Source organism: Wolffia australiana, chromosome 16, assembly GCF_029677425.1.
Source record: "Wolffia australiana isolate 7733 chromosome 16, ASM2967742v1".
NCBI classification, from domain to species: domain Eukaryota; kingdom Viridiplantae; phylum Streptophyta; class Magnoliopsida; order Alismatales; family Araceae; genus Wolffia; species Wolffia australiana.
This window is the reverse complement of record NC_135850.1, coordinates 1,032,424-1,104,512: the sequence shown is the minus strand read 5'-3', so window position 1 is coordinate 1,104,512 and position 72,089 is coordinate 1,032,424. Positions and strand designations below refer to the sequence as shown.

The 72,089-nt window shown below is 39.0% G+C and overlaps 5 protein-coding genes across 7 annotated transcripts in view; 3 read left to right on the top strand and 2 right to left on the bottom strand.

Annotated features, from left to right (window-relative positions):
• The first annotated feature begins 20,358 nt into the window (after positions 1-20,358).
• Positions 20,359-23,318, top strand: LOC144713558 (proteasome subunit alpha type-6). The gene is made up of 9 exons (XM_078588158.1): positions 20,359-20,520; positions 20,677-20,771; positions 20,856-20,937; positions 21,104-21,200; positions 21,486-21,544; positions 21,702-21,784; positions 22,749-22,844; positions 22,943-23,002; positions 23,074-23,318. The coding sequence occupies exons 1-9, from the start codon at positions 20,445-20,447 to the stop codon at positions 23,164-23,166; spliced, it is 741 nt and encodes a 246-aa protein (XP_078444284.1). The 5' UTR covers positions 20,359-20,444; the 3' UTR covers positions 23,167-23,318.
• On the bottom strand, positions 23,209-28,485 carry EMB1417 (Pentatricopeptide repeat (PPR) superfamily protein). 3 transcript variants are annotated; one of them, XM_078588155.1, is made up of 6 exons: positions 28,370-28,485; positions 27,015-27,161; positions 25,121-25,219; positions 24,865-25,008; positions 24,575-24,787; positions 23,209-23,499 (listed from the first exon to the last, which is right to left on the bottom strand). In XM_078588155.1, exons 2-6 carry the CDS (start codon positions 27,096-27,098, stop codon positions 23,275-23,277), a joined length of 765 nt encoding a protein of 254 aa, XP_078444281.1. In that variant the 5' UTR covers positions 27,099-27,161; positions 28,370-28,485; the 3' UTR covers positions 23,209-23,274. The 3 variants fall into 3 exon arrangements, with proteins under 3 accessions (XP_078444281.1, XP_078444282.1, XP_078444283.1); XM_078588156.1 differs by having other exon boundaries at positions 27,015-27,196; positions 28,370-28,471; XM_078588157.1 differs by lacking the exon at positions 28,370-28,485 and adding an exon at positions 28,233-28,355.
• A 2,060-nt stretch (positions 28,486-30,545) lies between these two features.
• On the bottom strand, positions 30,546-45,708 carry ALDH7B4 (aldehyde dehydrogenase 7B4). Its single transcript, XM_078588132.1, has 14 exons — positions 45,367-45,708; positions 45,073-45,159; positions 44,425-44,556; positions 38,395-38,467; positions 34,069-34,091; positions 33,902-33,965; positions 33,567-33,612; positions 32,966-33,146; positions 32,408-32,584; positions 32,149-32,313; positions 31,255-31,395; positions 31,067-31,164; positions 30,822-30,971; positions 30,546-30,737 (listed from the first exon to the last, which is right to left on the bottom strand). The coding sequence occupies exons 1-14, from the start codon at positions 45,496-45,498 to the stop codon at positions 30,683-30,685; spliced, it is 1,524 nt and encodes a 507-aa protein (XP_078444258.1). The 5' UTR covers positions 45,499-45,708; the 3' UTR covers positions 30,546-30,682.
• Positions 45,709-45,849: 141 nt separating this feature from the next.
• Positions 45,850-46,515, top strand: COPT5 (copper transporter 5). The gene has a single exon (XM_078588133.1). It carries the CDS (start codon positions 45,938-45,940, stop codon positions 46,361-46,363), a length of 426 nt encoding a protein of 141 aa, XP_078444259.1. The 5' UTR covers positions 45,850-45,937; the 3' UTR covers positions 46,364-46,515.
• Positions 46,516-71,085: 24,570 nt separating this feature from the next.
• Positions 71,086-72,089, top strand: part of LOC144713995 (RmlC-like jelly roll fold protein) — a 1,148-nt gene continuing 144 nt past the window's right edge. The window contains exons 1-3 of the mRNA XM_078588728.1: positions 71,086-71,294; positions 71,584-71,705; positions 71,818-72,089. The exon at positions 71,818-72,089 is cut by the window's right edge and continues 144 nt beyond it. Coding sequence (XP_078444854.1) covers positions 71,165-71,294; positions 71,584-71,705; positions 71,818-72,089 — 524 coding nt within the window. The 5' untranslated portion in view covers positions 71,086-71,164. The remainder of the gene's footprint in view (positions 71,295-71,583; positions 71,706-71,817) is intronic.

Sequence of the window (72,089 nt, the reverse complement as noted above, 5' to 3'; positions counted from 1 at the left end):
TCAACCTCTCTCTTTTATTTGTCATTTATCTATGAAATATTTATAAAATCTGATAATGTAATAAAATGAACTATAGTAAGAATCATTTCCTCAACTGGTCAGTTTTTGAAAAGTGGCTGATAATTTAAACATAACAATAAATATTAATTTCAATGTTGAGTGAGATTAATAACTTGGGAACTATTTCTGTTGACCATTTATAATTTTCATTTGTGCAATGTGCATTATCATTCTCCAAAAATGTTGAGCCATATACCAGAGATGGCTTGTGGTTCTCTTAATGTCAAAATTGGAATATTGATCATTATTTCAACCACATCAGCTAAAGTGTTTTAATCCACGATACTCATTTCCTTGTTCTGTCCCTTGGTTTTCCTCTAAATGATTTTAATTTTCATTAATTATGTATGGAGTTTATTGTTCACCTTACGAGTGTCATGTTGATGGGTGAGGCCATATTGAAAAACTGAGATGGTGGATGAATTAGCTGAAAAATAATTAACTGTATACACAATTAGTGACATGTTTATTAGGCAAATTAATGTGACCTTGCACGGAATTTTTCTAGTGAGAATTTTTTTTGCGCTAAGAATGTGACACAAGTCATCTAAGTTAAGTGACCCACATACAATAATATAAGTGTCTAATATTACCACTTCAGATTTTTCAATCCTAAACACAATAATGATATCCTAAAAGCAGCTGTAGCTGGCAATGTTGTATAAATGAGCTCAAAGATGACTGCAAGTGAGGAGACAAAGGACATAATTACACATCTCATTTGTCACAAAAACTTGATTTGACATCGGAGCAACACTGATGTGTAGAAGGGAACTTGGCAATATGTCACACAAGCTAAGGTGGATCTTCCTAATGCACGTGTCATTATGTTTTTGATGATGAAGTTTCTTGATGGGATGAAGGAGGAGAACAAGAACACTCAACAATGTTGAATGGGTATCAGTCACGAGATATGCATAAATCCCTATGTATTGTACATTGGATCAGTGTTCCTTGCAAGTATTACAAGCATGTTCTTACCTGTCGTGATCCCTATGGGAAGCTTAATGGAGAGTCAATGAATGCAATTATTGTGAACAAGTTGCAAGAATTTGGGATGGAGTTGAAGGTCAATATTGTGCTTCGCCACAATGGGGTTGTCACGTGATGAGAAATATTGCATGAAGAAACAAAAGGATCATAGTCATAGTTGAAAGTAAATTATGTGAAAAAAATGCACATGTTGTGCGAAAAGACATGTTTGTGAGTTTCCCACATTGTGAGCATCATTTTCAGGTGGAAATCAAGAATTTTGCTATCCCTCTGTCATCCATGATGGAGAAAGAGAAATATTACAACTTTCGACGTTTATGATAGTGACCCTGATATGGAGGACCATCTAGATCGAGGTGACTCATCATGATGGTCCACCAGTTCTTTGGTGAGATAATGAACAAAGTTAAAATGTTTTTTCGAGCCACTCCATTAGGTGAATCAAGAGGAGACGACACAATTAGGTGGATCTTTCGACGACACAAAAATTGTGAGTTTCAGCTTGACTACTCATGAAATTCTAGTGGAAGTTATTCGCACTAAAATTGTGGTAGAGGAAGAAGGGATGTCTTCTTCACATCAAGAGGAGACGGAGGAAAATATCCTGCAACTAGTGGGAGCTGCTTAAGGATTTTACATTCCTCTTTGGTTTTTTTGCATACATAACAGACCACTTTATCCAATACACATAATCAGTTGGAAGAAATATACTTCTTCTACATATGCATTTTTTGCATGGCAGCCATCATGATGTGGGTCACTAGAGAGCAGGCTTCATCAGTTTGAGAAAGTATTCTTGACGACTGTATCCATCTTCATGGAGTAAAAATATGGCAACTACAGGAAGTTAATTTCAAAGAATCACATCATTCTAGCTGCCATGACAGTGGATCCATTCTTAAAAGATGCATTGTTCAATCAGGTGTCCTACTCAAAGGTGAGATAAATTTGAGGTCTTTGCCTTGCAGCACCTATAGACATTGCACGATAGATGTGAGATACAATGGCACTATCAACAACCACTGTGATGGGATTGGATTGATGAGGCACTAAACTTTGAACCACCATTAGAAGGGGATCACCAGCACCACTGCAAGAGTTTGATATCATCATCCAGATTATGTACCAATGAGGTGATGAGGGGTTGGGGTACTAAGTACAATTTTTCCTACCCAATGCTGGTGAAATTGCATGTAAATTGCTTGTTCTGTCCATAAAAAGTGCTCTATTTACCAGTTTTTTCCCATCAGCAGAATGGTTGTCACCGATGAGCACTCATGAGTATCAAGGTGCTCATCTGTGGAAAGTGTTGGTGTTGATGAGACAACACTAAATGGTATAACATCTATTTGGATGGTAATGTCAACACAAAACCCAAATCATTTGGTATTAGCCATCCTTAATTGTTGAGCATAAAGATAATAAAATAATTTCCCTATTAACATTAGTTTTCCCTTCATAGTGGGAAATGATAATCTAGGAGGGGAAGATATGTGTTTATCAGCCCTAGAATATCTGATAAAAGTTAATGCATCATTTAAAAAAAAATTATCACGCTTTGACACTTTAAAACATGATATTATATTCCTTGGATTTTTCAGAACATTTTTCATGCTTATTAGCTCATATTAACCGCATATTTACATCATCCCTCCATGTTCCTTATTATAAAGTTTTAGATTTTTTCACCTTTTGCTCTTTGTTAACATGGAATCTGAAATATTACAGTTGACATGGAACATGTTGAAGCTGGTCCAATGCCCTACATCTTAGTGTTGATCCCATCATATTAGTGTTGATTCCACACACATCATGCTAGAGTGTGTGACTCCTAAATTGTATGGCCAAGAACCCCAAGATGTTTTTGTTATCAGGGCAGATTCTGAATATGATGAAAACAAAGATGGCAGAGTAAAGACAATGTAAGGAGCCGCCATCCCATTAATAATCCTCACATTCTGGTTTGCGATGATATGAACTCTCACACATGTTGTGAATCATGTCAGTAGGAGATACATCAACTTATCTCAGACAATGATCACATGGGTGTAGAATCATGTCACTTGCCTCATTTAGTAGGCTGCCCCCACCAATCTGAGCATACTATGGTGACCAAAAATGGCTTGTGGAATGTACAATTTCATGAACGGTATCACCCAACTAGACCTATAATTTTTACTTTGTTTCTATTTTCTAATGATTCTAGTTTTTTTAAGCCTCTAAGAAATATCACGACAAAGTGCACTTGTACTTGTGGGTTGAAAAATAGCATCTTGTACTTGTCTTCCTATCATCCTCTCTTACATTTTGTTGCTAATATCAACTGTCCCCATCAAGAATCAACCCTACTAGTCATCGATGTCAAGAGGGTATTTATCAAACTAGCATAAGAGTAGTTACACTAAACTCTCTGAATAAATTTCTACATAATGGGAAGTGTTTAAATCGTTAAGTGGCCTGAATCTCAATCATTAGTATACTTGGGGGATATAACTATTATAAAACTATTTAATCTTCCCCAATGTACCTATCACATGTACGCCAGTTTTTAAATTTTCCTATTCCTACAAAAAATTGACCAATTCAAATGTCCGTGTAGGGTGTTACTAATGGTATCCATACTTGATATCCATTATTGGATATCGTGGTATCTTTTATCCAGGAAAATATGTAACATGCATGATAACGATAACATATATTGATAACCTTTAATGGTTTGGATGTTTGAAGTGGAGGATGATATCAGATATTGTTAAATACAACATGATATGAGATAACAAAACTCCGAAGCTGATAATTATAACAAATATGTCTCTGTTCCAGTAACCGTAGAGGGATAATGTCAAGACATTTTATTAATTTAAATTCATTAAATTTTAATAAGACTAATTTGAAATTATTATTGTGATAAAGGCTAATATTATCAGTTATGGACTTAAAAGCCTAGTGGCATTAAAAAGCAAATATGATTTATATGGGGTTCAGGATCATATATTGTTGGAATTGGATCAATATATGCAATCCAATAAACTTAAAATTTAGATGTTAATGTGTTAGTGATATATGATCTTATTCATTAATATTTTTAAAACATATGAATAGTTACTCATTTTAGAATTTAATGTATTTTATAAATTTTCATTGATGTCTAGTGTAAATAAAATACAGAATTAAGAATATCCTATTGTATAAAAATTGTGTAATTCTAGCAGATGTCAGTACAACTCGAAGCCTAGTATGGCAAGGATTTTAAGATGACAGATAAGATCAAATATGACCAAGGCTACATAGTGGTTCATTAGACGAGCCATCTGCTTCCACTTATTATCCCTTGTGTAATGAGTCGACTACTTTGTAGATGATGCACTTGACTTTATGCTGGACTGTGGTAACCATTGACAATAAGAAGTTATAATAGCTATGATATATGTGATCACCGTATTTGGTGGAGTATGCTTATATTTATGACTAACCTAGATGTTGGGCTCGATCATGAGGTTGGTCAAAGATATGGGACGGCTTATAAGGATGTGCATGGTATCATCTTTCATGGCATCATTTATTGTTTCTTTGATATCAACATTTCTTGTTTCTAGATACAGAATTTAAGCTAATCACAATAACAGTAGTCTCTTGAGGTTGCTAATCAATGTAGGAGTTACAGGCTTCTTCAAGTGGTTCCGTGATGCTATCAACACCATGGTATCATAGGGTCCTGGAATAATTCATTTTCTGTGTTTGACAAATAAATAATTGCATGAAAGTTGACCTATATCCATTGAAATTTAATTTTTTCTAAAAAAATCCCAATGTCAAGCATAATTTTTTTCCTAGAAATTCTGCATAATACACATGAGATACTCTCTCAATGCATGCACCAAAGGAACATTTCCATGCCCATCAAGACTTACACCATAATAAATTTTTTTATTTCCCCCTTAATTTTTAATTTGTCATTTTAGATGTTTTTAGTATTATTAATTTTTAATTTGTCATGTTATCACTTGAATGAACTAAATATTAATGCACGAGCTATAAATTCTAATTTTCTCACATTACGGTTATTTTTTACTAAACTCCTTGACTTATTTGAATTCAAGAAATTGTAATACTGATGATTATTCTATAGTTTCACATGTGGAGAAATTTACAGGAATTGAAGAAGGGAATTCTTACAGAATTGGAGAATTTTTTAGAGTTAAGTGATTCTCAAAAGGGGCTTGAAAGGAGAAAAAGGTGTTGTGGGCCTTCAAAAGAGAGGTCTGAGGGAGATGGACCACAACCTGGCATGCCGATTGTCTCTCAAAAGCCTTACAAATAAAGAAGGAAAATATTACAAGGGGAAGCTCTCAACCAATGGACAAAAAGAGATAAAATGGCATGAAAACATAATAGAAAATGCAAAGGGGTATTTTAATAATTCTTCCTATATATAAATACTCTTTTTCACCATCATTTACTCTCATTATGAACATGCTCTAGCAAGTGGATAGCCAGCAGATCACAGAATTTTTAGAATGCAGGTTGTTCAACCTGCCTAATGTAAAATTGGTGAAATTTTCATTCAATCTCATCTCTCGTTTGCATTGAAAAAATGCCTGATCCTGGAAAAACATAAGGATTTAGGGCTTTCCAGACTTTCATTGAGGTGTTAGGAACCTAGATTTATATTTTCCATCATTATCTATCAATTTCCACTTTAAAATCATCACTTTCTCAATCTAAACACTCATTTTCTCTACTTTATCTCTCTAGAATTAGTTATTTCTCTCTCTAGACCTTCATCCATATTCCTAGTTACTATCCTAAAATTTTCATAAAAATCTTCTTCATCTGCACATCCAAGTTCTACCTCAATTTCCTTCAACACCTTCTCTTTATTTTCTCTCTCTCTATCTCATCATTTTAACCTTTTATCTCTAGAATCAGTCCTTTCTCTCTCCAGTTCATTCCATCATAATTTCATAAACATTCATCTTCATTTACACCTTCACATTCCATCTCAAACTTCCTCTTCCTCCTTCTTCACTTTCTCTCTCTATCTCTTCATTTTCTCTCTCTATCTCCTCATTTCAACCTTGTCTCTCTAAAGCTGTTTATTTCTCTCTCTAAAATATCTTCCTATCTCTCTCTATATTCCCCCATCAGTTCCCATTTCAATTCTACAAAAAATTGCATTAAAAAAAATCTGTTTTGCCTTAAAAATCTTGATTTTCTCCAATTGCCACCCCTTATGTGCAATGGTATGTGCTGCACGGCAGCCCTCGTGTGCCGGTGCTGTCCTTTTCCCCGTGGTCACGCACGCAGATGCGTGCTCGGCGGACGTAGGGGTGTGCCGTCTCTGGGGACTTAGCCGATTTTGGCCAAATCCAAGAGGGATTTGACCGGGTCGAACTTGCCCATTAATTATAATACCTTTTAGTTTAAATTGGGCAACCGGTGTTGGTCAAAGCCCGATAGGCTGACCCTAGGGTTCGACGGTACCAGTTCGATCTGGTTTTTGGCATGACATAAACCTTACCTGAAGTTCGGTTTGGTTCTGGTCTGGTCTTTTTCGGTCCCAGTCCAGTCATGTTGACTAGCCAAAGCAAAAATGAAAGTCAAGAATAAAAATTTGCAAGAACGTTTCCCAACAGAATATAGCATTAAAGGGAATTTAGAAGTTACATCTTGGAAAATAAAAAATTAATGAATACAAGACAGTGCAAGACTATTGAACAATATAATAAGAAATAAAAGTACCAAAACAAAACCAACTAGAACATGAAAAACAGATTTTCGTATAAAATAAGTAGAAAAAAAGAAAGAACAGGAAAAAGGGAAAACGAAAAAAGAAGAAGAATAAAAGGAAAAGGAGAAAACAATAAAAATAAAGGAAAATGAAAATAAGATGAAGAATAGAAGAAGATAACAATGAAATGAAGGAAGATGAAAATAAAATGAATAAAAGAAGAAGAGACAAGAAGAAAAGAAAGGAAGATGAAAATAAGAAGAATAAAAGGACAAGAAAATAAAAAATAAGAAAATAAAAAATAAGAAAATAAAAAATAAAAAATGAAGAAGAACAAAATAGGAAAAGAAGGAGAAGAAGATAATATAAGAGTAAAAGACGATGAAGATAAGAAGAGAAGAATAGAGAAGACCAGAAGTGAAGATACGAAGAAAGGAAGATGAAAATAAGAAGAATAAAAGGACGAGAAAATAAAAAATAAAAAATGAAGAAGAACAAAATAGGAAAAGAAGAAGAAGAAGATAATTTAAGAGTAAAAAACGATGAAGATAAGAAGAGAAGAATAGAGAAGACCAGAAGTGAAGATACGAAGAAAGGAAGATGAACATTATACGAAAAGAAGAATAAAGGAAGAAAATAAGTAATGAAGATCAGAAGAGAAGAAAACGTAATAGAGGAATACAGCAAAGAAGAAAAGAAGAACACAGAAATAGATAGTAAAAAGAAGAAGATAATAGCAAAGAAAAATGAAATGAGAGGCGAGCGCACAAGGGGGGTATCTCTCTGTGCTCTTAGTGATTAATAAATAGGAAGGGATTCACTGTCGCTCCTAAAGTCGCGCTCGCTTGTAAACTCACGCCTTGCTTGAGTCTCGAATATTTTGCTTCTCGGGTGGTGGTGAACAATGCTGCTTGCGTTGAGGGAGATGCCCGCCCATAGGGATCCCTCTCGCTCGTAAACGCTCCTAACGTCATAAATTTACACCTTCACTTATCATAATGTATGAGTTTATGGTCAGAACAATTATGAAAAAAAGAAGCGAGTTTACGAGCGGGAGCGCTTATGAGCAGAAATGATGGAGCGAGAAATTAAATAAGCGTTATGTTTACATAAAGTCAAAGTAAAGTAAATCATTACGAAGAAGATTCCACTCCAAAGGTTTGTAGAAGGTTCAGAATGAACTGCAAGAAGGAAGGTTATGAAGTAAAGTATCCGCTTCATCGCTTCTGCTCATAAACCACTCGTTGCTGCATGGATTAAAAAAAAGACTAGTTATTATTTCGATCCCTTCTGCTCTCACACCCCTACAGTTTCGCCTTTTCGGTATGTGTTGCGAACACTAATACGCTGGGTAACGTTTTATATTAAAAATAACATAACCTTCTATAGCGAAGCAAAAATAGAAGGGATAACACAGATGGTCCAACTACAGAACTTATTTTTCATTATTTCAATGGTTGTGTCTCGTGGCACGGCATCACCCGTACTGTTGAAATGGTTTGTCAGTAGAGATGTTCCCACAGGTGCCCCTTTTTCTAATGGTATGTTGCATGATGTTAGGAGCGTTTACAAGCCTTGATAATTTAGCTGGAGCGATGAGGATGAAGATGAAAATGAAAATTCATCAACAATGAATCAACTTTCTGTGAGGCATTTAGGAGCATAAGGGGCACGTTGTGAATGCAATAAATGTTCTACAAGGTTAGGTTATTTTGAACATAAGAAGTCAATTCATAATGAATGAGGATAACTTTATCTGAAGATACCTTTGTTCTGATTAAAAGAAAAATCTCATTCTTGGCTTCGGGGATGGAGGTCCTACAGTAGGCAACAACAGGCACATGCATGCAGACTGAAGGGGACCAGCGCTTCTACTACTCTGTCGAGCTTATCCTTCAGATAACGTTACCAAACCAAAGGTTAAGAAGTCATCCAAAGGATAACCCAAAAAATATAAATTTGTATGAAATTAGAACTAGTAACTAAGCTCAACATTGAAGCATTGAAAAATTCAGATAATAAAAAAACCTCAAATATCCCTGATCATGAGACATATAATTATCACTATAGATAAGAACAATAATTCCAATAGTAGTGATTAAAATTAACATAACAGAAGACAAAGTCAACAAAGTCAAAGTAGTAAGAGTCGTCATTCTTCGAAAGGCACCACCTTAAGTTATTACATTCTTCTTCTTCGCTCCTAAGGATAACTCTCAAGAAGTCATCCAAAGGATAACTCTCAAGAACAATAATTATCACTATACATTATCACTATAGATAAGAACAATAATTCCAATAGTAGTGATTAAAATTAACATAACAGAAGACAAAGTCAACAAAGTCAAAGTAGTAAGAGTCGTCATTCTTCGAAAGGCACCACCTTAAGTTATTACATTCTTCTTCTTCGCTCCTAAGGATAACTCTCAAGAAGTCATCCAAAGGATAACTCTCAAGAACAATAATTATTACTATACATTATCACTATAGATAAGAACAATAATTCCAATAGTAGTGATTAAAATTAACATAACAGAAGACAAAGTCAACAAAGTCAAAGTAGTAAGAGTCGTCATTCTTCGAAAGGCACCACCTTAAGTTATTACATTCTTCTTCTTCGCTCCTAAGGATAACTCTCAAGAAGTCATCCAAAGGATAACTCTCAAGAACAATAATTATCACTATACATTATCACTATAGATAAGAACAATAATTCCAATAGTAGTGATTAAAATTAACATAACAGAAGACAAAGTCAACAAAGTCAAAGTAGTAAGAGTCGTCATTCTTCGAAAGGCACCACCTTAAGTTATTACATTCTTCTTCTTCCCTCCTAAGGATAACTCTCAAGAAGCTATCCAAAGGATAACTCTCAAGAAGTCATCCAAAGGATAACTTATCCTTCAAAAAGAACAACAACAGGTATTCCACCATGAAAAAAGAACATCCAAAGATAACTCTCATACAAATTTAAATTTATATTTTTTGGGTTATCCTTTGGAGAAAGTTGCTTTTATGTGATCGATTTGTATAGGAATTATAGTCGATTATGTATCATAGATTGTACGCTATTTCTGCATGGAGATGAATGCACTCATCAATGATGTCCCAAAAGGAGGACTGCATCGCCAATAATTGACTTTTTTTACTAGATCTCATGTTCTAATGTTTATGCAAATAAACCCAGAATGAAGGTGAACTCCTTCATTATCGCATACTCCTCATGAGATGTATTTTTTGTTTCCCTCCTATTCTGAAGAAGTGAACACTAACACCATAAAGTCATAGCTAAAACATATTCATAAAAAGGAATATGTCAGTGTTCTTCTCAATCAGATTGAAATCTTTTTATACTTTGACTATTCATTAAAACATGAAAAAAACAATTTCAATGAACATAATAATATTTAATTTTAAAAGTACAACATTTCTTTTTTGAAATCTTAGTCTATAAACATTATGGTTTATGCTTTGAATGATGTGAATCATGATTCAGAATATATTATATATAAATACTATTAATATGTTAGCACTTTCATTATATAAAAATATTTATCAAGATGCAGTATGGTTTATGTTTTATAATAAAATTTAACACTTTATTCAATAATAAATGAAAGTTAGCACTTCATAATTTATTTTTTGAAGTAAGTAGTAAAACATGAGATGATAATATCATGTGTTAATTTTGACTAGATCAAACATTGCACTTGGATCATTTAGTATTAATGGTGTAACTCAAAATTTTATTTAAAACTAAGTTAAGATCATTTTCATATATTCATGACACAGCCTGGGTGATGAACCTATTATATGTCATGTATTTATACATATTTTAAGGGCGTTTTGGGATAAATTTATGTGCATTTAACTCTATTTCATGAAATATTGCATGTCATGCACTAAATAGAACAAATTATGAAAATGATGCATTTTAACATCATTTTATGCATGTTTTACAATTTTCATTAAAATATACATTTAAGATCCATTTAATTTCCTAATATTCTACTTAGCATCTGTTCTATGAAATCGCAGGGAGAAGGATCTATATTTAATTTGCAGGAAGGGATGGAGAAATTTTATTTTGAAAGAAAAATATATATATAAAAAAAAAATTTTTGGGCCGCCGGCTATGGGGTATCCTCGAGTACAGGACGTCAAGACAACAGCCAGGCCAGCGAGCGGGGACGCTCAAGCCGGCCCAATCGCAGGCGACGCCCGTCGCACTACGGAGCCCAAACACGGCAGCACAACTGGGCCCACAACTGAGCCCCGTCAAGGTCCCTGAGCGGATCGCATGGGAGGTATGTATTTTTGTCGTTTTAATTCACCAGCAGAAACATACTGACATTTATATATTGTCGCATATTTTGAAATAATTCGATATGGGATAGCAAACTTGCAATCAAATTCGCATCGGGCCGGGCCACCTTGAGAGAATATAATCGCGGCTCAACGGGCCGCGATTAGACAAAAATATGGAGTAAAAAAATTGAACCGGGCTTCGAGCCAACCAGGCCCGAAGCCCGGCTCTTTTCGGGCTTATTTAAAGACGGATAAGATCACAACCGTCCGATCTTTATAAAAAGATCAGACGGCAGAGATCCAATCTGTCTATTTAACAAGGTTCTTTATTTTCTTTTCTCAGGCTGACGCGGCCGCGGGGCTCGGCGGCGAACGAATCAAAGATGGCAAAGGTGATGCGGATGGCCCATGTGGACGATGACGAGGCGCTGACGTGGCGAGGATCGGGGTGCACCGTAAAAGAGGGTCCACAGCTGTGATTTAATCGCAGCCGTTGGAACGTTATAAACTCGATCGGATGGCCAGGGGCATTTCCATCCTATTTAGCCCCTGGCTGTCGACTCCGCCGGCCGGAGGTGATCCAACGGCCCGGGAGGACCCCTAGAGCTGCCCCCTTCCATCTGACGGCGTCAAGGCTTATTCCTAAGCCGTTAAGAAGGGGCCGAGAGCCCTCAATTCGTCATCTCCAGCTGTAAGAACAAAGGGACGGGGGAGAGCTCTCGCAGGTGACCCAGCAGTCGACGAGGTGCCGTGACACACCTCCGAGCTCGGAGGACTCTCGAGGAGGTCTAGGAGATCAGCTCTTCATCGAGTCGCACCCGTACGGAGGAGGAGAACAGGTGAACGACCAGACGGAAGCTCAGCGACGGTGAACGGCGCCACTATCCCTGTTCTCCGAATCAGGGCGTTCGGTGAGAGCTAATCTCTGTAGATAATTCCCTTATTCATCCGCTTTGAGCCTAGCGGAAAGAGTTATCAGACATTTCATGATATAGCTGCATTATCGATTTTTTTTTATTCGCCATTTTCTTGGGGTTATTTCATCGAACACCTAGAGTGTTCGATGAACAGTATTTGATTTACGTAAGTTTTAAAGCAGTCAACCTTATAAAAACTAAAAAAATATATCTCCGTATCTTGCGGGCATTCTGTCGAACAGCTTGCGGTTGTCCGACAGAAGTATGCGCCATACTCTCTTCTCTCTTAATTCTGATTCTCTTTCGGGCATTCTGTCGAACACCCTGTGGGCATTCGACAGAAATACATTAAAAACCAATCTCCCGCTTCTCATTTGGGTCCTTCGTCGAACACCTTAAGGGCGTTCGACGGAAGACAGTGGTATCTTCGATTTCACCTACAAAAATTAAAACAAAAAGCGTATAAAAATTACAATATCTACAAACTTCGACCCACCTTTGGGAATTTGGTCAAATACCTACCTGGTGTTCGACTAAATCCTTCTATATCTCAGTAAATCCATCATATACAAATCTATAAAAATATATTCTACCACCTTCTTAACTTAGTAATACTTCTCTTCACTTCTATCTACTTACCAAAATCGTTACTTACCATGTTATAGTTAGATACTCCTTTATAAATCCTTCTTGCTTCTAACTTCTTATTACTAAGTAATCTTATTAAATACTCTGTATTTCTTTACTAATTACATTACCCCTATTCTTAAATATAATATCTAATTATTCGCCTCCTTACTATTCTTAATATCTCTAGTACATATATATACATACATAACCAAATATTTTTCTCTTCTCTCATATCCTTATTAAACTAATATTCTCTATACTTTCTTATCACTTATCTCTTCTCATTCTTAATAGATTTAGTATTATCATTATATTTTAGTAAAGATAACTCGACTATCAAATTTAACCTAAAAACCAGTCCCTGTGGAGACGACCTTACTCTCATCTATACGTCTTGAGTAAGTTTCAACTTTTATAAATTTATTTGATTAAAGGCAATTAATTACAACGACCATAAAAATTTAATTACGCAATTTTCCTTCGTCACTGGGAAACCAAATACTTAAGAAGGGTATCAAATTTATGGGTATAATAAAACTAGATAAGCTTTCACATGTGATAGGTATGGATCATATCATCACCATTTTTGTCGAGACACTACGGGATAGTAGACAACCACAAGTAACCTGATAATTTAATATTAATTTTGTGTATTTTGTGTGCCTTTTTGTAAAATGATCATACATGTGTGTTTTAAGGCAAAAAATTATTTACTGAAGTTCTAGAATAAAATTACAATTTTTCTTGATACAATTTAAAAACTTTATATAATTAATTTCATGAATATATATTTAAATTTATATATATATAAATATGTATATCGTGTTGGGTTTTACAGTCCTATATCTGGATGAAGACAAATATTCCACGCACCGGAAGACCTCTAGCAAAATAGTAACGACATCGATCAAACATTGAAACAAATTACCTCAGCACGGAGTGCATCGGTCATTCCTTTGATCCTCAAACGAGTCACGTGGAGCTGCTCATGTGTGCAGCCTCTAGAAAGATCCATGCGGTCCCCGTCACGCGGGATCTCCTCCTCCTTGATGAGCTCATTCAATTTACGTCATCATCGTTACGTCATCTCGATCACATCGGGAATGGATAGAAGTGGGGGGAGAAGGGAGAAGAAGGGGAAGGACCCTAAAAATTCTGACTTAGATGAATTTTGTTTAGAGCCTTCCTCTATTTATACTAAGTGGATTTTTTTCATAAAACCCCCCAAAACTTAAGTATATCTTCTAACATCCGAAAGCCTGTTTGCGTGCGACCCTATAGGCCCATGTATTAGTCTAGTTAATGATTCGAGTAACTCAATAAAATTTATTGGCTTTCCAAATTAATCAATTATATGAACATATAGATTAATTAACGTCAGATCGATTTAACCCAATTGATAGGTTGAGTCTCCAACATGTGGGGTGCCAAGCTACACCTCATGCTCTAGAAGATACAAAGGAGTATGTATCGACTCACTCATTGAACATGTTCATCATTGGTTACCGTGTATGTATAATCCCTCATCCATTTGACAGTCCTAGGAGGACTTGGGGTATGGTAAACTGTCAAACTGTAATCAGTCATCTGAGTTACTTTTCTCCTGATATTTCACTACTTTGGCCAAGGACTTCATTGCATCGCCTTCCTTGAGCTATCACCTCTTATACCGAGGGTAGATGATCTCATCTTGACTACTCAATCATCTTCGTGAACTTCTTGATGCACCCAAACTAAGTGATGACGGACGTCGTCGAGGACGTCATCCGGTCTGTACCGAGGATGATGGCTTGGTATGTAGATAGTGGTGTCGGACGTTGACGGTGTCGTCATCCGACGGATAAAACCCTAAATGGGTATATGTAACTACAATGCAATCTGAGTGCGTCCTACATGTTGTACATGCAGGTTTCGACTCGGTGAGAATGCCGAACTCAGTGCTCCAAAGGGGGTCATCGGTGACGGCAACAGTGGCCTCTCGAACATCATCGGAGGGGCAATGATGTCTATGGATGAACGAAATCTATCCATAGGGCTCGCACATAACGGACAGACCCGTCCGTACCGGTAAGACGTTCACTTGCGTTCTTAGTTATCTCTCAATTTTCCTCTATCACCTACCTAGCCCGAGCACGGTGGAATCGATTGAAAGTACACATCAAAGAGTAATATAACAAGCGGCGGGTGAGACAACATACCTCATCGGAATGTGGCTTGTCGTGCAGATTCTTCGTCGATGGCATTAGTGGGGAGTGGATTGCGGTGGAGAGGATCCGGAGAGCATCGGCGTGCTCAAATGGTGATGGCGCAGGAGCTGATGGCAGAGCTTGGGGCAATGAGGTAGAGCGCGTGTAAGAGAAATAGGGGAGTATGACTGCCCGCGGAGTGGCTGAACTCGGTAGATGTGATCTTGAGACAGATCACAAGCAGCCGGGGTCGAACGATCGTCATGGCATGAAAGCAATTGCTAGGGCGCGTGCCATCGCCAGGGTAGCTAGCGCATGGTCGTCTCAAGTCACCCACCGATAGGCGGGCGTGGTCCAACGTGATGGGTGCCATTCCGTGGCCAAGCCACACAGATCACCACCTCTCTCCTGGCGGAATTCCACAACTTATGATGAACTCCTAGAGAATATCACACAATGTCTAGTCGGGAGAAGGTTGACCTGTCATAGGCCAAAATTGGTGGTCTTGCATTAGGTCATCAGGTACATTCTTGTAAAGCCGTGCAGATCTTACAGCGGTGCAGTCATCGCATCAATTCCTCCCTTGACCGGGCTCCAAGTGGACTTGGAAAGGCCACGATCCCAATGGGGGCAATGAGACGGCCTCAAAGGAAAAGGGGAGGGGAACTAGATTTCCCGTCCCTAATCTGAGTCTATGTACCCTTCGGCATCCTTCTCCATTGACCAATTCGGCAGACTCCCAAACAGGAGCGGAGGTGCAATCGCGTCCTGCGGGTCCGAGGGGCTTCTGGATTTTGTTGGTATGAAGAGGTCGTGTGAGGGCGATGGATGTCGGAATATTTTGCCAACACAAGATCATGATCGCTCACCCTTCTTCCTGCATTCTTCCTTCCCGATCTTCTCCTGCCTCCTTCTCCTTTCTTTCTGATCAGGGGGTGAGACCTATTCCCTTAACAAAATTCAAGACGACTCAAGAAAAAAAAGTATTGTCTTTCTCCTAGGGCGCCCCTCTTCCTTTATAAAGGGAGGTTATTTGGTCCATTAAGGGGGCCTTTATATAATGGGCCTCCATTACAACATAAAGGGGAAAAAACAATACATAGGAAAAGAGAAAGGGGGAACAAGGGTGTTGAGTTCAAAATGACTAAGGATCCCCTCCCACATGACGATGAAGACATGCAAGCTGATAACGAATGTGTCACGACGCGACGAAAACCAACTCGACAAGTGCAAAAAAACACGAGACATAACTAACGAAAACGAGTGGAATCAAAATACAATAAAACGAGAAAGATTTACCTGGAAATCGACAATGATGGCGGGTGGCGCAAAAGACACCTTTGATGGGTCAAGATGGCGTGCGCCATCAATCCTCCCGGGGTCGGAAGAAGTCGGCTCTAACGAGTTGGAGTAGCTAGCGGTGGCAGCTGGAGAAGACCTGGTCGTCGTTGGCGTAGCTCTCTCTCTGTGGTACGCGGGTCTTCCGCACCTGCATGTAAGAGCCTTTGTGATACCTCGACCCCTGCATTGAAATTACCCCGAGCAGCATACGATCAACTGACTCATGCCAATCAGGCACAATTTAATTGACAGTTTAGTATAGTACCATTCAGGGGTTTGCACATATCGATTCGGTAAACTCTTATCCCTAAAGAGCACCCACTAGCTATATTTAGTGTCTCCACACTAATGGGTATGGGAACGGCCACACTCATCATAGGCTAGGTAGTGCTATTCTATCGAGATATTTCGATGTCCATCTCCTGCATCCTTTGAATACAATCTTTAGAAAACATGTTTAAAGACTAGTGATCTTCGTATTATGATCTTATCATAATTCACTAAGTTCAATCATGTATTCATAGACTTCATCATAAGCATCACACATGCACTATGATGAATATGTTCTATTAATGAACATAGAAAGAGATGTGGAATGTATGATTGGCTTGCTGGCCACATATATTTCCATCATAGGGCTTTATTATATTGAGTAATTCAATTCTTATTTTTACAAGGTTTTTAGTATTTTTAGATATAAATTTCACATTTAATTCATAATATAATTTTATTTTAAAATTTTAATGTTTTATTATATTTATCTTTTTAAATTTTTCTATGGAATTGTATGATCTTAAACTTGTTAGGAATATATCAGTTTAAATATATCTATGAAAACTTTAAGTGGTTTTTTTAAAATTTCTCGTCTACTGAAAATTTTGTGCTGCAATCTGCCAAGTGGATCTAGGTGGAAAGAGAAAATCATATGGATATCAATGGTTCAACTTTAAATCATAAAATATAAGGATTTGGATAAGGTTTCAGGCTGAATTTTTATGTAAGTTCATCTTTCTTTCCTCTATATATTTTTATATCTGATCTATAAATAGAACCCCCATGTTTTTAAAAAGGGCAACCTTTTATTTTATTCCTAATTTAATTCAGCGGCGTGATTCTATCATTCAAAATATAATTTGGGTCAATTCTTGCATTCCAAGAGTGAAGGATTGACGTTCTGATGTTCAGACAAGGACTCTTGAAGAGTGAGTGCCACTTGGCATGCAGGGCACATGAAGATGAGATTTATGTGGCCTTTAGCTTTTTAAATTTACATTTTGACCTATTTGCATGTTGCATCTTCAACTTTGTCACTCCTCGGACTGGATCCACCTCCATTTCTAACACACCTATTTCTAATGCAATCCGTGATACTAAAACTCACCACTAAAGCCATTCATGCCAACACTATCAACCACCACCCCCACTACCAAATTTCCAAAGAAGACATTCAATTACAATATGAATATTTCTCATTCTAAAATTCTAAGAAATTCCCAAAATAATTATAAAAAATAAATTAGGTCACTAAAGATAAAAACTTCATATTCTTGTGGAAACATTTTTAATTATTTTCAATCGTTTGATTTTATTTGTTTATTTTTCAAATAAATATAAAAACTCAAAAAAATAAATTATAGTGAATTCATGTCTTGAATAATTCATCCTAATGAATTCAACCCTTACTCTATACTTGTACACAAAATTCTATTTTTTGTAATAATCATAACCCATAAATGATGATGTTAACCCAGTTTATAGTTCATTAATAGTGGGTGCCCTTAACTAAAAGATTTCACTAAATGATCCATAAAAAGAAAAACAAGCATGGTATCCTACCTATATTTCATAAAGTTGGACTCATATTAGAGTTTTATAAGTGGTATTTACTTTAGTGTTTAAAGACATGTTTTCAATAGAGGGCTTAGTTTTTTACATTGACCTAAGAGCCTCTAATCAAGATATTTCAAACAGCTCATTCACAATAACAAGACCATAAATGTGATTTCATGATCAAAATAGGGATCATTTCCTTTGGTATGAGAGGCTACATACTACAGAAATTATGTTAGAATGTTTTAGTGGTGACTTCAAAATGCATCATTCTTGACTGGGATGACTAATTAGGGTATGAAAGTCTAGCAGGAGTTAAATAATCTGAGTATTATCATGTAGATAATGTATTTGATGTATATAGTAACCACTAATGGACAAGTTTGCATGAACGGATTATTAATATCACCATTGAAATTTTGGGATGCAAATAATAGCTTGAAAATTATATATCAGTAATTTGACATGTTGATTAGATCAAACATAAAATAAATATTTAAATTGTTGGTTAGGTACAACTAATTTGTTAGGGCATCTAGTGAGATTTTTAATGGGTAAATGTGTCAATAAGTAGAGGGGTATTTGGGCCTAGAAATTCACACGCAAAATATTCATTAGACATTCTCCAGGGCACATCTCTTTTTATTGTATCTCTCATGGCACATTAGCTCTTGGTACGATTGAGAATGATGAGTAAATCTACAATGACATTTAATGGTGTTAAGGATAGAGGAAGACCAGAGATACATGAAATGTTGAAGAAGAAGAGTTGAAGATCTTCAAAATTTTCAAGGCCTACATGGTGAGAAAATTTTCAAGATTTTCAAGGAGAGTTGAAGAAGAAGTGGAGATCAGAGAGCAAGGTGATTGCGTGTATGGTTCTAGAGGCCGAGCATGTGAATGAATTCAGAACAATCTCAGATTGAGAAAGTAAAGGATGGAACAATTTCCCCATAAGGCACCTGTAATATATGATTTTAAAGATCGATTATAATTGATAATCACTTCCGCATTCATGGAAAACTTGTTTTCAAGATTGAACCAAGGCAAAGAAACCAACATAAGGTCCAATTCAAATCAGATTGAGTAAACATTTTGAAAACAAAAGGTGAAAAAACCCCTTCATCTCATCAAAATTGAAGAAAGAAAAATCATCATTTGAACCCATTTAACATACTACCAAGATTGAAACATTCTCCCGAGATTAAGGAGACAGTTATCATTCAAGAATATGATGTTACGAGGTTTATTTTATCATTTGGTAGATATGTTCAAATGATAAACCTTATTCTGACCGAAGTAAGATTGCATTAATCAAGGGTTTTTCATTTCATTTAGCGATTTAGGAAATAAATCACTAATATTAACATTCACCAAAAAACTAATGCCTTTCAAGTCAATACCCCTGTTTTATTATCATGCATTGGGCTACTGCATTGAGAGTTTAATAAGTCAAGAATTATGAGTGTTTGACTAAATTCTGAATTTTCAGTCTTAAAGAATCGTTGACATGTTCATTTGTTTCGAATTCTCTGTGTTTTCATGTTTCTCAATCATGAGAAAAACCTCTAACAATACTGAGGAAAGATCATTGAGTAGGATCTATTCTTTGCCTCAACCAAAGCAAGACATTTGTGATGTCTACATGCAGGAGTGATGAAACTTGTGTCATTTCAAATTTTCTTTAGATGATATTGGTATCTTTTTAATGCCCTTTTCCCACTGACTTTAAATAATTTCACCCCCCCCCATATGGGTTTAAATCTCCTTACATAAGTACATCAACGATTAGCCTTTGCCCACCTACTGTATGACCTTACATCCCAATTTTTGGGAATAGCTACATTCATAATTGAAATGAGCGACAACCACTAATCTCTCTATTGATATGTTCTCTAGTTGGGAACTTTAGAGAACCTCACCTGTGGTCTTGATTTCAACACAAGTATTCAATGAAAAACAATGTCCAACTTACCACAAGAAAGAGAACGAGGAGGGAGGGAGAGAGAGAGAGAGAGAGAGAGAGAGAGAGCACGAATGGCGAGAGGATGGCGAAGGATTGCCGATGCACAGCTGTGGAGACGACGTAGACGTCAACGTAGGTTGGACCCACTCATCCGGGTTGGGCTGCTGTCGGGCCTTCTTCCATTCATAGACCCCTTGATGAATTATATCATCTATCTCTCTCTACCTCTATCTCTATCTCATGAGTAGATAGAGATAGTAAAAGGTGATGTTATTCTTAATATTTATGTTTTGTTTACAGCTAGAAAATGAGGTTTGGTGGAAATACTTGGCTTGGTCTCACGTGCGGGTCTCACGTGCCACTGCTTCTTGTTGCTCAAGTCTGGGCCAAATTCGACCTTTGAGAAGTGACCTGCATTTTAAGGAGAGTTCGGGCAGACTCTTCAGCCGGAGACTTGCGAAAGCGAAGAAGCGGAAGAAACGATGAGTCGGGGAACGGGTGCGGGTTATGATCGCCATATCACCATTTTCTCGCCCGAAGGCCGCCTCTATCAAGTTGGTGAGCATTTCTTAGCTTTTTCCGTGCGGATCTTTCGTTTCTCGTCCAAATATGTTGTTTAATTTGCTTGGTTATCACGAAAACGGTGGAGGATTAAAGGGTTTTCTCTATCTCTAAATGGGTACTTTCTTGTTTTTTTCTGTCACGATCCTGCAGAGTATGCGTTCAAAGCGGTGAAGGCTGCTGCAATAACGTCGATTGCTGTGCGTGGAAAGGATTCCGTCTGCGTCGTTACGCAGAAGAAGGTCCCGGTGAGTGGTCACTACTGCCTTTGATTTATCTTCATTTTATTCGATCTTCAGTGTTAAAATCGGTGCTTGGGATTTTGAATGCAGGACAAGCTTTTGGATCAGACAAGCGTGACTCATCTTTTCGCCATCACGAAGTACTTGGGACTTCTAGCGACTGGAATGACAGGTATCATCAGATTTTCGAGCTTTTAGAGTTTGAAAATTTTTAAATTTCCGTCAAATCCATTCTAGCATCTAGTAAGGAGTAGTTAATTTCGCCCGATTAGAGGCGTAAACAGTCTAAAATTTTAAATTATAAGGACTGATGGGCATTGAAATTTTAAATTATCCAGCTGATGCAAGATCCCTCGTACAAAAGGCCAGGCAGGAAGCAGCAGAGTTTCGCTTCAAGTGGGGATACGAAATGCCAGTTGACGTGCTCGCTAAATGGTAAGCGATGTATTCAAGATTGGGATTGTTGGTTTCTGTTTTGTGAATGTTGAATGGATGAGAAATCAAAAAAACTTTTCTATGATGTAATGCTACTTGCTATTTCCATCCGCAATCACACGTTTTTTGTGCTAGTTAACTAGATCGGTCATGTTGCTCAATGACCGACGGGGCTAGAACAGAGAATTTATTTTGCTTTCAAATTGAAGTTGTTGATAATGCAATCAAGAGTGCCAAATATTGAAAATTTTCTAATCGTTTGTGATCGGTTTTAATGATGTGCAGGATAGCAGACCAAGCGCAGGTGTATACCCAACATGCTTATATGAGGCCTTTGGGAGTGGGTGAGTTATTCTTTTTTTAATGCGCCAATTTTACGCAAATTGGGAGCTCCTTGTACCTTTTAGTTCCGTTCTTTGCTTCTTCATTAAACAAGAGTGATTATAACTTTTCTTTGGTCTCATATCTCGCACTAATTTTATATGTTCCTTGTGAACGAAGTTACGATGATATTGGGCGTCGATGATGAAAAAGGTCCGCAACTTTTCAAGTGTGATCCAGCTGGTCATTTCTTCGGACATAAGGTACTGCAGATATCTCCTTCACATGTTGTCCAGTGTTTCTCTTTAGTTTCAAGTATTTAACAAAAAATTTAACTTTATTATTGCGCAAAAGAACATACTATTGCTCTTAGTGCTTGTAAGTCTGTCTATGATTCTTTTATATTTTCGTCTGACTTTTACCTTCCCAAATTTAAACAAGAAAGTTGGATTTATTATTTTTTAGGTTCTTTCTTTCTCTGTTTTCTAAAAAGAATTGCTTTTGTGAACCCATATTTTTTTCTTTGAAATATTTAATGAATCCAAATCTACTGAATCACTCATGTTATGATCTTCTACCTCCTAGGTTTCCCCGTTCTGTCTTATGCGCGGGAGTCAAATTCTTTCTTCGAACAAAAATGAATGAGTCGAATTCTTTCTTCAAAGAAAAATGAATGAGTCTAATTTCTTATCCCTCGGTTTATTGGACTATCTCTCCAGATTATATGAAAAAAGTTCCACTAGAAATATTCTTGGTATGGCTTCGATACATAATCCCCAAAATTGGATCCCGCACTAATAGCTCTGGATCAAATACATACATTATGATCCCGTATGTTTTCTGGTTTTCAAGGTATGCAGATTTTCAAGAAAGTGAATCCTAGGAATTTCTTATGGATTATCATTTTACTTTACTGTCTGTTTATTGTTATTTGATGATTTCGAAAGATAGGTTAAGGTAATTGAATTTTCTGATTTCATTTGATAGTACAGCAATCTCACGATGGTTATTAGAGCATGACGATGACAACGCAGAGAATCGGGCTTGTGCCCCATATTCACAATATTCATTTCAAATTGAAAACTAAATATTTATGACTATCTTGATCTATATAATTCATAGTCTCTGGTAACATGTTAGTTCCCTGACAAGCATACTGTATATAACAAAAATCTTCTGGTGTAACCCAACGGTTAACTTGGAATTTACACCATGTCGCTGTTGTAGGCAACAAGCGCTGGTCTGAAAGAGCAGGAAGCCATCAATTTCTTGGAGAAGAAGATGAAGAACGACCCTGCGTTTTCATTCGAGGAGACTGTCCAGGTGCCAATATTTATCAATTTATAATCCCATAAAAATAACCCGATCTCACTTATTTATTGATTTTATTATAAACTCAATTGTTCTTCCCTTTCTCGAAGACGGCGATTTCTGCACTGCAGTCTGTTCTTCAAGAAGACTTCAAGGCGACAGAGATCGAGGTAGGGTGTTGACTTTTGGATTTATTTTCCTCCGTTGACTTTGGATCATCTCCCATGTTATTCATTGACAGGTGGGAGTGGTCAGCGTTGAAGACCCAGTGTTCAGGGTGCTGACCACGGAGCAGATCGATGAGCATCTGACGGCCATCAGCGAGCGAGATTGATCATCTGCGTCGACTCCCTTCCCCTTCTTTTAGACCGTTGACTTTAAGTTTCATCCATTTGACTTTATATTTCTAAAAATATCACATCCGACTCTGTTATTTCCAATGTCAAGCTGAGGAATCAAGGTCAACTGGGGCACTTGATTGGTCAACGTTGACTTTGACTTTAACCCTTTTGCCCTTGATGTAGCGGTACTCCCAAGTGGGTGGAGGGTACTTGTTGACAAGCTTCTCGTACTTGTCCTGCATTCCCAGTTTTTGGAAGACATCCCCCATCATCCCCACTATTTTCCCTTCAGGCCGGATCCCCAGTTCCTCCATATCTGCAAACACCTTCAACAAAAATAACCCACAATAGTTATTGATAGATGAAAGTTAAGTAGGGAACTTTACATGTTATTCATGTATCCTTTGTAGAATCAGAATAAATGGTGAATATCACTCTAATTATGTTTACTCTAACTCAGCTTTAATTCGATATATACTGGTAGACAAATTGAATGTGCCACCTTGGCTATTATGATAAATTATTGGTTTAACTGAATCAAAGAAGATTAACAACGATCGTCCTAGAAATATAAGGGAGGATCAAAGGAACGAAAGAGTTAAAGTCCAGATATTAAAAGTCAGAAATAATAAGGGGGATAAAGAATTCTCACTATTTCATAGACGTATGGGTCGAATTTTATTCAAGGGGGTATCACATTCTGATATGCAAAGAATGTTTTCAGGGGACCCTTTGATCTCTAAAGTTTGAGGAATTCACTCAAGGAGTGCCAAATTCATCGTTGTCATCATCATCCACAATTTTCGTCATCATCATTGTCATCCATGTTTGTCTTGAATAAATGGTGACTTTGATGATGACAGATTCAACATAACAATGGCAATGATTATGACAGCTATTGGAAAACAGATGATGATAGTGATGACATGGCGAAACTGGATGAAGATGATGGTCAAGATTAGTCATCAAGAAATGGGTGGAGATGACTATGGCAATGATGATTACGTTGATGAATGATGATGATGGTTATAATGGTGATCAGTTATCGTCATTTGCATCATTGGCGCAGAACCGCACCACTGACAAATGATTAACAGGATTCAAGAGACCATTGGGTAATCGTGGTATAAGGTATTGTACTTGCTAGAAGTAGAAGTCGCTACACTGAAACCCTAAATCACTCCTAAAGTTGTTTTTTTTTTATGAATCGCTCCTAAAGCTATGCCTTTGGAACACTAAACAATACAACAATTAGTTATCTTAGATATTGTTGGACCGGTTCTCTTCACTCGTTTGCACAATTGAGTATAATCATAAATCAGACATTGGTATAGAAACTGATTTACGTAAATTGCATTCATAAAATATCTGAACCTGAGAGATAGATGGGGAGAGGAGTACCTCAAACATCTGGTGGTGCATGGAGTTAGCATGGTAGACGGATATCATCTTAATGAAAAAGATGCGGGGCAAGCACTCGAGGTTGTCGGAGAAGAGCTTGCACCAGAGTTGCTCTGCCTCATCTAGGCGGCCATCCTCGGCCAGTGCATTCAGCAACGTGTAGTAAGTGCCCATGGTCTTGCCCTGCCCCTTGCTCAGCATCCACTTGATCACCTGAAAGGGCAAGAGGAAAAATATCAGATAAAAAATAATTTTTAAAAAAACTCATTTGATTTTCCTCCCTGTTGCACCTGAATTATTCTCTTCCACTCTCTCTCGTGCTCAAGGGTCTTCAGGGCTTTCTTTACGACGATCAGAGGGAACTCCAGCTCCCAGGCGATGAACGTGTCCAACGCCCCATACACTTCCTCCTTGACGTTTGAGAGACTCTTTATCTGATATTAAATTAGGTTTCTTAACAGGGGAAAAAGTCTCTTCTGTGGCACATTTAATGCTGTGACTAAAGTAGAGCAATGAAGTGCATTAGTAATGGGTTGGAAGGCTCACGCATTCCACAAGCTTCACTGATTTAGAAATGGTGCCAATCTTCCTTTTGGTTTTCCACACCCGAGGAAACCTTGGACGTGGGCCCCTTGCACCACACACCTGAGAGAACAGATCAACAATTAAAATATGATGTGAAAGAGCAATGTGAAGTTGAAGATGTCTGACAAAAAAGCAAGTTCAAGTTTCTTTTCCCGAAAACAAAAGATAAGTGTAGACAGATAAACACCAATTTGGCATGCCAGGATTGATATGTCCCAGAACATTGATACGATCCTGATACGACCCCCACGTATCTAGGCCTTTTTCATGATTTAGCCCAATAAGGGCATTTAGGTCATTTGGACCTTTTGTAATCCCTTTAAATAGAGCAATAAGGGCATTTAGCCAAGAAGTATCACAAGAATGTGTCTGGCTCCCTACGGCGACGTCCATTCCACCAGACCCCTCTCGTAAGCGACGTCCACTCCGCCCGCCCCCACCTGCCGTAGTCCATCCCGGCACGCCGACGACCATCCCGGCATCTTCTCCCTCCCTTCTCGTATTCTCACCGATACGAACCAGCAGGTTCGTACCAGATCCTTATCATACCGTAGGTTTATTTTCGTCACTTCACCTGACAGGGGCATTCTAGTAATTTCATTATATCATAATTTCCCTTTCAGTTTTAGCTGTCTTTGTTGGAGGGAAGAATTGTAAAAGAGAACTCTCTCTCTCTCTTCCCCCTGCAATGTCCATCAGGTCGGTATCCCTCATCCAGGGATATCCCTCTGACCTACTTTGAAAAAGATTCATCTCATGCGTGCCACTTCGGACAATGCACAAGGACAAGAATGGTCGGGGACTCCCGCTTAAAGTTAAAGGGAAAGATACCATCAGAGGCATTTAAATTTTTTCCTTGGAAGGTGGTTGCTGTGGGGAATGTGGTTGGGCTGACATCCTCCTGCTCAGAGGAAGATAAGGGCAGTCCGACTTGTCTCTTCACTAGTTCCTCTCCATCGCTGTCTCTTCTTTTCCATTCATCATTGTCATTCATCCATGAATTACCCTCGTCATTGCCATTCATCCATGAATTAACCTCATAATTGTCATTCATCCATGAATTACCTTCATCATTTTCATTCATCCATGAATTACCCTCATCATGGTCATTCACCCATGAATTACCCTCATCGTTGTCATTCACCCATGAATTACCCTCATCGTTGTCATTCACCCATGAATTACCCTCATCATTGTCATTCACCAATGAATTACCCGCATCATTGTTATTCACCCATGAATTACCCTCTTCATTGTCATTCACCAATGAATTACCCGCATCATTGTTATTCACCCATGAATTACCCTCGTCATTGTCATTCACCAATGAATTACAAGCATCATTGTTATTCACCCATGAATTACCCTCATCATTTCATTCACCCAGGAATTACCCTCATCACTGCCATTCATCCTACCTAAACATGAATGATGATTATGATGATGATAGCACTTGGGGATGACGACACTCGGAGATGACGATGATGAAAGTTTTTCATCGTTCTGAAAACGCGACTTTGTCATCATACACCAACTTTAACTCAAATAGGAGGAGTGCATATTCTAAACAGTTAATCTGAAACCAAGAAAATCGGTTGTTAAATTGAAAACGAGATGTTGATGGATATTCTGTTACATTATGAAGTAAATATCAATATTGGCATTCTATCTGTCTCTATTTCGAACTTATAAACTTCCCGGACCATGGGCGAAAGACACAAAGAAATCCACCGAGCATCCAGATACGACAATCTGAGTATTGATTTCATGTTATCTGCCAAAAGCAAATGACGCAGCTAGCTGGGAAAAGATGTAAGAAGTCTAAAAAATTTACACATCTTTTAAGGGATCTTACCACTAAACTGTCAAATTTCTTCGGACAACATTTTGGTTCATGGCTGGTCGCAGTCAGAGATGAAAGAGATCTCAGACTAAGCATCTTCAGTGCCGGTCAAACAGGCTCAGCACCCAGAAATCCTGTTTTTGGCTTATCTCTCTTCAGCTGAGGAAGGAGTCATTTAGAAAAACTGTGTCCATCTAAAATAAATGGCAAAATCATCGGGAATTAAAAATGGAGAAATTAATAAATGGAAAAGGTAATTTTGTTTTTTTGAAGAAAATATGGAAAAGGTAATCATCAGTTTGAATCCATAAAATTGGAAATACACAAATAAGATTAGCATAGCCTGTTTGACGCCAATGATATGAAAAATGTCATTTAATGCTGATTCTATTTGACTGCTTTACGGTACCAAGAATACTGGAGCTTCAGGGAATCACTCGTCTTCCAAGCATGCGCTATGTGAAATATTGCAGCATGAAGTTTAATCCATTTGAAAGCCGCCGAAATCTGGTTAGGAAACTGGAAAGGGTTGCTCTACAATATAAAATGGTTTGAGTAATCTTGCCCCATCTCTTTGAGATAATTAAATGTCCCTATTTTTCAGGAATAAACTCATATACTCTCATCATTTCGCTCCGGTTTGCTCATCCAGTTAAAAACACATTGATCGATTGTTTTATGCCATAGAATATAGATGTGTCGTGCGTTTTTTTGGGTTCCTGGAAAATGCTTTTCCCCTGGTTTATAAATATACAACCAATAAACTATTCAGATCACTCCTTAATTTATAAGAGAGGAAATCAGGCAGCTGGTTATAAAACTTTAGGACCCAAAAAGGATTCAAATCTTAATGCCGAAAATTAAAGTGCATTAAGAGGACGCATCAGCAAAAGATATCCAAACACAGGTTTTGAGACGAATGCATCAGCCTTTCTCCGAATTCTAACATTCTTTCCCCGGGCAAGATTCACCAGCTCAACTCGAAAGCCAACACCTCACAGACTTACAGTTGACGAGTCTCAGAGATGAAAAAGTCCGTTAACTTCATGTAAGAGAACATTCACGACCAGAATATCGGGAACGTATCGGAAGAAACCACAACAAAAAGGTAGGATAACGTAGCGTGAGACCTAGCAAAAGATTGAAATTTCAACTATTCCGCTACGAAATTCCCTCGAAAAAACTCCGACACAACAAATTATACGAATATGAACAAGGGAAGGAACTGACCAAAAAAAGGTGAAACAACGAAGCATGAGACCTTAAAACGGATGAAAGTTTGATCTATTCCTCGACGAAGATCCCCTCAAACAAGCTCAGAAACAGCAAATTAAACGAAGATGAATAAGGGAAGGAAGAACAAAAACCTAGCGCAGGACGCCTCCATCGAGCCGAGACGCTGAGAGCTAGAGGAACTGAGCGGGAGAAGATGACGCGGAAACAGTGGCCAAAACAGCCAAGAATACTATTGGGCCGATATGGGCCAGGCCCATTACAATGGCCCTTTATAAACAAGCAAGATTTCAACAAACCCCTAAAATGTCAAATTTCACAATGTGTAATGAAAACTAGTATACTGTTCTATGTCTATGTAAAATCCCTCTAGACCCATTAGTAATATTCTGGAGGAAAAATATTCAAACTATAATAGATCCCCCGCTTCGATTCCCGTCCCATTAGCATCTCCTATGCGAGTCCATTAGATATTTTCTTTTGGTCTGGCCATTACAAAAAATATTCAAACTAGTATAGTGTTCTATATCTATCCAACCTTTACAGATTTGGTGCATACCACCATCACTCTCTGTGCCCTCAAAATAACCTAGAGATAATGCAAGGTTCTGAGGTCATGTTAAGATGGGGTATTTTCCACTAAACACTTGCATTGCAAGTTTGTTATCCTAATTGCCTGCTTATTAACACTTTGCGTAATCACCGCTCGTAAACTCGTGCTTGTTGCTCCAGCCGCTCGACGTAATAGCTCGGGTGGTGCAGCCCTCATCGTTTGTACAGACAGACTTTATGGGTGCTAAGATCCAAAGTTTAGAGGGAAACAACCATTCGAGAAACACTAATTTATTGGATCCAATTTGTTGTTTATGCGTTAATTATTTATAATTCATGTGTTTCCAATGTGCCATCTTCTTATGAGAGAAAAAGGTGTCCTCCCTGAGTCCTACTAAAGTTGCGCCTCAACTCTATTCTGATTGATTCATTTGGAAGATGAATTGACTTTTCAATACTGTGCTTCGTGATCCTTCCGTGCAGTCCACTAAGATAATTGGGATCCGCCGTTGTTTTCCAATTGAAAGCTCCAGGTTTTGGGAAGCCCATATGGTTAGTTCAGCCATCACTGCTCGAAGCCGCAGATAGACCCATTGGGCTGACCCCAGCGACATAATATACATTTTTTGTTTATGACCCAATGGGGAACTGAACAAAAGAAAGAAGACAAAAAAATCAACATGCTTATTATTATTTGCATGATGGGCTTTCCTATGTGTCACACTTTCTGACTTGGTGGTGCCAATGTGAGTGGTGAAAGGTCCCCCAGAACAGTACCATCCATGGCTTAGCTGGAGGAGATATTTATCACATGGTCTGATGATACTGATCCTCATCCCCATGTGTCCAATTCCGATACGGGACATGCCTGTGGGCCCCACCGTAGATGAAATCCGAGCTTTTAGTCAAAGTGGCGCACGCGAGACCGTTGGATCAGGATCCTCGCCCGATCTCAATCCGACGAAATCCCAGCCGTCGGATCTCGATCCGGCTATCAGAATCACGTGATCTCGACCCCAGTCAAAGTTTCTCATCCGATGATTGCCGCCAATTTCAAACTGACAGGTAAGCAGGGGGCGACATTAAAGGACAATCTCGTGCGGAGAGACCGTGGCGGATTCCCAACCGTCGGATGGATGAAGATAGTCACGACTCACGAGGGAGTAAATACCAGTAGAGACAAAAGATTTTGGGGGGGGGTTGTCGACGTGTCATCTAAAACACTATTTCATATCCAAATCTCTCTCTCTCTCTCTCTCACACACACACATCTCTCTCTCTCTCTCTCACCTCCAATCATTGACCACTTCTTCCTCTCCAGGCGGCCAAAAAAAAACCCCCCCCCCCCCCCACACACAAGGATGACCCCAGAGAGAGACAGAAGAGAGAGAGAGAGATGTGTGAGGAGTTGGTCTGTGGGGGAGTTTAAAGCCGGAGGAGATGAGTACGGAGGAGGTGGAGTGGGTGGAGTGCTACTGCTGCAGGCTGACGGAGGAGTGCACGGCGGGGTACATTGGAGGGGTGAGGGAGAGGTACGGTGGCCGTTGGATTTGTTGGCTCTGCGCCGAGGCAGTCAAGGAAGAGATGACCCGCTGCGGCCTCGAAGAGGCGCTGCGCAACCACGTGTCCTTCTGCTCCAGCTTCCACGTGTCCCCCGCGCAAACCAACGACCGCCTCATCGCCGCCTTCCGCCGGCTCCTCCGCCGCCGCAGCCTCAAGGCCGTCGAGACCAACTGAGCCCTCGCTTAGAGCGTAGACTGTGAACACTGTAAAGTTTTTTTTTTTCTTTTTTGTTTTTTCCTCTATTGCCTAAGAGCTTGATCTCGATGGGTATAGCAAGGTGGGCCCATCGGCCCAGCCCAATAGGAAATAAACAATGTCTGAAAACTGGGGGGCTAGCCGAAGTGGATGCCCTGCGCGAGGGGCAGCTCCTTCCCGTAGTTGATCGTGCTGCGAGGAGAGGAGAGGAGGATGTGTAATCAGACTGGGGAGAGAGAGAGAGAGGGGAAGGTACGTGTAAGGAGAAGGGCCTACCACGTGGAGCGCCGCATGTACTGCTTCCAGGAGTCGCTGCCCGCCTCGCGGCCGCCGCCGGTGGCCTTCTCGCCGCCGAAGGCGCCGCCGATCTCGGCGCCGTTCGTGGGGATGTTGACGTTGACTATGCCGCAGTCGCTGCCGTGTGGCCTGCGATAATCTCCGAGATTTATAAATTAATTGAATGGAGAAAAATAAAATGAGATTTTGGAGTGGGCGTAGACGACTAGATGGCAGATGCTAACCCGATCCACTGGAATATTACTTCCGGCTTGCGAGAGAATATTGAGCTGCTCAGCCCTTGTGGCACGTTGTTGTTGATGTCGATGGCCTCTTTCAATGTCTGCGCCAATTGTAATTTGCCCATTGGAAATGAATTGCGACGGTATTTTGGTTGATTAAAAAATGGAGGAAAATCTGATCTGGGGTTGACCTGGAACTTCATGACGTAGAGGAGGGGGCCGAATAGTTCTTCTTGGACGACGGGAGCAGCGGGGGAGATCTCAACGATTGTCGGCTGCACGTAGTTGCCCGCGGACCCCAAGGCAGCTCCGCCCGCTAGAATAATTCCCCCCTGAGAGAAGCGGAATTTTTCAACGGAAGAAAAAAGAACAAAATAACACTTTTTTGTTGAAGAAAAAATATGAGAGTTATTTTCAAATATTGTAGGCCCCCGTGAGAGTAGCGGAAATTTTTTTTGTAATAGAAAAATATGAGACTTATTTTTCTACTATGGGCCTCCTTCCTCTGTGAGAAGAGGAAATTTTTAGTGAAAGAAAAAATAAAAGACTTATTTTTCTAATAATCAGCCACTTTCCCTGAACAGCGGAAATATTTGGTAAAACAGTAATATAAGACTTATTTACCTAAAATCAGCCATCTCCCGTGGAAGAAGCGGAATTTTTTAGTGAAACAAAAACAGAGGACTAATTCTCCTAATATCAGCCATCTTCCATGAGAGAAGCGTAGGACTTACTTATTTTCCTAATATCAGCCACCTTCCCTTAGAGAAGCAAAAAATTTAGTCAAAGAAAAATATAAGACTTATTTTCCTAATATCAGCCATCTTCATTGAGAGACGCGGAAATTTTAAGTGAAAGAAAAATATAAGATTTATTTTCCTCACATAGGCAATCTCCCATGAGAGAAGCGGAATTTTTTAGTGAAAGAAAAACATAAGACTTATTTTCCTAATATCAACCACCTTCCTTGAGGGAAGAGTAATTTTTTTAGTAAAAGAAAAATGAATCACTCATTTTCCTAATATTGCCCCCCCTAAGAGGTTGAGATCTTCAATGCAAGAAAAAATAAAAATAAAAAAGGGGACCTGGGATTTGATGACGTCAATGCTGTCCAGGAAATGCTGTTTGGATGCGGATGTGTGTAGGGGGCCCATCAAAGTGCCCTTCTCCAGGGGATCGCCAATCTTGACTTGTGCGTAGACGGCAATCAGTTGGTCCAGAAAAGGCTGGTATATGCTCTCATGAAGAAGCTGACTCCAAAGAAAGAAAAATATTCGATGTAAGGTTTACTTGTTTTTTATTTTATTTGTTTTTTAGAAGAATTAAGGTTGGAGGGGGCCTTACCAGTCTCCGGCAGGTGGTACAACGTTGCCCTGCCGTGCCGACAGCTGCGAACAGAACTGAGCGCACGGCGAGCTGAACATCCGCGTCATCCATGACGACAATGGCATTGTTCCCGCTCAGCTCAAGCAGACATTTCCCAAATCTCTGGTTCACCGTCTGTTGAACCTTCAGCCCAACCTGTATTCCCAACAAACAATCCATTGATGATAAAGAGAAATTAAATCTGAGAAAATTTAACTAGATATGTTTATTGTAGTCAACATCCTGCCTAAAGTAAATTGAAGCAGCGCTCTTCCTGTCAGAGATAGGTATAAGTGCAGTCGTAAGCTCATGAATCTTGACATGGTATCAAAACCCAGGTTGAGGGATTTAACCCGACAAAAAACACAAATGTACTAAGCTGCAGGTCTCGAGAAATGTTGAAGTCAATATCCTCCCTACAATTATGTAGAGAAGAAGCACCCTTTGCAAAAAGCTATAGATTTTAGCAGTGGTGGGTGCTTGAACCTTAACAGTATTTTATAAATTAAAATAAAAGGTTGAAAAAGGTGCCCATACGTTTGTGCTTCCAGTGAACGAGACGAGTGGTATGCGGCTGTCCCTGGCTATTGCTTCTCCAATCTCGGCCCCGCCGCAGAGTGAAGTGAATATGGCTCCGGGTAAGTTATTATTTTCCAGAACTTGAGCGATAATCTCTGTAGTCGCAATAGTCACAAGAGGAGTTGTAGGTGCGCCTTTCCTATTCACCTCAGTACACATGTTACCACGGTTTACTATACGGCAAAAATAACATAATGCATTTATTATAATATAACCACAAAGATATGTTATGAGTTCAAACTGTCATTTCATTTCAAGAATAATGGACTTGAGTAAGATAAACGCCAATGGTGAACGATAATCCAGCGCCAGATGACAGCTTTGTCTTCATAGGATACACTTTAAAACCAACTAAGGGGATTCTTTAGTCTGGACTACTCAAAAGCATAATGGAATCCTGATTATCCCTCTTATAGGTCAGTATAAAGGGGAAATCGAGCAAAAAAGGTCGAGTTTGCATAAAGAGCAAAAGGAAATATATATTTTTGCAAAAGTATAGACCAATATAAACGCAATGATATGGCAAAAAATTAGAAGAAAGATCCAGTCGTATGCGTACCATACAACACAGTTGCCGCAAACTAATGCGATGCAGGCGTTCCATCCTTCATAAAGTGATAATGACGGGTAAGAGATGGCATTGAGGACAATGTATTCTATATTCACTAGTACACTTTAAAAGTGATACAGCTATATGAAAGATCTAAAAAGCAGAGTCTCTCAGGCCATAGGTCTTCAGAAAGGAGTTTAATATGAAACCATTGGATGATACAACTTTATGGCGAATGAGACACACACTCCAAAAATTAAAATCACTTTTAAGGTCAAATCAAAATAGAAGAGCTACGTAGAAAATCACTTCGTTGGGATAACAAACAACTGAGTGAGTATTACCCAGCACGGCACATGGAAAGTTGAACGCTGTAATCACACCCACAATTCCAAGAGGATTCCAAACCTTCATTCGGAAGAATTTCAAAAATATTCAGTACTAATACAGGAGAAGATCTCAGCACCAGATCCCAACCAGACATTAATAAATCGAATCCACGCTTGCATACCTCCATCATCATATGGTTAGGACCTGTAGCAAAACAATATGAAACATGTCACAATCCGAGAAGGCTATAGAGTTCATCAAACATAAAAGGTAAAAAGACAAGTGAGTTTGGAAACAAGTACGACTACAGAAGATGACCACTCAACAAACATAAATCACAGAGCCTTGGAAGGAAGATGTGTAGTATGCTGATGTAAGGAAAGATAGGGAAGAGGTGGAAGGATAGAAACAAGAAAGAGAGGAAGGCGCTTAGGATCTGCTAGATACAGTGGTTCAGATCCCTTGTCAGGCAGGATACAGCTCGCAAAAAAAACAAGTCATGCAGGCTTTCATTCCCGATAAGTTAGTTATATCAATGGGTTTATGTAGCTTTACACAATTGCAAAGCTGTTAGATCTAAGGGAAAGCTGTTAGATCTAAGCTGTTAGACCTGGTGCACAATTGCCCAATGTGCACCAGGATATTAGGCTGCAACTATTTATGGGCCGTCACTGAAACGTATTTCAGGCAATACAATCTCAGTTCGATGTAAACTAGCCCTCTGATACAGAATAATTAACTTATTAAACGAAACCAAATTACGTACCAAGAATCTGTTCCGTCGCCCAGAACCTTTCTGATCTGATCAGCTGCTTTTCGACCAGAAACCTGCCACTCCTGTGTCTTCTCACTCCGACAGCTCAAGCACCTCTCAGAGCCCTAAGATCAAGTACAACCGGCATTCCCGGAGGTCTCCCAAGAAGTCATCACGTGCGGCGCCAGGTGATGGTTAACTCATCTCGTTTTCTCTGTGAACTATCTATCTCTGGTGTGGCCTGAGCTTTTTTATTTATAACCTCTTACTCCGGTAACCAATGGGAGGAAGGGTTGTATCACGATCCCACCTGGGTGCAGAGATTGCATCTAGTAGTATAGGCATACTGTTTCGTATGTCTTTGACATTTACTCATACTTTCCTTGAGAACGTCCAATATCTGATCCCTATCAGCATCATTGATGCTAGATCTGAGCTTTGACTTTTAATGATATGTACCTTGAGAAGAACCAATATCTGATCCCTCGCCATGATATAATGGTCTCATGCGAGCCAAATGTGAAGCACAAGAATCAAACAACATGTCTAAGGAGATTCACATACCAACTTGTACTAATTGTCCTTTCAAAAAAATTCACGTCCAAACTCCCTTTTGAGTAAAACGAGAGAGCCTCACTGATGCAACCCCAATCACTATCTGGTAGCGTTGACCTCAAACGAGCGAGCCAAACGTAGGCTCTCGCCTCTAGGAAGTTCTGGTCCTTTTGGAAGATCCAAATCCCATGAGCATCGCCTACCTCTTCCCCCGAACCACCTCGTTCTCCTTTTTTTAAGAAAATAATGACAATGCTATTTCTTCTCATCTCCCCCCTTTATATATGCCTACCTCGAGAGGCCTTTCCAGCCCAAATTAAGCCTCATGACCACCTGGGTCAACACGATTTCCCATTGTCTCCATCTCTCTATTTTTCCACCTACGTCACCTGTCACAGTCTAGTTCCTCTAGTATGTCCACTAAGGCATTATCGGCTTTCCTGTCCGTCTTGGTTTTCCCTTTGAATGTAGCCCTCCTCATTGGGGGAAGGATATGAGTTTACAAGTCGTTGTTCCCTTTTGGTAGCTCCTCTCTCCTCGACGACGTCCACTCTGTTGAGCCCCATTCGCTCCAGCAACGCCCACTCTGCCGTTTCACCGCCGCCCTTGTCCCCTTGGTGTCGTCCACTCCGCCAGGGCCAACCCTTCCCGATATGATCCCCAGCGTTATCTTTCTCGGTTACCCTTGCCCTTTTCTCTATTCTTCTTCACATATATTTTCCATGGAGCCATAGCATCATCGACAAAAGGAGTCATCTTTGTATTATGTCTTTAATCCTACAAATGAGTCGCGTCTTATAAGTTGCCCATACTTCCAGTCCATGTTTTCCTAAGTCATTGCAAGTGGGCCACCTTATAAGTGGCCTACATGTCTTTCTTTCAAAAAAAAAAAAAAAAAGTGGCCCACATGACTATGTTTTTGAATGACTTATTCAGCATGAGAATAAGTCACTTAAATTGGTGGGCCCACTGCCTGTTGTATTGGCTGGTATTTTAACCAGAATGCACAGTTCGGAAGATAGCCTTTTGGCTTATTTGAAACCTCCGCTGCCACAGATGCTTTGCTGTCACCAGATACAGAAGTTCAGATCCCTTGTCAAGCCTGATACAGCGCCAAATCAGAAGGAATTCATTAATGTTTTCGTTCATGGTAGCCTCAGTTGAATCGAATGGTATGTACCAGTATGCTCATCCAAGAGAGTACTAAAATTCAACGTTAATAGTAGCCAAGAAATTTCAAAAAGACAAAACCAAAAAAATTTCGCCTTTTATCGGCCCCAGAGGCTTTTACTCAACTCGTTCTCCAATCTTCCACACAACTCAAGAGTGCGCTTCCGTATGAGGACCTCCGTCCCTTCTGCACTACCCACTCGTCGTTCAGATGATTATCAAAGTGGAGGAAGGGTGGGCAGCAGCTATCATGAGCCCCTGTCCCACACATCTATCTAGAAGTAAGTGTAGTTCACAGGTTCCACCAAATGCTCCTATCTCTCGGCAAAGATTGTGCGAGTGTTGGGTTGATCACCGATTCCTGGTGAGCTTCCCTTTTTTCTTTAAAAAAAAATATCTTTTGAGTGTGCAGTTATTCTTTGGATGTTGCGCCACGGACAACCCAGTTCTCATTCTTTTCCAGTGCACTCACTTTGTATCTCCAACACACAAAGATGCAATGGGAGGCAGCCCTAGCCTCTGTCCAGCCAATCATTCCCCTGAATTCTCACATTCGCAACCCTATTTTACTGCCACTGATATTTTAGCCGAATCGGCCTAACCCCCTGTGGATCAGGAATATCTCCCACTCCCCAACTCTGGTTGCCTCGGCAACTAACTCGAGGGAAATGTCAATGCCCTTCCCTGTAGATTCCCCCATTTACTTTTAGGCTTCACTTTATTGGGTTTATGCTGCCACAGCTCTTTATATTGACTAGTGACTCTTTCACATTCTATAGATCCACATTAGTACTCTTATGAAATCAAGAAGCTGAATTAATTGTTTCCTACCCATTTAATTAATTGGGCCTGTCAGATGTCTTCTGGGATAGCGATGATAAGTCCTCAACAAGAGTCTATTGGAACCTATGCAATGTTACATTGTAACAAAGTCTTCAATTTTTGTGTGAAATAGTACTAAGTAAATAGGAAACTAAACTAATAACTGGAAATTTTTATTTTCTAGAGCTGACGCACATCAGGCATGGAACCTACAAAGTAAAAACATTTTTTGGGTTTTTAATTGTTTATATTTTTTGGACTTGACAGAATGGGCATAAATCGTTACATTGGAAATTTTGTAAATCTTGAGCTGAGTGTGAAAACAGGAAAACTGTGATAAGGTTCTCCCTGGAACCTATCATGAAGAGAAAAGAAGAATGGGCCACTCAGTAGGTTTGAGAAACTAGTCACGTGTTAATTCAAATGCTTGAGTGATGGGAGTGGGAAGCCTATAAAAAGATTGAATGAGTTGTTCAGGGGCACCACTCTTTCTTGAATCCAAATTCGGAGCATGGCTTCAAGGTATATGAGGGAGATTCTTCCGACTCACATGGCTGGAGGGGAGTCGATGCGGCTCACATCTCGCAGCCACTGCTACCTCTCATCTCGTTTCTCTCTATCCAATGATATGATCCGGCGACGGGCTTACGCGAGGCGTAAGGACCGGGCCGGGCCCGTCACACCGGAACAGACCCTCCCGACCCCGACGCCTACTTAAGCCGTCCCCAAGGATGGGGAAGGCAGGCATTCAGAAAGTAAGCACTCCCCTCCTCTCCTGACCTCCCTCTCCGGGTTCCTCCCTCTTCCCTCCTCTCCTCTCCCGTGGAACATTGCTATAGACGCTAAATTTCATCGTTGAATTGAGATCTGTTTGAGTACAAGAACTATACGATATGACCAAGGATCATACCATCCAACTACACCTTGGATCTTCCATTTGGTTAAGTTCTTCAATGACACTACTATATAATGCATTTTCTTGAAGTTTTCACACACAAATTATTGTTCAATCCCGATCATTAGCCAGGATCGTTATGAACTGTTTTTCATTAAGAGAAATATGTTTATCCATGGCAATTCTTTTTGATTTGGAGACATGAATATCATGATAATGATAAATGACATGACTTAAAGGAAAGTTTCACAGCAGTGAGAAATAAAAATGTTAATGCCATGTTAAAAAGATATGGATGATGAAGGTCTTACGTTCTGACGGAATAATTGATCCACTTAACTGTCGGCTCAATCCAACAGCATAATCACACATGTCAATTATTTCCTGGAAAAGTGAGAGAAGTTATGAAACAGAAATAGGATTCACAGAAGGACTTGGTAAGATGATTAAAGACATATACAAAGTAACATCAAATAACGATGACAAAATATTACGTTGTAGTTTTATTTGCATGAAACTTAAATTAACCATAAAGGAAAGGATTCCGAAAGTTCTGGCTTGATTTATAGAAAATCAAAAACTGGCCTGACAGCCGGTGATATTTTCTGTTCCTCCCTGTTTCTTACTTCAAGTTATTCTCTATTTTACCCCTGGTATGAATAAAGAGAAACCATCATATTGGGGAAGAAGGTTTTATCCTCCTCTCCTCCCCTCACCTTATCTCTCTATTCTCTGCCAGAGCCTCCAGAAGGATTGTGATATGCAACGATTCTTCTCCAAGTAATACCAAAGAAAGAAGAGGAGACACGTGTGAGAAGACCCCACATTGACTAAGCACGTGCAGGATCTGATATAAATAAAGAGGAGTGGGAAATAAGGAGAGATATCTTTTTCAAGAAGTCAGTTGCCGAATCAGGCAGAGGGCTGGGGGAGCAGGATCGGGCCTGCCAACCTGAAGGGGGAGCTCAAAGAGATCTTCCAGAATCCATCAGTTTTAATCTAGTTTGTTCTCTTTATTCATCTATATTTTCTTCTTTCCAAATTGTGGACAGAAAGATTATCAACATTCTACCGATCGACATTGAAAGATTTTACATTATAGAAGATTGATATCAATCAAATTTCACTAGAGCATCATGGATTGATATCAGATTGTCATTTTTTTTCTTGGAATTCTTCTTCTACACTTGAAAAAAAATTAATGTTCAAAATTAATAATCTGATGCTGGCATCTAAGATCTAGAAAAAAGATGCTAAGTTAAAGAGTTCAAATTATCACCATTTTCAACATTTTTTTCTATAAATGACTTCCTAAGTGTTAATGTTTGTCATCTCTCATGGCACATAGTTTGATGCACTAGCCGTTGTAAATGCATATTGATCTATTTTCTCTTTCTATCTTTTTGACTCCTTGTCCACTATCTGCTATTCCACCACGATCGATCTCAGACAACATGGTATCAGAGCTTGAGGGAATTATTTTTCAAAAAAAAGAGCTTCGAGGGATCAGATTGAGCGACGGGTTGGTCGTTGATTCTTCGACTATCTCCGCCCACATGCCGATGTCATCCTCTCAAGCCCTGCTGTATTGTCAACATTGATCTCACAACTGACTGGGAGGTCATTCGCTGACTTCAGCCTGTTGATTGCTAAGGACTTCCTCTATATGATGCCATCTCCCTATCACATTCCCGTGACATGGCGATAGGATTCTTGATAGGATCCTCAACCTATCTTAGGGTTGCCGCGACATGTTAGCCCATAAGGGCATTTCAGTCATTTGGGTATTATGTATTTCCTTTGAATAGGGATGCCCTCCCTTTAGGAGGGCAGCCAAGAAGAATGAAGTAAGGTATATTGTCTCCCCTCCCCACGTCTATGTCCTCTCTCCCTCCCTCAACGATCCCCATCCCTCGTGATCGTCTCTATCTCACTGCATCTTCAGGTGGCTCGTCCTCAGCCGATCCCTACCCCTTTGCTCGGCCTCCTCTCGGATCTTTCCCGTTTCTCCTCTCTACCCCAGGAACTTCTACCTCGTCTCGCCCTCTACTCTCCTTCCAATTGGAACCAAGATCCAGGTTCGTATCTCATGATATCTTCCTTACCAAAGCAATGCTATCTGGAAGCCTTGTGCAGCAGCAACTAAACTAGTTCATTTCCTGTCTACACTGAAATTTCACCCCCTTATTATCTTGTGCAAAACAGGTGACATTGTTCTATTACCTTGATTCTTTTTTTAAGAAAATAAGTAAGACCACCCGAAACAGTGATCAACCTGATGCTAATAAAATATATTATATATAATCCAAATAATAGTGTCCAAATTGTTCTTCCCTTTACCCTCCTCTAAACCAATAGAACAACAGCGTCTTCACATCGTTGATGACACTATCCATTGGGGCTGTCTTCCCCTTAAATACCATCTCAATGAGGTGCAGTCAGATCGCCCAAGCGAGGAGCCTCCCCCAGTCCAGCTTGCTCCCACATCTACCGTCCCTGACCAAGGCCCAAAATGCCTTGCTGGGAAAGACATCCACTCCTGAAATCTGCCGTGATCCCCCTACTCCCTCAGCCAACTGAATTGTGAAAAAAAGGGTGGAACAATCTTCCTTGCCTTTTACACACATAAGGCATTATATGGAGCCTCGGAACCAGTCTTTTGCAATTCTATGGAGGCTGTTCCTGACAGCACACATAAGACACATAAGACATTCTATGGAGACTATCGAGCCTTGCACACTGTCTCCAACTCATCTGGAACCTCTGTTGTCTGTAGGTGAACTAGGTTACCTCACTCTATTGTACCCACTGACTTGGTCGGTGACGACAACAAACAAGGTCCTGGGCTCCCCTGTGGGCCATGGACATGATGTCGCCTTTTTCTGGTGAGCTTTCCCCTATGATCTTCTATTCCGGGTGAATTTGCGTGGGGTAGACCTCTTCCACCTCAACTTGTGGAGCCCCAGATCCCTCGGTGTCTTGTGGTGATGGCGGCGGAAACCTGGGTCGTGGTCATGCTCTTAAGTCGCCGTTGTGATCATGAAACCTGACCATCCCAGGGATTGGATCTCCTTCCTTCATTTCAACTTCCAATATCACCACATTGGTGTCCACAGATTCCAGTCCCATGGAGGCGATATCCAAGAGTCGCCCAAAGGAGGCAATCAAAACCTCCGTCGTTGACTGGCTTCTATGCCCCACTGGGACTCCGCGCACTTCCACCACTATCACCACCTTTTTGCCTCCTTCGGTCCCATCCGTAGGGAGAACCTGACGCCATTATACCTCTGTGGTCTCATGGATCCTCTACATCCAGCCACATACTGCAACATATGCCGCCATGGATGTGATACGTTCTTTACCAGACAAATTGGCCAACCAGAACACATGTGCGAGTCCTCGCAAGTATGAACCAGTTTAAAATAAGAGGTAACCTGCGCGGGAGAGGGATCAGGCATTTTCTTTGAAGTCTACCAGAATCGGAAGGCCGGCAGAGCGCTGGAGGCCGGAGCAGCGGAGGGATCGTCCGCGGCCGGAGGGAACAAGCCCATCAAGGGCAGTCCATCTTCTATCTTTTTCTCTTTGTTTGGCTTCGATTTGATGAACTACTTCTCTTGAACGGAATATTTTGGATTTACCTATTGAAGTATAGGATCTGGATACATGATCGTATCAACTGATATCAGAGCAGAAGATCCTGCCGTAGAGATTACGGAAGAAACAGAAAATCGCGGAAAGGCTGAGGCGTTCGATCATCCAAACACAGTGAAAGTTTTATCCGATATTCTTCAAGAATTGAAGTCTATGAATCTACGACTTGAAGGTAACCTTCCAATTACTTCAATGTCTACTATTCACTCAACTCAGAAAGATTCACGGATTTTATCGAATCAAGATCATCAGCCTGATCGGAGATTGAGTTTTCGAAAATTCAATTTACTGTATTTCCGTGGAGAAAACTCAGATATTCGGTTGAATTGTGCGGAAAGAATTTTCCGTTGGCCTAGGTTATCAGATTCCGAGAAGATTTATATCGTATCCTTACGTATAAAAGGTTCAGCGTCAGATTGGTTTACATACACATATGAGCATATTGGATTTGATTCTTGGATAGAATCACGCATCAATTTAATCAAAGGTTTATATCTTCCTCTAAAACAGTATGTCAACAATTATTCAACTTAGATCAGACGGGATCAGTCATTGAATTTCATTATCAGTTTGAACAACTAGCTGCCCATTCGCCTGATATATCCACGGATATTTTGGAGAATGCTTACCTGCAGGGATTCAATACAGAAATCGGGATAGCAGTCCGGAAATATCGACCTTATGGCATCCAGGATGTCATGGATTTTTCTATTGAAGCTGAAGCAAATCTGGGAGTATTTGGGCTTGTTGCATCTTCACCTGCTACTCGGAGTTCATTCAATTATGATAGATGCAAGAAAAAACGAGAATTCTCAAGCCTAGACCAAGACCCCGGTGAGGCAGTTACGGAAGCCATTTCTTGTGAAAATTTGAAATCTTCTCCATGCGAAAAGATAGGTAAAAGCATGGAAAAAATTTCGGAAGGGGCACTGCCCCTCACCCTGCCAGGGAGCGACTCCCCCCTTGACCCCCCCACCAACTGACCGCTCAGTTGGATCTGCGACAACCTCGCCAGAGCGCGTTGTATCAGGCCCCACATTCAACAGAGAGGATTGGAGCAGTCAAGATATTACAAGAATAGATATTTCAGCAGAATATACCCAAGCTGGAACCATTCATCAACAAAAATGTATACTGACTTGTAAGCTAGATTCCTTTCCAGTGTTACATTTGGATATTCCTCAAAAATAAGATCAAGAAGAACAATTTGAGGTATCATTTACACTGTTCTTACTATTTTTTCATATATTTTTTTGAAAACACTTACTAGTTTTTCATGCAACTCTATCCAAAATTCCTTGGTCATTAATGAGATGCACTGGTGACACAACCGTCGTAACATCCGTGGAATATATCCATCCAAGTTATTCTTCATTTATATGAAAGCATCTTTGGAACCTTGGAGTGGGTGAAATTATGGATGGACGTCCATCAGGAGGGCAGTATGTAAACATTTTGTTTACTCAATTGTGGCTTGTTGCTGAATTTATTTGTTGTTGGAAAGGGTAAGATGACAGTACATCACAATCTGCAACATTTACCGCAGAGAATATCTTGTGCCTGGCTGCCTGTATTTTAAATTACAGGACGGTAATCCATGTTGACCTTGGCCTAAACAGCTTCCAAAATGCAAAGACACTATATGATGGTGAAGTTGAGAATATTTTATACTGGTACTCGATTTCTCTTTTTGCTTTATGGAGGAGACTTATGATGAAAGAATTTACATGGACCATGAACAAGGAATATTCTTCCATAGAAAATATCTTGGGAAAAGCATACAAGGGCAAAATGATTAAGTTGCGATGTTCGAGGATCATTCCATTTATTACAAATACCAACGAGAGCTTACTATCTTCCTTGCACATGAAGAAAATAAAAAGAAAAACTTGCCAGTGAACAAAGAAGACCTAATGCAAATGCATGCAAGTCCTTTCTATGATGGGGAATTATTTGCAATTCAAACTCTCCCACCCTCTCAGGAAGAATTCAGACTGTGGGGCAAAGTTACCCCATCCAGGGTTTTCATTCACATCCATAAGCCTGCATCTTTCAACTTTAGAAGTACAATGGTGGTACAAACGCTCAGCATTACTATCAGGCCCTACCAAAAAGTCTGGGCATTCCATATTGTACTTGCTGTTGGCTCCTACAGGCAAATGTCTTTGTATTAAGAATGAGTTATAAGTCATATTGAGCGAGATCAGTAATAGGACCAACACAACATCGCAAAAGCATAGTGCCAATGGCTATATTAGCCTCAAATCGTTTCCGAACGCGTGTTGGCACATGCTACCAACATTGAAATCACACACTTCTACACATAGTGCCAACTATAAAATCTTCAGCAAGTTTCAGCATGGAAACATAATGAAAGCAATCACAAAATATAAGCTATACACCCCCCCCCCTTTATGCACTTTTGTTCGGCTTCTTATGCTTTGAAATGACAAACTTCAGGAGACCTTCTGAAGTCTCAATGAATAGATATGACACTGAAATATTAACATCACCTCTCAATTTCCACGTTTATCAGGCTAGATCGATCGGGAAGGTTATCTTAATATTTTGGAGCCGAAAAACAAAGACCTGACACATCGAGCATAAGCAACACGGAAAAAGTAATAGAGTCGAGGATTAAAAAAAAAAGAAAAAGTCTGATGATATGAAGGGTTAGAGAAAAGTGTAACCTGGACTTCTCCGATTCCTTCTGCAAGTATCTTCCCCATCTCTAGAGAGACAAGCCGACCTAGATGTTGCAGTTTTGCTCTAAGAGCATCTCCAATCTGTCTCACGATTTCACCCCTCTTCGGGGCAGGAACCTGCCATATATTTAAATGACAGATTGGTACCACATCACAGATCATGATCCTTGGAGAATAGAGCAGCTAGCTTTGAGAATTTATACGGTCGTCTTTTTTTTGGAAATATTAGTGCAGAAAGAGATGTGAACATGAAGAAAAAGAATTGGAACCTGGAGCACTTCTGCTATGAGAGTTCGTAAGACTTTGACAAAACTTTGATTTGATAGCTTTCTCGTATCGACGTTAATCCAGCTTTTGTTTTCTCCGAAAAGGATTCCAATTGGAAGAAAAACGAAAGAAAAGGATGACAAGGATACGGCTTTATCATTATACCATCAACCCTGCTAGGAATGTATACGTGAAGTCAACAGTGCTAGAACCTACTCTAAGAAACTAACGGGACCCCTTAAAAATTTTACATCGACCCCTCGTTTCTGGATTCCATCAAATAATATAGCAAGAGAATACTAAGAAACGCCTTTCTGTTTATGCGTTCGGTGAAAATACACAGGGAGAGAATCACGAAGTTCTCACCTGCATCCATATTTTCGACGCCTCAGCGCATGCATTCAAACCATCCTCATAGTCCTGAATCGAAGCCTCAACCACCTCGGCAATCCTCTGAAAATAATCAAGAATTAGCCGATGCAAAAATCAAAATTGACGGCACGAGGTCATTAACAACAAATTCTCAACCGATAAACTCGGCATTCAATCAATCAAACGGACATTTTTCTACAACATAGAACTACACCAAAATTAACATAAAGAAACGCATAATCTTCGCAAATAACATGCAATTCACAGAAGACGAGCCAGTAAGATCACCTGATTATTAGCCGGATTAAACGATACAACGACCGGACCGTCGCCGCGCCATGAACCATTGACATAGCAACCAGGATTCCTCGGACCTACGCCAAGCTCTGACAGAAACTGATACTCCTTCGGAAACCCCATCGATCGGATCGACACCGAGACGAAGATCGCCGCTCAACTGACCTTCACCCGCTTCGGGTCTGAACAGCTCCGATCCAGACCCCCTTTATATACCACCGGCGCCACGTGGACAAGATTAGCGCGGGAACCTCCCACTCGCACATTTACGAAACTACCCTTTCCCGTAAAAAGTTACGTGTCCCATTTCTCCTTATCAATGATGACATGTCGCCAGCGCTGAACCCGCCCGTTAACTCGACAACCGTCGGTCGGAGCCGTGACAGCCGTCGGACCGCGGCAACACTCCAGAAGGAACAATCACAGCCGTTGGATCGGTACACCCTCCCCGTACTAGCCTATTTGTGTACTCCCCCGGCTTTTGTACTGCACCCGCGGGGTATATAAAGCGGCGGCGGGATTATCGTCTCGTCTCCGGTGAGTGCACGGCGGCGCCGCCAAGATGATGCACATGACCTTCTACTGGGGGAGAAGAGTCACCGTTCTCTTCGACTGGTGGCGTACGGAGACGTGGACGGATTACAGCCTCACGATCGCCGCCGTGATCCTCGCCGCCGCCTTCTACCAGTACATGGAGGACCGCCGCCTGCGGCTGAAGAACCTCCGATTCGTGAAGCAGGCGGCGCCGGCGGCGGCGCCGCTGCTCGGATTCGCCGGAGCGCGGCGGACGGCGGCGGTTCGATCGGCCGCGGCGGCGATGTTCGGGATCAATTCCGCGATCGGATACATGCTGATGCTCGCCGTGATGTCCTTCAATGGCGGCGTGTTCGTCGCCGTTGTGGTCGGGCTCGCCTTCGGTTACTTCGTCTTCAGAGACGGCGTCGAGGAGGATTTCTCCTCCGTCGAGAATCCCTGTGCCTGCGCCTGATCGTTTCGTTCGTTTCTTCCCCCAATTCCGTCCGGATGGACAGAAGGATAAACGTGTGCGTAACTTGTTATCGTATGTGATAAGTTATTTTCTGGTAGAATTTTATTGTCTTTACGATAATATCTATTAATTATGTCGTGGATTTGATGTGACCCCAATTTCCAATTTTGTGCGTCGATCTGGATTTACATCAGTAGTCTCAATCCTGTGGGGACTGGCTTTTCTATTTATATTGATTTTATATTTTGTAAAATCAAAAGTCATCCCAACTTTTACATTTTTCCTGTAGAAATCCAAAAAGTCGTACAAAGTCATTTCCAATTTTTCCAGCAGTTTCCACTTTAGGTAAGATTTTTGTCTTTGTCAAAATTATCAAAACCTGTTTAGCTGAAAGTTAAATTGGAAACTAATAACATGAAAGTTCAATTGGAAACTAGCAACAGTCGTGTTGTTTACCCTGTGATCGAATTTGATTTTATCCCACAATTTCTGAACACTTGTATGTATACCAATAATAACATGATATGATCGAAGGGAAGTTTACCCACAAATTTTTGTGTTTCTCTTGTCATTTAAAATATTTGTAAAATGAAAATATCTTCCACTTTTTATATCAGATAACAAAGGCTAGGCTTTAGTTTATTATCTTGAGATATAACCTATTAGTTATGTATGATGAAGTCAACTTTTGGATGTTTTTTATGTTTCCTTGTGAATGTTTTATTCATCCGAAATACTCGTAAGCCTCGCTCATTAAGGGGAAGGAAAGGGTTCAACTTTGAGTACCTAGTTATTCATGCATTCATACAGAAGGAATATGACGGGATGAAGATACCAAGAAAATTTATTTAGGGCAAGAGAAAGTTGAGAGTATTGGGGCAACAAAGTTGATATATAAATATAAGGGTAAACTTGAAGGAGATAAAGTGATTGGATTTAATATTGCACGTATATAGATTAATTACATATAAATGTAAAAAAATGGACAGGGATGAGGAGAGTCATCGCATATTGGAAGATGAATGAAATCCATTACATGAAAAAGTGGTTTTTGAAAGGAATTTTCATTAGGAACAAAATACAAGGACATATTGTAATCATTAAATCAATATTGTAAGTGCTAATACTAATAACCAATGATGGGAAAAAAGCTTTTAGCCCCTATTGGTGTCAAGACTCGTTGATTTTATGTTTTGCATACACATGTATAGTGGGTTATTTTGTTCTTCATTTCTATTTATGATATTTGAATGAAACTTTGTTTCCCTTTTCCTACTAAACTATACATCTCTTCAACATTATTTGTATGACCCATCTCAACCTCTGACAGGTCGTTTTATACAGATAGTTTTCAGGTTCTTTATGTTCACCTAAAGAGAGTTATCTTCAACCCAATTCTCAACCTATAACGTTGTTTTTTTGAAATGATTTTTTGTCCTCTTTTATAATAAAGGATAGCCCAGATATTTCGAATTGTATATTCCCCTTCCGTAATAATTACTGAAACAAAGTGGACTTTGTGATATAAACTAACTTATAATTACTGTAAAATATAACTTATGATTACTGCACCTAATCAAATAGTATGATAAGAAGAGAGTGAACACAACTAACCATTCATATTAAGACTGCTTGGTGTTTTGTAAGAGCACTCAGTTGATCAATAATCTAAATGAAGGTTATCATGGAAGAGCTGGTACATGTGTGAATGTATGAATAAAATTCTCAAAATATTCAATTAATATTGCCACTTTGTTCACACCTTCTAAACAACTCAATTCAGGATTACCTTCAATCAGGTCAGTCTTCATACTATTGATAATAATTAGAAATATATTTTACCTCGCAAATTCCAAGTCCATCTTAATTCTTAAGGATGAACAAGATCACACATGAATACGTGTGAATGTAAAACAAACTCGATCCATCAAATCTTCAAATAAGACAATCCATCAATCCTTTGGGGATATATTTTTCATCAGCACTCGACATGTATATTTCCATACATTTTAGATGTTTTGGTATTATTAATTTAGAATTTATCATGTTATTATTTGAATTAACTAAATATTTATGCATTAGCTAGAAATTCTAATTTTTGCACAGTATGGTTATTTTTCACTAACTTCCTTGACATCTTTCAAACAGTTTTAGTAATGATGATTATTCTATGGTTTAAGATGTGCGGAAATTTACAGGAATGGGAAAATGGTAATCCTTAGGGAATTGGAGAATTTTTGGGAGCTTAGTAATTCAACTAAGGGGCTTGAAAGGATCAAAGGGAGTTGTGGACCTTCAAAAGAGCAATATGAGGAAGACAAATTTATATTTTTTTAGCATTTAAAAATTCAAAAAATTTTGAAAAAATCAGAAAAATTTGAAAAAATTATTTTCTGCCTTTAAAAATTCCAAAAGATCAGGAAAAGACCTTAAAATTAATACAATCAATTTCTAGTGATTGTAACATCTAAAAAAATTCAAAAAAAATCTCTTACTCTTGTTTTTAATATTTATAGTGATTTTTGTGTAAATTAAATTCCAAAACATTCTAAAAATATTTATTTTTGATTTATGGTGTTAATTGAAATTAGGAAAATGTGTTTAAAATATTTTTATTGTTTTTCTTTATATTTCTGCTTTAATTTAAATCACAGGGAATTATATAAATTAATTAAAATCCATAAAATCTGAGAAATTATATTTTCTCACTTTTAAACTCATTTCTTTCATGGCAAGCTTGAGAAAATTATTAAAATTAAATTTAAGCCTCTCGATGGATCGACCCCTTACTTGCACTATATTAATTATAGAGTATTTAAGTGGAAATTTTCATAAATGTTGTTGGTTAAGTCTGAATGAAAATAATGACATTTAAACTCGACATTTGGACCTATGAAAATATGAGAGATAAGCATATTATAATTTTTAAAACTCATAAACATATACTTCCCACTCTAGATTAACAGTGAAATGAAATATCAATAGTTCATCAAAATATGGAATATTTTGAATTAAAATACAGAACAAAACACAATAAAAGAATCGAAAACATAAGTAAACCCACATTCTTTCAAAAATATATTTTTTTGAGTGTTAGATTTAGAAATGCATTTTCTCTCATAGGTCATGTCCTCAAATTTTCCTTTATCTCTCTCTCAGCTACTCTTTGAGGCAACACAAGGTTAAATCTATAGTTATATTTAACTACCGGTTTAAACCAATTTTGATCACTCACCCTTGCTGTCGTGCGGTCAAACCTTGAGCTAGCCTAGATTAAACACTTGCTGACCTGAGTGCTTGGACGGGAACACTGAGCATCATTCAACTGGGCAGCGAAAGTCTTGAACAATAGCATTAGAATGTTTGGAGGTTAAGGAGAGAGGCTGGGGACGCAGCCCCATACATGAATTGGGTCATTGCATAATATATTAGAATAGATTACATTGTAGTCATAGCCATTACATGGGGGAAGACCAAAGATGATTCCGTAATAATGAGATGAGGTGTCGCGTGCTTGGGTAGTATCGCTCCTGCGCCTTGAGGCCCGTAGCCCCGTGCGCACGCCTACCAGCAGCGCCGCTACACACATGCCCCTGAGCCGGGCATCACATGCCTGTTGGCCTTGGCACTCGATACACCTGCCAGCCCAACCCCAGTCTTGATACTCTCCGTGCCACCAGCGCCCGTGCTGACACCATCGCGCATGGTCTGCGTAGGCACCACCATGAGCGGCGCCCCAATCTGGGCGCTGCATGCCGAGAACTACCTGCGAGGGCGCCGCGCACCCTGAAACCATCTCAGCACTCTCTACATCTCTCCACACGCAGTGCGGAATTTGTCCCCAAAGCGCACGCGTACCCCCATGTTTCCCACGTACGACGACTGTGCCTCTACTGCCGAACTTGTGCCTCCCGCACGCACACACGGTCCTTGGGTGCCCGCGCGCACGCTCTTGGTGACCCGCGTGCCCAGCAAGTGCGCGCCCTGCCTTAATCCACCGAGCTTGCGCACGATTAGCACGAGCACCAAAAAGACCTTGGTTTTAAAGATTAAGGTCAGGTGTCACTACCCAAGATGCGTGTGGTGTTCACGGGTTTGAGGACTTGATCCCCTATTGTTGGTCCAAGTACATGGACATGTCTTCACAATAAGTACGCATGCCTTTCTACAGGAAATGCCGCCTACTTTGGGGGCTTACATTTGCCTAAAGGGGAGTTTCAATAGTTAAAGTGAACCTCTACCAAACTGCCCAAAAGTATCCACTATCCTCACAAAGCTTCAAATCTTCTTGGACTGACCAAACATACCAATGCAGACTATCTAATTATAAAATGAATTTAGAACTTACCCTGAATATCAGAATAGATATATATTGATGATGAGTTTAACATTGTTATGTGTACATTGGCATAATGAATATTTGAACACAATTTTCAAATTGATGGGGTTTGAAGATGTGTTTTAGAGCTTTAACTATATACTTAAGGGAGATTTGAAGACATGTTATCTCTCAAGTTATTTTATATAGAGTTTTAATGGTTAATTTTTTGGAAGTATTTAACGTAGAGTGCATTATGCGTGTTGGTTAGACGTTTGGGAAGGTGTGTAATTTCTCAAGGGACTTAATGTAGAGGTAATGTCAAACTATTATAGAATACATTTTATCCATCAATTTATTATTCTCTTGTCACCCATATCACAGTATCAAATATTCATACAAATAAGTAACTTACTTCAATGACTTACGATTCATATAGCTTTTGCACTCTATGTACCTTATTAACGCCCCCCATATAAGCTAAAATATGTCACGTTGTAACTAATGGTTGGAACACAAAAATAAGGAGAGAAATCGAACATGCTTGAATTTGACTTTGCATGACTACGTTGGTATGTGTCAAATCTAAAAAGTTAGAAGAATGGCAATCAAAACTGTTTCTAGTTATGTTTCAAAGTTGGAAACCAATTTAAATTCTAGGTAATTAAAAATTATCTCTCTAGTTAAAAATATTTTCTTGGGGTTTCAACTGATGTGTTTCCAGTTGATGATGGTGTTTTTGACTGAAATCGATTCCAGTTGACATGGGTTTCACAAAAACCAGATGAATTTAATGATACGGTTTTATTAAGTAGTATTGCCTTAATTAAAAATGGACATTAAGTGATGTCAAATCAACTCATACGCGTGTTGAACTATTTGGTTATTACATAATATTAACGATCAGTATTCACTTAGTCTTAGGGTGGACTTTTGTAGGGTTGAATTTATAAACTGTGGTTGCAAGACTCCCAAAAGGATTGGCTAGCTTTAGAGGTGGCCGTGCAGTGCGGTGTGAAAAACTCGCACCAAGTGTGCGAATTTTTGCATGCACAAAATGGCCTGTGCGGTGTGCAGTGCACTTTTGTGCGGAAAAGCGCACCACACAGCGGACTAAATTCGCACATTTCAAAGGAACTATTAAGGGTTTTTAAATGCGATTTGGAAAATATATTTAATTCTTAGTATAATTGGTAAAATTACTATGTTTAATTATTAATATAATTAATAGTTAATAATTAAAATTACTATGACGCGGCGGCACCGTCAGACAACGGGCCAGGGTGGCGCCGCCGCATCGCCCAGACGGCGGCGCCGGAGAAGACGGTGCACACGAACACAGGGAACGTGGCAGGGTGGATGAGGGGCCGCGGGCGGAGGAGGGGTGGAGAGAAGGCGGCCGGGGGAGGAGGGAGGTGGGTGGAGGGTGGCAGGGAGGCGGGGCGGCGGCGGGGCGGCAGCAGCAGGGGTAGGAGGGTAGGAGGCGGAGGGGTTGGGGGGGGGGGCCGGGACGGCCGGAGGGGGTGCAGGCTAGAGGGGGGGCTGGTGGCGGGGGTGCGGGCTAGAGGGGTGAGCGGGCGGTGGGGGCGGCTGGAGGGGGGCGGGCTAGAGGGGGGAGGGGGCAGCGGGGGTGGCCGAAGGGGCGGGCAGAGAGGGGGTGTGCGGCGGGGACAGGCGGAGGAAGTGCGGGCTAGAAGAGGGGGCGGGCCGGCGGGGACAGCCGGCAGAAGCACGAGCTATAAGGGAGGCGGGGCGGCAGGGACGGCCGGAAGGGGCGCCGGCTCAGAGGAGCAGTGCAGCAGTGGAGACTGGAGAGGGGAGGACTCAGAGGAGCGGCTGACCGGGGCAGCAGCGGGCAGACGACTCAGCAGGCAGAGTAGCGGCGGACTCAACAGGGGACATCAGCGGAGGGGGGGGGGTGTGGAGGGCAGACTAAAAAAATTCGCACAACTGCGAAAATCCGCGCCGCACTGACCCCTGCGCGGTGTGCGAATATCGCGTGCGGTTCATCGCACAACTGCACCGCACATCCGCACAGCCGCACAAGCGGGGTTCGCTCGCACGGTTTGGACCATCCCTAGCTAGCTTTAACGAAGTCCGCACCCTGATTCATTGATGACACACTGATGTGACTTACATGACGCACTGATGTGACACGCAGAGCCAGAATATTGCCTAGGGTGAAAGGCATTATGATAATCAATGAGGAAATTGACCTGTCCCGATGCTATGAAGGCATCCAGAAAGTAATAATCAAATATTAGGACCACATATTATATATCGTTGTCTTTTTTTTATTTGAATAGTAATCCAACGCTCTTCCGTTTTGGAGGATAACTTGTGACTTCCAAGTTCCACCAATTGATTTGATACGTTAAAAAACTTCACCATAAGCAACGAATGACGAGTCCAGGTGCAATGAAAGCAATCACAATTGCATAGGGATCGCTATTTCTCTATCAATGTCCATTAACAACTCCGTTTAGAACGATAGCGTATGACCAGAAGTTCATCTAATTGGTTTGAAAGATCCAGCAGAGAGGTTTAACGAACATGAACGGAATAACTACCAAGTGGAATTAAACCTCCTGCTTTCGTATATTATTGATAGAGAAGCTATCAACAGCGTGACTACTTTGGTATCCTGAAAGCACGATATCTGAAGGTATCAATAATCTCCTACTTTGGTATACGGTATCCGGTTCATGTTCGTCAATCCTCTCTGCCGAATCTTCGAAACCACTAAGACGAACTCCTGCTTTCGGATATTATTCATAGAGAAGTTATCAACAGCGTGACAACTTTGGTATCCTGTAATCACGATAACTTTGAAGGTATCAATAATCTGCTACTTTGGTATACGCTATCCGGTTCATGTTCGTCAATCCTCTCTGCCGGATCTTTGAAACCACTAAGATGAACTCCTGCTTTCGGATATTATCGATAGAGAAGTTATCAAAACGTGACAACTTTAGTATCCTGTAATCACGATAACTTTGAAGGTATCGATACTCTCCTACTTTCACACAGACATCCACGATATCATTGAAGCAAAACTCACCGTTATGATGATACAAGTTGGCAGATTTCCACAAATTGTACCGCGTAGAACTTCGGTTGCAGCGTTATCGCGGCGTTCAGAGGAGGCGAGGGGCGCTGAGAGCGGCGAGGGAGATGGGCAGGGCGGCGGGCATGGAGAACAAGCTCTCCAGCGCTACCCTCGCCTCCGCCGCGCCAGGAGACGCGCTGGCCTCGACGAGATCTCTCAAAAGCTTCGAGTAGAAGCCGCGCACGGCGCGCGCTGTCCGCACGAGCCGGAGCCGCAGCCACCGCAGGCGGCGCCGCCCGCTTAACTTCCGCGCCGCCGCGGCCAGCCGCCGCCTGCCGCAGGCCCACCAGCCCCGCCGCCGCGCCGGCGCCAGGCTCGCGCCGCCCAGCCGCACGGTCGGCATCTTCCGCCGCCGGGCGCGTGCGCCGTGGAACGGCGGCGCGCGCCGGGGCGCCGCCGTCGCGGCGCCGCTGCTCGGCAGTGACACGCTGTCGAACTGCATTTTTTGAGAATTGAGAGGTGTTCGGCTCTCGGATTGAGATGCGGGTGTTATTCTGGGTTGGATGGGTGATGCATGCGATGACGTCTTCGTTGACGTTACGTTGGAGATGTGGTTATTTAATTGTACAGCATGGTGTTAATTTTGGCTGATCATGACACGTGGGTGAGTTTTATTGGTCCTTAGCGTTGTCCAGAGCACGCTGTTTATTGTAGGGGGATTGGGGCTACTGCATGCCGAGACACGTGTCGCCATACTGGCTACATGAGGAGGAGAAAAGTCTGGTTTTTATTTATTTAATATCTGGGAATTGACCATGGGAATCGAGTTGTATGCCTAAAGCCTAGAGGCAAGCTAGTGGGGTCAACACCCCCTTGGAGATCTTCTAGAATCCCAGGTGATGTAAAATTTAATCTTTTTGGTTGAATGATTGTGTAAATAAATTTTCAAGTGGACCCACTCTCTTTTCAGTTTAGTAAAATATGATTCTGAAAACTTTTGGGGGAGGTTGAGGTAAACTAGGCCGGAATCAAATATCCCATATGAACAATTATAATTTGTCAATGGTCAGACCAAAACACTGCTAATATATTTAACATGTTTTTTCACTGAAAACGTTCATAAATGCTGTTATTTAAGCTTAAAATAATTTATTATATTTTTTAATGAAAATCTGATTTCCCCCTATTTTTGGCCTTGTTACGCAATTTTTTTGACAGTAAAATCCTAAAGAAAATAATCTAATGAGTCAACAAATATAGTTTGAGTTGTTTAAATATTTCTAGGTGTTTATTATATTGTCCCAATTTCTGGTATTTTTATGGAATTAGCTAATGTTAATTCATAAAGGAAATATTTTAAAAAATAGGAATGCAGTTTAAATATTTTGAGGGGTTAAAAACTCTAAATTATTTCATTTAATCCTCTCCGCCATGTGTCACCTCATAATCAACCTTACTAGGCTATACATGTGTCACGATGAGATTTAAAGATGAGAAAAGGTGCAATAATAGTGTCATTATTCTCTTCATTCTTTTACGTTCACTAGCACAAGTTGTGGCTAGTGATTGGACGCATGATTGAAGCACAGTAAACCATGAAAATAATTGTATTTTTTGGCAAAATTGAGTGCATGTGTCATCGAATCATTAGATGACATTTTCAAATGCACATTATGATGCATAATCTTTGGTAAATCCAAGAATTTTATGCCAAGGAGAGAGAAAAAAAGTGACCTAGATTGCTCCAACTTTAAATGGTTATATATAACAATCTAGAAGGAGTTTTAGGCTAAAATAAATTTAGCAGGCAATTTTTGCCTTCACCTCCTCTATTTATTCATGCCCTTCAATCTATAAATAGAACCCGTCCTATAAAAAAGTAACCTTGGATTTTATTCCTAATTACTATTATCAGAGTGATTTTTCATTCAAACTCTTGTCTGGTTATGTTCTTGAGTTTCAAGAGCAAAGGATAGAAGGAGTGACATTCCGACCAAGACTCATGAAGATAAATCACTACTAAATATGTTGGTTATGTGATGACGAGGTTAGCGCAATGTTCTTATTTTTAAAAATCCCTCACTTTTCTTTTTCCTAGGTTATTTTCAAGGATAGCCAAAATTTCTACCATCCCCATGCCACCACTGACTCTATCACTCACCGACACATATCTGCCTCCGTCTCCAGCGCCACCAACGGTAAATGTGCATCACTTTCCGCACTCCATCACTTTCTGGCACGTATTCACTACTGACCATCACCACTAAAATTCCTGGTGGTAAAATAAATTCTCTTCACTCAAAAACCTAAATCATGGTTGCCATGACTCCCCCATCAGCTTGATGCTACATAAGTGTTGGTTAAATGATTTAATAGAAGTTAACCATTTCTCATAAGAAAATGCACTAAAAAGTCCTAAATTATTCTATATAATTTGATGGATTAAATTAAATATTATTATAATTTTTTCACCTTCCTATAATTATTTCAAATTAAATTTTAATATTTTATTTTATGAAAATTTATTTATTCCTAAAAAAATTATAAAAATAGAAGTTAAACTTAAAATTCACCCATTCAATACTTTCTCCTTATGGAACTGCTTTACTTGTAAGCAAAATCATAATTTTTTTATGTAAATATGAAGCCTTAAACGACATAAATTAACCCCAATTTCTGGTTCATCACTCCAGCTCAACCAATGTAAAGAGTATGACATTACTCTCTAATGTAGCCAAGCTACTGATCAATGTCAAATTAGGTCACATTCAGGGGTACGGAAATAATATTGAATGAAAAAATCTCAATAATCATTAATTAGATTCTGATCTCTGCTGACCATTGACCATAAGTATCCTAATGGATCTATCTGGCTATTTCTGATGACTGGTCTGATTCTAAACAGAATCTGATTAGAGGCCAAAGGCAGGCGAGCAGATTTGTCGGGCAACATCAAATGGGTAAAGACGTGGATCACATACATAAATATTTGTTGATATTTTAATTTCAGAGTTTCCATTTAAAAATATTTATTAAATGATCATTTTAGGTGAAAAAATATTATATAGTTAACATTTACAGTGCTTTATTGGTTGAATGTTTTGGCTACATAAAATTGTCACACTATTATCTATATATGAATAAAATCCACTTTTTCTTGAATGCACGGATAGATAATGCGATACGAGGACAGATATACGTGTTATTAAATTAAGAGAATTAATAGGAATTGAGATATAGATAATTTTAGTGAGGGGTTAGAGTGAGAGACAAGAAAGGGGATTGAGATGGAAAAAAATTAGAGATGAAGACTCATTTTGATCAGAATCTCTCTAAGAAAATTTAACTCTCATCAAACTCACACTTTGGTCAGTGTAAATTTATTATGAGTCAATTCCTATCAGATTCCCAATCTGATCATACCATGATCCTGGTCAAAGAGCATGACCAAAATTTGACTTTGATATAAATGTGAATATTGTTGTGTTCTACAGGCCTTGACATGGATGAATAAATCAAAATATTCCGCAGCAGAAAACTTGAACAAAATCAAAATACATCATTAAAACCATGAAATGAAGTACCTTTACACGGATATCATCTGTGATTTCTTGGATCCTGGAACGATCCGAGTCAAGCTACTCAAATGTGCAACTTCTAGATGTATCCATGTGATCCTCGGCACGTCTGATCACCTCCTTCTCGTTGATGAGCCCCGTTCTTTCCCCGTCATCGTCATTATGTCATCCTGATCGCATCGGGGTTGGAGAGGGGGTGTGGGGAGAATGGAGAAGAAGGGGGAAAACCCCTGAACAATTCTGGCATGGGTGAATTTTGTTCAGGGCCTTCTATTTATATTAAGCGGAAAACCCCCAAAACTTAAGTATATCTTCCGATGTCTAAAAGACCATTTGCGTCTGACCCTCTAGGCCCATGTATTAGTCTAGTTAACGACTCTAGTGGCCCAATAACCCTTATTGGTCTTCCAGATTAACTACATCATATAGATTAATTAATGTCAGATCAATTAAACCCAATCCATAGGTTGACTCTCCAACACTTGGGTTGCCAAGCTACACCTCGTGCTCTAGAAGATACAAAGGAGTGTGTATTGACTCACTCATGGAACCTCTTCGTCATCAGTTACTGTGTACGTCCAATCCCTCATCCACTTGATGCTTCTTAGATGACTTTAGGTATGGTCAACTGTCAAACCCTAATCGGCCATCCGAGCTAGTGCTGATGCATTCAAAAATCATCGGAGAACTCTTCACCAATATTTCACTATCTTGGCTAAGGACTTCATCGCATCGTCTTCCTTGAGCTGTCACCTCTTATACCGATGGTGGACGATCCCATCTTGACCATTCAATCATCTTTGTGAACTTCTTGATGTATCCGAACTAAGACCGTTTAGAATCCCATGATTAGAGACGCGTCAGCCATAGTCAAAGTATAACCGTTCGTCCATAAGACATCTTTGGTGTCTCAGGTCTAAGGACCACTTACACAAACATGATGTGAATCGACTTGATTGACAGTTCAGTATAATACCATTCAGGAATTCATACAGATCAATTCAGTGAACTCTTTCCACTAAAGAGCACCCAATATCTATTCTTAGTGTCTCCACACTAATGGCTACGGGTCGGCCATACTCATCATATGAGCGAAGCTAGATAGTGTTATTCTATCCGGATACTTCGATGTCCTTCTTGTGTATCCTTCGAATAGGAATGTTTAGAACACATGCGTAAAGACTAGCGATCTTTGTATTACGACCTTATCATAATTCACTAAGTCTGATTATGTATTCATGGACTTCATTATAAGCATCACACGTGCACTATAATAAATATGTTGTATTTGTGAACATGGAACAAGATGTGGACTGTGTGATTGGCTTGCTAGCCAAATATATTTCCATCAAATATGATAAGAGTAAAATAGTGACTAGATTGAACACTTGCTCTAATTTTGACTTTGATCAAAATGTGAATCTAATCAGAATCATTTTCTTATTAGATCCGGTATATGATCATAACTTGATTATTATCAGAGTGTGAATCTTATAAGACCTGAAAAAGGAACTGTTAAAGAATAGATGATAGATAAAGATACTGATGATAGGTTTTTGGAAGATGGGATAGAGTGAGATATATAGAATGAGAGGGGGATTAAGCTTAGGATCAATATACGAATAAATATGGAAATGGAGATAGAAATGGAGACACATAGAGCTTATACATATGAATCTGATTATGAAATTGTTCTCTTTCTGTTGGTTATGTTTCTCTAGAAGCTTTCCCACCCCCAACAACATTCCCCTACTTGCCTCCATACCCACTATAGTGTACCATTTTCCATTTTCCAATTTATTCGTGCTCTTGTCTCTCACTCTGGTATAACCTTAAACGTTATATATAAAGTTATAAACTTAGTTACAACAGATATACACCCTTCACATAAATTTTAAAAAATCCATTTTATCGAAAGTATACGATATGTACTACATAGCTGTATTTATTCAAACTCTAGATCAATAAATAGGCTTTCATTACTCACCATCGAATATCAGATTATACGAGGTCCATATTCAACATCCAAGATCAGTGCCCAAAAAGGACTTATGAATTAATACATTGGCTTACTGCAAATATTTAATCTTATTTACTTCATTTTCTATATTCAATATCGGCACACAATATCTGGTTATCAGTTTATATTAATATTGGTTTCCACTCTATTTTAAACCAATGTACATACCCATAATGGCATCGAATATTGGCATGGACATGATTGAAAACACTACCTCTGTGACAATGAAGGTTAGTGACTGGAGTATCTGGCCACTAAGAAGCCCTAGTTATCCATGTTAATGTGTGGGGAAATCGACTTATGGTGCATGATAATGTATTTCAAAAAATTCTCGGTTGTGTTAGTTTCTTGTAACACCGAGGAAGAAAATAATAACATAAAAATATAGATAGCAATGTCTATTATTTACCAATAATTACACATATTATATATCTTATTAACATAATGATATCAGTAGGAATTTTTGTGAGACATACATTGTATACACGTTATGGAGACTTATATTACTGAGAATAAGGTGAAACTTCATGCGTAAAACTAAGTAAATTTGCCTCTATGTATTTATTAAAATATTTCTTTAAAATATAAGTAGTTTTATACACTAGGATATTATTTGACATCATAAGTTAAGTAAATTAGTAGAAATAAGAACATAGGTTTAGACTAATGCATTCCCTCTTTGTCTCAATATTCAAATGTTAGATATATCAATTATTAGCCATTATAGTGTTCCATTCATCACATTTTATCAGACATGTAATTGTTGGGTTTTTTCCATGATCGATGATAGAATTAAGGTTCCCACAACATAGTAATGAAGATTTTGAAGAAACTTGAGCACACATATTAAATAGTGTTAACTCTCTGCATTGAATAAAATCTATAATCGTGTGGTTCTCAAATCAAATTATTTCAAGCTGCACATAAACCCAACCTCCAAACATATCTATACTATTCTCAGCATGGTGTATATCCTTACCTTCTTCTTGATCAACATCACCGGAGATTCTTATGAATCTTCTCACCATTCCCAATAATACCCGGAGCGTGGGGTGTTCAAAAGGAGAAGAGAGACGGATTCCAAACAAGATGGTTGCAAAGGTCCTTCTAACGAAGGACTTGGAGCCATTTTTTCATAAGATCCCCTTGTGCTATAAGTTTTACTGACTCAACTATCCGGATGAATTATAAGAAGAAAATTAAATTAAGAAAATTTTATCTATGTTTCTAAATAAATTAATCTTGGACTGATTTAACCAATTGATGAGTTGAGTCACTAACTCTTGAGGGGCCAAGCTCCACCACAAGTCGTACAATAAACACAGACTTTAATGAACACTTCATGGAGACTGTTAGTTGATATATAATTTTTTCATATGATTACTCACACACAAAACTACTAGATTGACTTACAACAATGTCGGTTGGATAACTATTTCATACAATATCTTCCAAAATTTTGTCTCCTCTCTTACCGTGGGAAAATAGTATCGATAATCATCTTTTTAGATTTTTAATCTATACCATCTTGGGAGTTATGGATTCCCATTATTAGAGACTCAACTGTCACATTAAAACACATCCATCCATTGGAAAATATTATTGAATTTAAAATTCTATTGAAAATATTAAAATATTCGCAGGTATGATAAAATTGTCATTTATATATAACAAGAAAATATTAAAACACATCCATCCATTGGAAAATATTATTGAATTCATATATAACAAGAAAATTGTCATTTATAAATTGAAAGTCCCATGATAGAACACTATTTATTGCATAAATAATATTTTATTTTCTTTTTTTTGCATTAAATAATTAATTCATTTCAGAGGGATATGATATTTTTTACTTTTTGGTAACTATTGTGAAGTTTAATGTTACTAGTTTCTAAAAGATATTAATTTTATGAGTCAGACTATATTCTGGATTGATTTTAATTTTTTTTAAGTATTAGAAAGAATTTTTATCTTGAGTAAAAAAATGTTTGCTGAAAATTATTCATTCTTGCATCAAAATATTAATGCTCTCCAAAAGATGGAAATTAAATGTTACACAGGGAATATGTAGAAAAATTATGATTTACAGGGTAATGATTATCATTACTTATTCTTATGATGATCATATTGTTTTAAAATTCAGAATAATGCATGGAGAAATATATAAAATTTATTTGCTTTGATTGAAACTAACAAATATATGCATGATGTGGATTTATGTTTCATTAAATCTAGGACCATAATATTTCAAAAAAATTCATGAAATACATAAATTCATTTAAAGGTTAATATTTGGGTTTTATCTTGTCTCCATAAATAAAATAAACAATATGAGCAATGTTTCTCTCTAGATGGAAAGATAATGAAATCTGTATCTTTTAAAAATATGTATGAAGGAGGAGAAGGGATACTCCATAAGATAGTAAGGAACATGGAGGGATGACGTAAATATGTATGGCCAACAAGCCAGTTACACATTTCATATCTGGTTCTGTGTTCATTAATAAAAATATATTAATTATAGTGCACTTGCGATACTTATGATGAAGTCCATGAATACATGTTCCAACATAGTGAGTTATGATGAGTTCATCATAGAGATATTACTAATCCTTAAGCATGTGCTCCAAATATTCCTATTTTGAAGGAAACTCAAGAAGGACATCAAAACACCAAGATAGAAAAGTACTAGCTAGTCTCTTCATATGTTCAGTATGGTCAATCGTGTAGACTTTAGTGTGTAGACAATGAGGATAGATAGTGGTTTCTGTTTATTGGAAAGAATACCCTGAATTTTTGTTTCTAAATCTCTGAATGGTATTACTCCAAACAATCATTCAGGTTTATTCATGTCACAAAACTCCAAAGACATCTTGTGAATGGACGGTTCTGCTTTGACTTTGAACTATGAGTTATTATTCATAAAAATGTAAAATATCTTAGCTCAGGTAGAATAATAAGTTCACAAAGATGATTGAGTGATCAAGATGGGATTTTTTCCCCTCGTTATAGGAGGAGACAACTCTAGGAAGACAAGTAGAGGAATATTGTAGAAGAGTTGTATTAATGATTTTAGAATGGATCAACACTAACTCATGTGATTGATGAGGATTTGATAGTTTTCCATACCCAAAGTCATCCTAGGATCATCAAGTAGAGGAGAGACTCTATGTACATGATAAATCATGAAAGAAAAATTTTATTAAGGGGTTGACACTAATTTGTATCTTTTAGAGCACAAGGTGTAGCTTGGCACCTGTGGGTGGAAATAATCAATTGGTCAGGTTAAATTGATACATGGCTCATCAATATCTATGATGATATATAGTTACTTTGGAATGTCAATAAAGGTTCCATGCTGGTGGATTAGTTAAGTAGACTAATACATGGGACTAGAGGGCCACACAAAAAATGTTAGTTTGGATGTTAGAATACATATTTAAAGTTTAGAGATTTTAATGAAAATTACCATGTCATAATTCTTCAGGTTCCCTATACTTCTCCATTTTCCATTAGCTTGTCTTTACTCTCAATATGATTAGAACATAGTAATGACACTTGTGGAGTGGTAAAACTGATTGTAAAAATGGAGGGGGAGATTAAACATTTTATGGATCATATGGATATGACTAGAGCTTGGAAACCTAAAAAGCTCAACTCATCTTACTTGAGGAACTCAGAAATCATGTCTCTGATATGTGTACATGTGATTTGATTGTAGGCTTTAGAGTGATGTTACAACTTTACTTTAATCTTCCACTGTAATAATATTCAAGGTTTCATCTCAATCATGAGTCTAGAATCCAATACATGTAATTTACTCAGTGACAACATGAAATTAGATCAATAAAATTATGCTTTTATATTTATTTTTTACCATATAGTTTTAGATTTTCTCTATACTTATTCACAATTTAAGGATAAAACGAGAAATTTATGATTTATTTTTCCTAAACTCCATTTTATATATGTTATTAACTTTTGAGAATAACCCCACTGAACTACTTAGAGTCAAGTGGATTTATCACATCTTCTTGGAGTTTTATTTGAAAAGCAGGTTTTGGTAAATACAATGGTGAATTTGAGATAAAAATGGGATGAAAGAAGAGACTTAAGCCAACTGATAGATAATAAGAAGAGGCCCAATACACAAGACGCCCCTCTAGAAGCCCATTCAAACCTCCTTAAAGATCGGGCCAACTAAAGGCTAGAATTGTTGAAGTAACCCACAATTGTAATTTGAACGAACTATTTTTAAATCTCGTAAGGAGAGAAATCCTAGACCTCCAAACTCTTGGAATTGAATCCAATGACTGGGAGAGTTAGGGCACTTCTATTTATTCTCTTTTTCCTTCTCTTTTTATATCATCTTGGATTTCTTCTCCCAACTTGTTTTTGGAAGCCTGGTGCATCCGATTTATTTAATCCATTCTTGTTCTTCAAGAGTGTGGGAGAGAGACTTCAAGATTCTTGGAGAAAGAGCACCACTTGGCCCTTGGGGACATGACGACAAGGTTTGTGTGATCTCCTGAATATCTTATTTGCATTTTATCACCTTTTCTCTAAAAAATCAAGCATTTCAGTGGATATCCTAGACATCAAGCTTTTCAACATATCAAACAACACTGAAAAATTCTTCTTGTAGAAAAAGCTATAGCGTTTTCAGTCTACTACCCGCCCAATGAAGTGCCGCGCCCACAAATTGTGGCCGAAGGTTTTCTTTAACATTAAATCTTATTTCTTGTGCTAAAAGTTCCCCAGTAATTACTAAAAATCACATTTAATTATTATAACTTATCCAGAACAAAATAAGTATGTATTTAATTTATTTAAAATAGTTTTTACTAGTTTCAATTTATTTCATTGACTCTCCTATTGAGAAAATACTTAATATATTTGAAATACAATTTACTCCCTCATTACCTGCTCCTTGTGGATTCGACCCATACTTACCCTATTTTAAGTAAGGAAAATTTATGAATATTGTTGCATAAATCAGAGACTTAAAATGAATTATTTAAGACAAATTATGGTTTATCACTCAGCCAGGAGATAATCTGTGATATCTTGGTTCCTTGAGTGAGACGGGTTGAGCTGTTCATGTGTACATCCTTTGGATGTATCTTCACAATCTCTGGCACGCTAAATCTCCTCCTCCATCTTGATGAATCCCGCACATGAATAGCTCAACCTGTCTCATTTGAGGAATTGAAGAATCATGAGTCCAGTCTTCATTAAGGTCCAATCAAATCTTTGATTTTAATCATAGGTTTTAGAGTGTCATTAAAATTCTGTTTAAGTATTTTGATGCATGAATTGTTTAAATGTCATCTCAATCAATTTCTTAGAATCCAACAGGGATGATAATGTAATAACTAATAATAATAGTTAATATGCTTAGTGATATATGAGGAATGAAAATATACAGGGTTTGGTTGAGATGGTTTGAAGGGGGTGAATAATGAAATCTAACTAAAAGGATGTTGAGAACTCACCTTGAGTCTTATCTGCTACATTTTTCAAGATATTTACAACTTCAAGATAAAGTCCTCTGCACATTTATCTACTTGAGCCTTCATTCAACAATTGGAAAACCGAGATAATAAATTGATCTTAAAATCACCTCTTTCACTTGACCTAAAACTATAGAAGAAATTCCATGATGCTTTTGAATAAACTATAAATTCTATAGATGGGTGTACTATGTAGAGGAAAGATAGAAAGCTTCCCTCCAAATTTCAGCCTTAAACTCCTTCAAGAATGTCATAAATTACATTCATAAGTTAAATGATTCTAAGTTGTTAACTATTTTTCTCTCGTACATCAATCCATGTGTTCGATCTCTAGCATGTCAACATAATCCTTACACTGGTCAAAGATTATGCTCAGATTTCTGCATCTAACAAATGGCTATGATGTGTGTCATACCTGAAGACTGCATCCTCTATGACACAAAACATGTGCATCAATTAGCCTTGTTTTTCACATATCGTCACTTTGCATGGAATTTCTTGTAAAATTAATTGATTAACAGGTCTTTATGCATAAAAAAACAAAATTAGTGGACAATTGCCGCATAATTGCATAAAAAATTGCAATACCACAATTATACATTTTTGTTATGATGGTGCAGCCCATCATTAGCCTCAATCTGCATAAATTAGTTTTTGATGATTGGTGAGATGACGTTAAATAATTGTAAACCCCTATGAAAGAATTAAAAACTTGTAAATGAAGCTGAAAAATGTATTCTCAATTTTAAAATCAGTTTACTTGTGAATTCTTAACACACAAGACACTTTATCTGAATTAATTAATGTGTCTATTTGGGTTTAAAAATAATTTGAAAATTTTAATTATGCTACACCATGTGTTGTTATCTGATATTTCAGAGGATGACCAGCCATTTATTTTTTCAATGAATAGCTACACTAATATTACAATAATGTGTCATTATGGCATCCTAAATTGTTCTTCCATAATTCACCAATCATGATCTGACTTTTAATTTTTTTCTAGGAACATGTGGCATCAGGAAAAAAATGTGAGATTAAATTACAATAAATTTGGTGGAGTGCATCTACATGTGTCAACATCACAAAATTGGGGGGTTAGAATTACCATAAATGCAAATAGAAAATGAGTACATGTGTCGCTAAAAAGATATAGTGATTAGAATTTCCATAAATAGATTTTGAAGACCAAAAAGTGCCTAAAAACATGGTGGAGCATGAGTGGTCAAATCAGAAAATGAGAAGCTTTTTTAGAGAATCTGACATATTTTTGACTTGCGTCCTGTCATCGGATATAGCATAAATAAAAGGTAATTTTTGGCAAAATCTTAAGATTCCATCAACACACAGGTGATCTGACACATGTATTAATGAGGTTTGAGAAAAAATAACTCCGCAAATTGATCTAAATTCAGAAAACAAAATCTGAAAATCTAGGATAAGTTTCAAGCTGAAATATTATGTGCAGCTTAACCTCTCTGTCTCCTCTACCCATCCATACAATTGGATCTATAAATAGAATATTTTATCTTAGTAAAAATTATCTTGAACTCGAATCAACATTATTAGGCCTAGTAATACAAATGATGGATATTATGTATTTTAAGACAATCACACATCAATATCATGTTTAAGTTTAGTGAGATAAATGTTTATTTATTATGATTCTCATGTGATATTTGTAATGAAGTCCTTGAATACTTAATACTTTGATAACTTATGTTGTGACCACAATACAGTGATACTTATCTATAAATGTATTCTAAATATGATATGGCCATTAGTGTACAGATGTTAAGAACAAATAGTGGGTTCTCTTTAGGGTAAGAGTTCTCTGAATTGATTTAAATAAATCACTAAATGTTTTTATACCTAAACATAAATCATGTTCATTCATGTCCTGATTGTGTAAGTGCTCCTTACCCTGATATCCCAAATACATCTTGTAGATGGAAGGCTACCTTTTGACTAAGACATATGAGTCCCTAGTCATGGGATTCAAACTAGTCGTAGCTTAGATACTGCAAGAAGCGCATGAAGTGGCCAACATGTGACTGCTTGCCCTTGTTATAAGAGAATATTGACACAAGAAAAAATATGTGTTAAATTCCTGTCCATGATAACATTTATATTAGTGCAATAATCTCATCTATGCATCAGTACTAATTGGATTTGATGGATTATTGTTTGAAAGTTAACCATAACCTAAGTGATTGAGGACTTTTACATGGATGAAGTATTATGCATATATGGTAATTGATGAGAATAAAGGTTCAATGAAAGAGTTCAAACACTACTTTATATCTTCTCAAGCATGAGGTGTATCTTCGCAACCCAATCGCTGATATCGTAATCTATCCATATCAATTCATACATATCCATACATCATCCACTTGATGTTAGGAAATAGGTGGTGTGGCCTATTAGGCCCACTAGACCATTAGCCCACTGAGGGTTCCTTCTCTTAGTCCCACATGGGATAAATTACTCATACTCTCTCTCTCAGCCCTATATAAGGGCATGTATCCCTTCCTTTCAAGGGAACTTAGAGCTATCCATCTTCTCTTTTCACCATGGCACAATTACTAATGAGGAATGTGTGACTGCTATGGGAGCAACATGACCTTCTGTTAGATCCCTTACTGTAGGCTATGGCTACTACGATAGGAGCCTCACCAGATCACCCAATCTGGACACTCACGCTTGATGGGAATTTTTCATGCTATCCTCTTGCGATCACTTTCGAGAGAGATTCCCTACACATAGTTGGGGTCGACCCATCTGACATCCAATGATTATTAATCGCGTCTCATTCTTCCTTTGGAGATTCATGCATCGTGACCTCCATATTGATGATATGGGGACCCGTATTAGTCACTCATTTAGTTCACGGTGACATTGTTTCCCAATTTATTCTCAGGTTGAGACTTAGGACACCTTTTCTTCCATAGTGAGATTGCTATAGAGTATTTGTGCCAATTTACTCACCATTGGAATCTGCTCTTATGCACCCATACTATGCTAACACCGATAGAGTGTTTTGACAAGATCTTTATCTCGTCAACACACTCTAAACCTAGCCCTTATCTACACATTACCATACCATACTTGCTATGGCAGTTACTCTACCATGAGAGCACTAGACGTCATGTAATGCGTCAAGTAGTGGTTAGGGAGAACACACCATCTTGTACTGCCCATTGCATGATGCTCCCCATCTACATGTGATATACTTTGCACTTGGGGAATCCTTGTGGTTTTGACTTCCATCACCACTCGGTTAGAGATTGTCCATTGGCATCCATTGCCAATAGGCTTTCTAAAGTTCAATGTGGATGGTGGAACCAAACGGAACCCGGAACCAGAAGGTGGAGGTGGTATCCCACAAGACCACATAGGGAGTATCATTTTTGTTTTCTCATCTTTCTATAGAGTACAGACTAATACGACAGCTGAAGCTATGGTGATACGTGATGGTTTGCTCTTTTGGGAGGAGCAAAACCTTCACAACATCATCCTAGAATCGTACTCACAGTTTTTGGTCAACATGCTCCATGCAGGTTCATGATCCTAGTGGCATCCCTAGAGAGTCTGACAATACATCATGCGATGTCGCCCACACTTGGCCATCATTCATCATTAGTTGCACAAGGGGAACAAAACAACGGATGCTCTTGTCAACTTTGTGGTATGATCTCACACCCCCTCCCTATAAATCACTTGGCAAGACCTTCCTCAGGTGGCTCGCAACAGCCACTGTGGTGAAAACCTCGGCTTGCCCACTCTCCGCACGCGTCACATCCAATCAAATGCTGGCCCATGTGAGTGGCGTATCGCATGGAGTACAATAGGCGAGAGTGTGCAACCTCTCGCCTAACTACTGTACCCTCGACACACCTCCACAATGATTTTTAATGATGGCAAATGATGGCTTATACTCCATGCATCACCACTTCTACTGAACACGAACACGCTATGGGCACCCGCGGCCTTCTCCTGGAGCTTCACTGGTATCACATTTTTATCTTTTCCTTTTTTGCATCATGGGTGTTAGCAAGTGGGGTCCGGGTGTAATTGGGACATTTAAGCTCGCTCCACACCTATAAACACTTAACTTAAAATATATAAAACCGCCCTAAGTGGCGTCCAGGGCATCTTGAATTGGTCTACGGGCAAAACCCTTGGGTTGGCCGTATTCGGCACCGTGTTTTTGTCAACAAAAAATATTGAGGAAATTATATTATTTAATTTAATAATCGACTTTCTTAGACATAATTTTCTATAAGATGCAATAACCAGTTTTTAATGCTGAGATTGTATCTTATTAGTCGTTTTTCGGAATCTGTTTAGTTTGTGGATATGATGTGACTAAAATATTTATAATTCACAAATTCACTTTGTATCAATGTGGCACATGACTTTGATGACACACATATCTAATATGGCCTTTGATCAAGTATAGAAACTCATTCTATGTTTTCATAAATTGATAGTTTCAATTTAGATATAAATCTGAAAATTTATACACTCATAAATAAATGTTAAATTTTCATCTAACTTTTAACAACCATTGTGTTTATAAAAAAATGTGCCGGAAGTTGGTGAAAAAATATGAACTTGATGTCCACTCAGTATAATCACATATTTTCATGCTTTATTATTATCATGTATAGCAGTAGTAAAACATTTGTCATACATGCTAGATATTTGAGTTCACAGTAAATCATTATTTTATCATTTGATGGAAATATTTTAATTACTAATTTTTGCATAATCTCATAGTAAAAAATATACTAAAATCTGATGAACACTTTAAATACGCCTATATTTTGATATAACATTATCTCAAGATACTTGAGTCATATGACATGTAAACTAACTTCTAAGTTAATATGAAACTAGACACATAACTTCAAAATTTGATAACATGATGATAATATTATAATTTATTTCTATTAAAATAAATATCATTTATCATCTAAAATTTTGAAATTAAATTTGAGTGGTACGAACTTCATAGAAACTCATTGACTTCATAAAAAAGCCGATGATGTCACAAAAATAATGCTATCAGAGGAGATCACAGAATTCAAATTTTATTAGAGTCTGGGTAGACAGTAATATATTTGATTCAACATGACAATTAATCTACGTAAGATATGAAAACTGATTCGTGGTGTGTAGTGTATTTGTGATAGGGAAATTATATGTGGCTGGTTCATGACATATATATGTTATGGGTTGACAGAATATGTGGTGGATCATGTCCTTATGTGATGGTGTATTTCTACAGGGTACAACACAAGGAAATACTTGGATGAGGAGACTATTTATTCCTGTTAGAATGAAAAGCAGTTAAGAATAAAGAGGGAGACAGGAATGAATAGCCAGAATTAGTTGGTTAGTCCATGCTAAATGTAATGGATCTGTCTCTCCCTCCTTTCTCTACTGCTCCCTCCCTCCCTACATTTATCACTCTCAGACTCCTCTCTTTCCCCTTTTCTCTCTCATTTTATGTCTCCCTTCCTCTCTCTCTACCTCCCTCCCTCTCATTCCCTTCATCTCTCTATGATGGGGAACAGCTGAGAAACCCAACGATAAGCCTAATGACTGTCAGTTATGGACCTGAACAGAAATTAACGAAAGTTTCCATTTTTTTATTTCATAAGTGCATATTTCCATTTCCCACTCACTCTCTCTTCTACTCCCATTTCTCACCCCCTCCCTCCCTCCCTCCCTCTCTCTCTCTCTCTCTCTTCCCCTCTCTCTCACTCTTTCTCTCTTCCCTACATTTCTCACCCTCTCCCTCCCTCCCTCTCTCTCTCTCTCTCCCTTCACCCCTTCTCACTCTCTCTCTTCCCTACATTTCTCACCCTCCCCCTTCACCCTTTCTCACTCTCTCTCTTCCCTACACTTCTCCCACTCTCTCTCCATTTCCTCCGTTTCACACTCTCCCTCCTCTCTCTCTATCCCGTCCCTCCATTTCTAACTTCTACTCTCCAACTCTCTCTCCTTGTAGTTTCACTCTCCCTCTCTCTCTCTCTCTCTCTCTCTCTCTTCCCTCTCAGTTCTCTCTCACTCTCTTTCTCTCTCCATCTCATCGTTGCTTCCTTCCTCCTGGTTTCACATTTGCAACCAGAACTTTTCCGCAAATCTCCCATCAAGTTAATAAAGATAAAAAATGTTCCAAGGGGAGGCCAAATTTTCACTCTGCTCGCTGGATATGGCCCGGACCTTATAAATAGTCGATACTCAGATCTACATATCTCTTGGGTGTTTTCCGAGATCTTTGAGGTGTCCACCGACGAGGAACGGAGAAGATGCCGCCCATGAAGGCCTCTCAGGTTGTGGCCTTGCTAGATCTCAGATCACACCCAGAAGGAGGCTTCTACTCTGAGACCTTCAGAGACGATTCCATTCGTCTCGCCGCGTCTCAGCTCCCGCCTCAATGTAAGTTCGCTTCGATCTGGCTAACTCTCGGCATACAACTTCAAGAATTATTCCCAACAATGTCAGAATTATAATCAACCGAAACTATCTAAAGAGAGAAATGGACTAACTTGAAATTGCCCCATAATTTTGCTCGACGGAGTAGAAATTCAAAGGGTATTTTCCATGAGAGGGTGGCGGGAATTTTCCCCGGAAATGGTTGATAGATCTCCATATTTCAAGGCGATTATCAGAATGATTGGATATTGAGGATTTCTAATCCCCTTTACATTTCAAACTTCTGATGCAGACAAAGTTGACCGTCCGATCAGCACCTCGATCTATTTCCTACTGCCATCCGGAAACGTCTCGCTCCTCCATCGCATCCCCTGCGCTGAGACCTGGCACTTCTACTTCGGAGAACCTCTCACTGTACAAACAAAAGACTGTTTTTTCTTCAACCCATCTCTCATACTTCAACTCTTATAAAAAAAAAAAGAAAAAAAAACAAACTTTTATCATACTCTAATCTTGCTCTTGTCAGGTGTTCGAGGTTCAAGAGAATGGGGAGCCCAAGTACACTGTGCTGGGCACCGACTTGGAGTCTGGTCAGATACCCCAGTACGTTGTTCCACCGAACACTTGGTTTGGATCTTTTCCCACCATGGATGTGGAATCGTACGGTGGGGATTCGCTCATCATGGCACCCAAACGCGACCCAGAGATCCATTATTCTCTGGTTGGCTGCACCTGCGCTCCGGCCTTCCAGTTTGAAGATTTTGAGATGGCTTCTTACTCGGGGATCCTCTCCCAGGC

Coding starts and splice junctions, on each gene's coding strand:
- LOC144713558 (XM_078588158.1), top strand. CDS start 20,445: ATGAGTCGGGGAACGGGTGCGGGTTATGATCGCCATATCACCATTTTC. Junction 20,938..21,103: donor TCTAGCGACTGGAATGACAG/GTATCATCAGAT, acceptor TAAATTATCCAG/CTGATGCAAGATCCCTCGTA. Junction 21,545..21,701: donor TATGAGGCCTTTGGGAGTGG/GTGAGTTATTCT, acceptor TTGTGAACGAAG/TTACGATGATATTGGGCGTC.
- EMB1417 (XM_078588155.1), bottom strand. CDS start 27,098: ATGCTTAGTCTGAGATCTCTTTCATCTCTGACTGCGACCAGCCATGAA. Junction 25,009..25,120: donor CAGTGAAGCTTGTGGAATGC/GTGAGCCTTCCA, acceptor ATTTAATATCAG/ATAAAGAGTCTCTCAAACGT. Junction 24,788..24,864: donor AGTGGAAGAGAATAATTCAG/GTGCAACAGGGA, acceptor TTGCCCTTTCAG/GTGATCAAGTGGATGCTGAG.
- ALDH7B4 (XM_078588132.1), bottom strand. CDS start 45,498: ATGGGGTTTCCGAAGGAGTATCAGTTTCTGTCAGAGCTTGGCGTAGGT. Junction 33,613..33,901: donor CTTTCCATGTGCCGTGCTGG/GTAATACTCACT, acceptor CACTTTATGAAG/GATGGAACGCCTGCATCGCA. Junction 31,165..31,254: donor TCTACGTCATGAAGTTCCAG/GTCAACCCCAGA, acceptor CAATTGGCGCAG/ACATTGAAAGAGGCCATCGA.
- COPT5 (XM_078588133.1), top strand. CDS start 45,938: ATGATGCACATGACCTTCTACTGGGGGAGAAGAGTCACCGTTCTCTTC.